The sequence below is a fragment of the Hakea prostrata genome, chromosome 10 (assembly GCF_041222555.1).
Source record: "Hakea prostrata isolate BN-2017 chromosome 10, UWA_Hpros_2, whole genome shotgun sequence".
NCBI classification, from domain to species: domain Eukaryota; kingdom Viridiplantae; phylum Streptophyta; class Magnoliopsida; order Proteales; family Proteaceae; genus Hakea; species Hakea prostrata.
Window position 1 is genome coordinate 1514181 of NC_142609.1, and position 57620 is coordinate 1571800.

Consider the following 57620-nt stretch of genomic DNA (forward strand, 5'->3'; position numbering starts at 1 on the left):
GTTTGCTTAAGTTGCAGCAAAGCATCCCTCTCATCATGAAGACATACTCGAGTAGGAGAAAGAGAAGAAAATAAACAAGTTTAGAATAGACCCTAACAATATGAGAAAACACAAGTATCTAAACATAATTCAGTTCTAATTCCCTCAAAGGAACAAAATAAGAGAGGAATGGGCTTAGATTTGGTGCACCAAAAGCCCTTATCGCTTCATCTTTTATAGATAGGGTTGAAGAGGAAAATTTGTAAAAGAAACATATATATATATATATATATAATAATATTTTTTGTAATAACATATACATCATTTCATTTGTAAACTATTACATTTATACTATCTAGAATTTATTATAGTGTGAACTTCTTCCTTTGCATAATATGGTTAGTTTTAAAATATAAAAATATGTATTTATCCTAGCTGAATCTCCTTATAAGTGAGAAAAAAAACTGAAAAAAATGCTTAAAAATCAATTATTTTGTTCCACACCTTCCTCTCTTCCTTCTTTCCTCTTTTATAGTTTTTTTTTCCTTAAAAAATTTGAAATGGGTTTGAGGGCAAAAGAGCATGGATTGGAAATTTTGAAAATACGATAAAATGAGTTATCACCACTCGATCCTATTATCCCAAGAGTAGAGGTGCATTTAATATATAATTTGAAATATAAAAGTTATAAATGTAATAGAAAAAATAAATTTTAAGAATGTAAAAGTCATAGTTTACAAAGCTCAAGGGATGTGTGTATAATTTAATTCCTGGATACTATTGTTGGAACATCGGGGTATGCAGAGACGGACACCTACAGTTCGTCAATTTTGGAAAGCGGAAGATTAATGGAATGCTGGATACTATGCTTTTTGGCCTACAGTTAGGCATACAGCTAGCGAAGGAAAGGGGGATAAGGGTTGACGAGATTTGGACCAACCATCATCAAATTACAAAGCTTTTACCATGGCCTTCAAGAGAAAAGTGGTCTCTTGAGGAATTACCACAGTTAATGGACTTAGCTAAGACAACGAAACATGTGACATATGTTGATTTCTCTAACCTAGTGCTCTAATTGTTAACTTTTTATCTTTAATTGAAGTTTTCTTTCATAAAAAAAAAATTAATTCGTGTTCACTTCATACCCCTAGCGGTTATTTATTTATGCTGTCTTTTCCATAAATAAAGAACCCAACGATGGTGATGATCATATTGGCTGAAGCAAGGAAAAATATGCAACAGACAAATTCTATGCCAATGAGGGGTTAATCTAGCTGTAAAAGACCCGCACTCCCACGGGGAGGTCGTGCCACTCGGCAGCATATATATATAAGTAAACATTTTATTTCTGCATTAATATAAAAAGCTACCCTGAGGATGTAATCGTGGCTAGCTTTAAAAAATAAAAAAATAAAAAATAAAAAATAATAATAATAAAATAAAATTCTCTACATGGTGGTGCATTTAATTTCTGTGGTGGTGATTAGCTACATGAGATCCACACGCAGGTGACTTTTATTTCAGAACTGAAATCAACTTTCTCTACACAGAGTAGAGTTGAACACATGGATGTGGATTCTCTATGATGTAACGAGAAGCATGGAAACGTATCCACCAAGTGATTGATTGAATGAGCATGAATACATTGCGGGTCTTATGGGCTACTTGGGTACGTCCATTATGTCATTGTTTAAACATCACTAACAATCCAATTCGTGGTCTACACGACATGGAGAAGAGGCCCAATGACAGTCCATTTTCCACGAATAGGCCCAAGCCCAAAGATAGTGATCACCTGACGGGTCCTATGGGTAACGAAGGATAAATCACAAAGACTATTTCAACTCATGGCCCATTTGCATGGGAAGTCCAACCTTCCAATGATGGTGATTACACGGTTGGCCCACTAATTTTTTCAACATTTTTTGGTAAAATATTTTATTCCAGCTTTAACCTTCACTTTCTTTAGAGGGATAGAAAATATTCTTTGTAAAACATTTGATTCGAATCCCTTAAAAGAAGGAAAAAGTAGGGTTGCTTCTTAATTTGATTTAAGCATTGCCTATTATGATTGTGTATTCTTTTGCACTGGTTTGGTACTAGGGTTTAACTACAGTTCAGCATAAGGTTGAGGTTCATTTACAAGTCACATTATTTTTTTAAAATTTAATGTGAAGTACTAGTGAACTAATATCTACTACTTAGGGTTTAACTACTAGTGAACTAATTTCTAGTCAATTTCTGATGTAGATGTGTGACATGTATCTCAACATCATATCAAAAGGTTGAGGTTCATTTACAAGTCACATTATTTTTTTAAAATTTAATCACAATTCTTTAATGTAACTTATAAATAGATTTCAACCATTTGCTGTGGTGTTGAAACATATGTCATACATCTACAAGGAAATGAATGTCAAAGAAATGGACCGGATAAATTTTCCATATGTAAGCGCTACAAATGTCATTGCAAGAGAGGAAATAGAGGAATTTAGGTTTTGGGGTTTGTTCTAACTTTGATGACAGGAATGAACATTACCATCTTACATAGTAGAAAGATAAAATTTTTAAAGCTCATAAAACTTTAAGCTTCCTCGGTAGACAGAGAAATGAAATAGCAAAAAAATTCCATTACATGTAGCAGCCTTGGTACCTTGCTGAAAGTGTGTCCCTCCTTGGCTTCAAATCAGAAAAACTAAGGGAAAAAAATGCAGTAATTAATTAGGATATATGAATCGGGAATTTAGGTTACAAATATTAGATTTCTGCAAGTTCTATGCTAAAATTTTAGTTATATTTACTGACACATACCCTTCAAATTTTTATTTAAATTGTTGGATGCAAATTTGTACATGTGGCTCCATCTCAACTGTTGCTTGCAGGCTGCATCTACTACAACAAATAAAAATTCTTTTATGAGGACCCTGCCCAAACGGGATAGATTTTTTATTTGTTGTAAGGACTAGAGCATGTAGCTGACCACTGGGATTCCGCCATGTATGCTAGAAAGTAATCGAACCGTGTAAAATCAACTAGTGGGGTTTATATTGTAAATAGAACTTTTTATTTTCACATTCAAGGGTTTAGTAGTTGACAAATTTACAAAATGAAATCCCTACTCCGCCAGACTCTAATTTCGAAGAACGAAGAAGTAAATTGATCTCTTCGACGAGTGCATTGGACATGGGGGAGGAACAATTCGTTGCATCTAAATTCCACCAAACATGTTGAATCACGCTTCCTTTGCATCGTCGCCATTTGAGACGTGGGTAGAATCTCATACAAAACTGTTTTCTCCATTAAGACCCTCAAATTAAAGCTTAGAAGTAGCGCATCCTTCTTCACGAGTGTCTATTCTTCATGATACATTCGTACAAACTTCCTTGGTTGCTTGTAAGAATATGAACAAAAAAAGCCTAATATAAGTCTCAGCCTTTTATAAAAAAGAAACTTGCAGCATTCATCAAACATAGAATGTCTTAAATATCTTTCTATCATAAGATTTGAGAAAGAAAACCCTCAATTTGAAACCATAAAACTTTGGTGGTGGTGATTCAAGAAAAATCCAACCTGCTCTCAAATAATCGTCATGAAAGCACTTTTGATTTTATGTAAATTTCCAGTAAAATCTCGAACCTCATCAAACAAAAAAGGAATTTAAAAGGAGGTATTTTTCTTGGAAAAAAATCCTCTGCTGTGCACATCTCTCTGCTATGCACAGCAGTGCGGCACCACAGTTTGACACGTGTCAAATTCTTAATTAATGGCACAGATTAAAAAGCTGAGTTTTAAGTGAAAAATACCCATATTTATGACCCGTTTTAGCCAACCTCACCCACCCGTTTCTATGACCCGATTCTAAGAAGTGAAAAAAACCCACTGTGAAGCTCTTTCCATCATTCGCTCTCGCTCCCTTTCCTCTATCTATCTACAAGCTAATGGTAGAATTTCTTGTTTCCCCTAGACTGAATCGCTGGTGGAATGCTTAGATTAATATGATCTGCATTTTGCCTCTGCTGTGTTTGTTACTGGTTTTGTGTGCATAAAGAGGTTTAAAAAACGATAAGATCACTAGATCTTGACCTCCATGGATGTTTCTTGTTCTATTCTGAGTCTGTCATTTTTATGGATTTGTTGGGTCATGTCTTGGCTGTATTTAATGGAGGTATGACAGGAATTCTTTTTGCCACATTGCAGTTTCGTTTATTAGTTTCTCTTTGAATCTTGGATTGTTTGATTGAAATTTTATTTGATTTATCTTCATTTTGGAATCCTGACTCTGTTTATATCTCTTGTTTTAACTCAATGTTTTCTATTGGTTAAGTTTTCTCTATTTAGAATGAGGATTTTCCAATCCCAACCTTTCTGAAATCTTGTGGTTGGTGGTCTGTCTTATAATTGTAGGCAGTGCTATGGGCATTCGGAATTCTTCTTGACTTTCTGGTTTGGCTTTGTCAGACTCCTTGCTTTTCCTGCAATATGAGAGTTTTGGCGAGAAATTCATATTTTATATTTTTTAAGTTTAACAAGTTAGGGCGAGTTGAAAATGCCGGGAAACACATGAGTTCTTCTTGGCAAACGCTTGAGCCCTCTGATTTCAGAAGTTGCAGACTGTAGAGAGTCATCTGTCGAATTTATAAACATTAGACTGCAGGATAATGGTGTGTTGTTCCATTGGCCTAAAATGAAGGTATTGTCATTGTTGGCAACTTAAGTGGGTTTTGATATGGTACAGCAACATACAAAAAGGTTCCGAGAGAAAGAATCCAATTCAAATAAAGAAAACTCAAGAATCTCGTTTTTGAGGGTCTCTGTCCAGTTTTGATCAACCTCTTCATCGGATGGTCATCCAGTGTCCGATTGAGCCGATTTTTGGAGGAGAGCTTCACGACTTCTTGATCTTAAAATACAACGGTGGGATTGTTCATTGGAGATTTCTAAGTTAGTCCAATTGGTACTTCAAAACACTCCTTGTTTAAGTCAGATAGGAACTCCGAGTTTGATTCAAACTCGAGTCCAGTTTGATCAACCCTCATCGGATGGTCATCCAGTGTCCGATTGAGCCGATTTTGGAGGAGAGCTTCACGACCTGATCTTCAAATCCAACGGTGTGATTGTTCATTGGAGATCTCGAAGTTAGTCCGATTTGTACGTAAAACACCCTTGTTTAAGTCGATAGGAACTCGAGTTTGATTCAAACTCGAGTTAAATTAATCTATAAAAGGAGAGCAAACCCAACAGAAGAAGTGGACGTTGAGGAGCTGGGAATAGCGTGGAGGTCGAACCGAAGACGTTGGTTGGCATGGAGATCTGAAGCTTGGGAATAAGAAGTCTTTGTTTTCTGAACAAGAAAGAAAGTGAAAGAGAAGAAAAAGAAGCAGCAGAAGAAAAGAAGGGAGCATGGTTGTATGGCTTTAAAGAGAGAAAACGAAAAGATTGAAAAGAGAAAAAAGAGTTGGAGAAAAAGAGAAACAAGATTGTTACCATGCATCTTACACAAGTTGAGGTAACCCGATTCACAAGTGATTGTCTATTATTTCTAGGTTATGTTTAGTGATGAAGAATCTAGCTCATGAATGTAATTTGGGGGACTTGAATTATTGGTTTACATGTGACCAGCAAGTTGGAGCGTCAGGGGTTGGGGTTGGTGCCCGTCCGAATGCATTAGACTAAAGCAGGGATTGGTGTTCCGGACGAGCAGTCAAAATATCTAAGAGTGTATTGAGTAAATACGAAACCCAGGTGGGATTACCGTGGATGTAGGCAAGGCCGAACCACGAAACCGGTGCACGGTTATCGTACACATATGGAGTGCCGATTGCGAGGGTGGACACGCGAGACCCAACCACAGTGGTGAATTTTGAAGACACCGATTCACCCCCCCTCGGTCAACCGGGAATAACATGGTGTTTCATTAACTAGAAAGAGATGAAGAAAAAGGGTTTTCAAATAAAGAGGAACAATAATGAAGAAGATAGCAACAGATGAGGAAGAGACCATGAAAGAACGCAGTCAGAGAAAGAAGATGGAGTTGAAATGGCAAACGATGAGAAATTTTCCGGGTCGGTTTTCCCTTCTTTTAAAAACGGGTGGGTTGGCTAAACTGGTTCATAAACGTGGGTATTTTTCATTAAAGCTTAGCTTTTTAATCTATACCATTAATTAAGAATTTGACACGTGTCAAACTGTGGTGCCGCATTGCTGTGCACAGCAGCGAGATGTGCACAGCAGAGGATTTTTTCCCATTTTTCTTACTGTCAATTGATTTTCTAAATTATTTTAAATAAAAGGGGAAATGGGCGAGTTAGGAATGCAATTGGATTGGTCGGGTCATGGATTTTCAAACCCTAGTCTAATTCCGAATCTAATTAGTTAAGCTTAGGCCCATTCTAACACAAACTCATGAGCCCAGCCAAAGCCCATGTTAGTTATTCTAAAGCAGTGATGCATAATCAAAAATCTACACCAAAAAAACAGAAGAGAAAAGAAGAAAACATAATCAAAAATCAAAATAATGATACTGATGACACTATAAACTGTATCATGCAGGGAAATAGTAGACAAAACTGGATCAGAAAATCATGCCCCCCTTATCTTTTGGTTTGTATAAGGCATGATTAGAAATCCCCAGTTCTAATCCAGTTTTAGTAACGCCATAGGAATGCACATACTCTGTGTTCGGGCAAAACATAAGTCCGTGCATCCCAACTATTGGATGCTCTACTCGTAGTGCCAAACAATCTATTTGAATATCACGCTCGGGCATCCGAAGACTCGAAGCACAGACACATGCCCTACCCAAACACAAAGGATCTGAATCTACACATAGCCAGTAGAAACAAAGACTAGCAGGTAAAACCAAATTATAAACCAAGCGGGAGAGAGTATGAGTATGCCATACTCCATAATTTCTCCATTTTTCTTTCAAAAAGAAAGTAATAATGCACATTATTCTATAAACATCCTTGTTTACCAAATTAATGTCACGGTGGATGTGTTTTTGGTACATTAATATCAGCCTCCTATGTAGAGGCAATAAAACCAAGAAAATATTGAGTTCGAATCTTGGTCTCTTCAAACCTTGCACTCACACCCACCCCCCCCCCCCCCCCCTTTCGGCCTTGAATTCAGATCATCACCCTGTCAGGGGAGCACTCTCTGCTCCCCAACGGCTTTGCCACCACAAATCCTGTGGGACCCACATGTAAAAAAAAAAATAAACCCATCACCAAACCCCTGGTCCCCTTGTATTTATGGTGGTAAAGCCGTCGGGTAGCTGATCCGGACTCTTCGGCCTTCTCATCCCGGGGCTCATGGGCCCCCATCCCTTGTGACGGGTTTGATGATGACCCACCCAAAAAAAAATTGCAGTCTTACCATTATCTTCCCGTTCTGAGTTCCAGAGAAGACAGGCAGCTAACTGACTTGCAAACTTGAATGTGGAACGAGTGTCGGTTATTTATGATTGATGTTGTTGTGGTGCAGGGACATTAATGAACCTCTGGTACATGACAGCAACAACCCAATTAATAGAAGACTAGGCAAGGAAGGTGAGAGTGCAAAATGGTACACCGCCATTGTGTTTCCTTTCTTGGTCTTTGCAAATGAACTCTGATCTCCATTGACATTACAGTACCATCAAGGCATCAACTGGTTAATGAATCATATCCACGGAAGGTGGAGCAATTAATGAATCATATATAAGGGGAGGTGAAGCTTTAACCACACTGTCTCAACAAAAGTAATCTTTATTCTGCTCATCGGAAAAATGTTGAAATGGATCAATCTCTAAAATAAGATACAAGAATTTGAGACACAGATAACAGCTAGTAACTTTAAGACTTAAATCACATGTATGGCTTGTGTGCAATTTAGCAACAGCTCTTTAAAACCAGAAGTTTCAGAACTCCAGAACCTACTGTCTTCGTTTTACAAAGTTAAAGTTGTGTTCCTTCATTTTTTTTTTTTATTTTTAAGTTGGAAGTAAAAGTTGTGGTGGTCCAACCAAGAACCCCCGCCCTAATGATAATGGGTTTGCTTGCTCCTTCTTCACTTTCTTTTCTTGAACCACAAAGTCCTGTGCTTCTTCTGCTAAATGTTTGGTTGGTGGGTCCTTACCATAACTTCCTGTCCAGGACCTAAAACATGGGAAAGGAAACCTCTTCCAGAGCCCCACGTATACTCTGTATTTACTGAAAATTCAACACTACCATGCCCAACCAGGATTGATAGTAGAAGTCAGGGTCAGGGAAGGGAAGAGTTAGAGAGGCCAAGAGATAACTATCACTCCAGGACACAGCGTGCCAATGCTATTGACCCCTTGGACAGTTGGGAGCAGTCTTTGGCGTGTGTGCTGCCTACCCAGCCATGCATACGAACCTCACTGTGTGAGTTCAGCTCACTTCTCTGTTGAGGGAGCGCATACTTCTCCCGAACATTTCTTCACCACACAATAGAAATAGGGTCCATATAGGATCTGCTGGAGTCTCACCATTTAATTATTTCATCAGTAATCAAATTTAGGTCCCCTCACTATTGTGTAGTAAGAGTAATATGTGCTCCTCCGATGGAGAGGTGATCCATACTTTGTTGACGTGCTGAAGAGGATTTCTTCCGAATTAAGTTTTCAATCGAAGTCATCTATTAGAAAATCCAGCACAACTTAGATAATGCCCAGAGAGTATTATAGGGCTTATATAGGAATGCCCAGAAGTTAATACTGGAGAACATATATGGCTCAACCACCAGGACATTGAAAGGAAAGACTCCTGAGCCTTTAACCCCAACACTTGGCTCCCTGGGGCCTGGTCTGTGATTAATTATAAGGTGTTTCTTATAAGTAACGTAATTTAGATGACCCAACTAATCAATTATTATCATCACTCATAGAACTAAACAGATAAATTAAGAAACAAGGAAACATGCACTCTTGCACACATTGTCAAAGTTCAAGTTTCTGCATGCACTAAGACTGAATTCACATTGATCTGGGTAGCTTGAAGTCTCTATCTTTTGGAAGTTGCTAATGGCATCCATCAATTAGTACCTGTCAAGTTGAAGCAAACAAGAAAAACTAGTACCTGTCAAGGACCCCACAACCCCCACAAAATGAAAGAAAAAGTCAATGAAGTTGTGTATGGAGAATGTACTCCAAAAGAAGATAATAAAACCATAGACATGAGAGACAGAGAGAGTACTTGTTAAGGGACCACCTGATATGCCAAAAAGCTTTTGTTAGTAACCATATGGACCACGGCCCACCAAGTGGGGATGGCTTTAACAAGTACCAGTGAACAAAAACCTGCAGCATTAAAGGAATCCCTGTCACTCATATGACTTGCCAAGAAAAGGAAACAAAAATTACTGTAGCTTTGGAAGGACTGTCAGATCTTACTAGCTTAAAAAGAGTAGGAAAGCAGTCACTGATGCATTTACAATGGTGAATACGGAACATAGGATAGAGTATTTCAAGTTGGTCCTTTGTTTTCCCAAGTTGAGTGATTTGGTTGAGATTTTAAAGCTATATTTAAGAAATAGCTTCATGAGGTTCAATTATGAGATGAGATCAGTTCTATTTTTTTTATTTTTTTCTTTTTCTAAATAATCATTTATATTAAAAGCGAAAAGAAGTACAAAGACTACGAGGAGCCACTTCAAACACTCAAACCCACAACAATAATTGTCCTTAATACATTCATCGTCACTGGCGCCTCAAGATGAAAAAGCTGTGAGCACACAAAACATGTTCAAAATTGATATCGAAAACTTCCAAAGGCATCCCAAACTAGCTTAGACCTGATATGAGCTAACTAATAAGCATTAACCTCTGAAACTTGAGACCTTATTGCTGATTCTACAAAAAATCAGCTGCAGTATATGTTTCTCTATAATGGTGAGAGATCTTCTATTGTATAGAATCCAAATACCCCTATAGACTTCACCATATTTGAAGAACACGCCAAAATAAACATTGCTACTATACCAAAAGAACAACCACATCATTATTAATGAAGAATATGGTTATAATCATTCATGTTCACATCTCCGAATCGTCTACTGTAGTCTACAGAAAGTTTTTACAAACGAAGTGATTTGATTCTGGTACTTTATACCTTTGATCTCAAGCCAATCCCAATAAAGTTAACAACCCATCTAATAATCCACAGGTGTTTGTACTTTGAAAATCACCAGAGACAATTTTAATTATTTCTAGAAACATAAATATTTTTTTAAGCATTTGATAAAACTTGTTTCTGAAAACGAAAAAAAACTTTTATTTGGGTTTTCGTAACTTTTTAATGTTGAGAATGTTAAATTCCATGAATCTCCTTCTCTAAACTCTTTAACTTAAATCTAGCCCACATTCAACTTTTGCTTTGAAAAACAAACGTAACAATTATTTTTGGCTAATATTTTTTTCTAAAAACAAGAGACATTTGAAACTGTTTTTTTTGATGAATTATCAAATGGATCCTAAATTATGATGGAGGATCATATTCAAATCTACAATGATGGGATCGGACGGTTCACTTGGCACTGTTGAGCATCCTATTGCTTTCTATTTCAAACAAGTTTACATGGCATCGACTTTTGAATTCAAGTCTTTTAAGGAGACATATGTCCCCATCTTGAATGAAAAATGTGGACCAGAAGGCAGTGATTGAAGTAATTGGGAAACCATCATTCATGTGATGGTCGTTAAGCCACACCAACCTTTCAGTTGCTCTTCTTATAAATAGTCTCTCTCTTTAATGTGAAAACACTTGAAAACCTAGAGGCAATGAGTGTTATTTTCAACTTTTGATCGAATGAAACGCATTAAAATTCGTCTCATTTCAATGATCAACCACATTACTCAAAAGATTTCCTCCATAGGTGATGAAAGTGACCCATCAAAAATTTCTCTCACTTCTTTTCTTCTTTTATGTCCTTGTAAAACCTAAGATTGGTGGAAGGACATTAAAATCAAAATTTGCTTTACAGTCAGCAATGTCTGATATCATAAACAGACCCAGCTTCCTCTTTCACCTTTATTCTGGCAAATTTAAAGTCCAATTAACCCAAAATGTTTATATTATGTTGTGACTGAAATTCTTATATTTGACTTCAAAGATGGACTTGTACTAATATATCTTGGTGGACGACTCAAATGACTCGATTTGGAAGATATGTACATGACCTAAATAACCCGATGAATCAACCCATTTACTTGAGTAAATATTTTTGCCTATGAGTCACTGTGAGATTTTAGATTTTCGCCTTAAGGTTTTGAAAGAAAGTTCTTACAATACAATTCTAGTGATTGGTTGAGTGATTTTCATTCTTTTTCTACACAGTGGAAAATTCTTTTTTTTGCCAATAGAAGCAGCACACCATATTGGGGTGTGAATTACGTTAAATCTCTATGTTTTATTTCAATTCGTGATTTCGCTGTCTTTGTTCTTTACTATTTAACTTAGCACCCCCAAATTCACAACCCCAGCAAAAAATCAAATTCTACTTCTTGAAGTCAAAGTCTCTCGAGTATATTGGGAATTAGTGAACATTTTTACAGCTTGAGAAACACAGGCTCCTAGTTTAGCAGCACTTCTCAACAGAATGATGTAATGCGTGTAAAAGTCCTTCAAAGGAAAACTTAACACTTCTTCTTTTGTTGAGCATGGTTGCTGTACTCATGAAAAGGGCAAAAACATATTGACTCTTATAAGTGGTACCTATTGCGTTTGGCTTTTCAGCCACTCAAAACCTCAAATCAAGTATGTGTATGAGAGAGAGAGAGAGAGAGTAGAAGGGCTTCTCGTCTTGTTTCCATTTACAGCCGCAGAATTTATACATTCTCATGTTTTCCACACTTGGGTGTGACTTGCAGAATTAGAAATCCCAAAAGTTTAAAATCTTGTCTTACATATTACTCAAGATTGAGGGTATCTATAAACTAATAATTATGTGGTGCAACTCAACTCACACAAAGTGAACAAAATATAACCAAAAAGACAAATCGTCCATTAGATAATACTGATAATAATGGCAGTTCATAACCCATTATTATATCCCAAAAGATGCCTCTTGCATAGATAGTGCAACGACATCTGAAAAGGGCCCTGGTAGCCTTCTTTTTCAAACTTATTTGTGATCTCACACTCGAGATGAGATGCTTAGTGTGGTCCTCTCTTGCTCTGAGTTAGAGAGGATAGACAACAAGTAGATCATCATGAAGTCTTTATGAGTTTAAACAATTATCTGTCTTAACTATCGATCTATCTATCTAATCTTATTGATGATTCTGACATTCAAGCTTATCTGTGGAAAATCCTTCCCTGAATCTTCTCTAGATCTGTTGGTCTTGGTCATGTTTAGTGCCACATAAGTTTGATGATTTGATGACCTGATGGTTACATGTGTGTCAATCTGTGAATGATTTTTTTTTTTTTTTGGTAATAGTCAATCTATAAATGATGACAGGACCATGTATGGGGGAGTGGGTCATACGACCATTAGTTTGGTGACCCACACTGTTTGTATGGTTTGCTTAGCTCCACACCATCTCTATTCTGATCTTTGTGTCAAATATCTTCTCAGAGCTTCTGTAGAAATAAATGGGCAAAAACAGGTAGCTGAAACATGTGCCAAACAAAACAAGAGGAACACCATATCCAAGACCTCCTTATCTCCAGCATCAACATCGACCCTTCTTGTCCACTCATCCGAACTCATGTTGCACCACTGTGGTTGGGCATCAGAACCTCTAGAATTAGCCCCACGACAAGAGAGTTTCACAGGCAACTTTGCATTCAATTCTCCGGGAGACTTTGAAGTTTCAATTCTAGCTCTTCCTCCAGAGGAAATTCTCCGGCCAGCGCTGTAGCTGGAGTGTGAAACGACACCATGTTGCTTAGTCAATAGCCCGGCCAAACACCAGTCTTAGAGAAATACGTTTTCCAGAGATGGTGACTCTTTATTACTGTATGAGAAAGATGACATTCAGGAATAGCATCCAAAGTCGTTCGTTTCAATTGAATTTAATGCGACAATGTGACACCCCTATGGTCCCCTTCCCACCTCTCTCTGTCTCTACACTTCCATATGTGACTTTAATGGTAAAGAGTGTTGCATGAACGAAGGGTGGCTGTTGTTGTTGGTTTTGGGTGTTAGGGTTTGCAGGGACGTCATGATGTGGTGTGTAGTCTGTAGAGCATGTTGAGAGGGGTCCATCCCTTTAGATACTTCCATTGAATCAATGAAACTAAAGCCGGTCCAAAGTGGGCAAATGGGTTGATGAGAACACAAGGCCAAGGCATTTCAACAAACAGTGTAAGGGTGTTAGATAATAGATGGAAGAGTGGACAGCGACTTGACTTGGAGGAGGAAAGAAGGGTCTAATTATGAGGATGTGCACGGTTAGGGCTTGGAATAATTGCAAAACGGGTCAAGCATGCACGAATAAAGTAGTTCTGCATTGCAGAGACTATCCCTTTTAAATCATTAAATTACTATTTCTGTTGAAAGTTCAAATCTAAAGAATACAGATACACAGAAGAAGAAGAAGGGAAAAACCCATCAAAGAAGCAGACAGCTTTTCGATGCTTGAAATAGAAAGAACTAAGAACACCCTAATTAAAAAGCTTATCAACTGTAAAAATGAAAAGTGAAGGTTATAAACTGAGTTGAGTCCTTGGAGAAAGTGAAAGAACTCTATCCCGTATATCATTAAATTACTAGTTCAGTTAAAAGTTAAAACCTGCTTAATGTCAATCTAGAGATACCCAGAAAAGAAGAAAAAAAAACCATTAAAGTTACAGAAAGCTTGCCAACAGATTACGGAGACGACACTGTATCACTGAGCGTTGCTTCAAAGTGTAAAGATCTAAGAGCTTTAAGGTTACGGACTGCAACGAAAAGTAAGGATCAGAACTGACTATTTCATAAAACGAAAGCGCCTTAGAACTTGAGCCCTTGGAGCAAGTGAAATACGGAACTTTTTCATTCAAGCGCACGGCATTACCCCGCTCTCTGTCCCTCAATATGTCATTGGATGTTCAAGAACAAAGTCGAAATCCTTACCACATAACCACATAAGGGTGTCAATGGTGCGATTCGGAGCGGTTTTGATTTGGATTAATTTGTGCTAACAATTTGGATTCAGGTTGGAGCTGTTTTACCAACCTTATATCAAACCGTTATAGTTCATTTACAAAATATTGTTATTTACTCTTCAGTATAGATTTTAAAAAGAAAATATAAAGCATTTGAAGTAAAAGATACCTTTATGGCACTAAGTATAAGAACTTGAGATCTATTAGAGAATCGAAGCTCAAAATTGAACACATGGATGTTTCATAAATGTAGATTCTATTGAATGGAATACTATATCTCTAAAACTATATCTTTGTAGAAATTAAGGCCTCTCAAAAAAAAAAGAAAGACTAATAGGCTTAATAAAACTAGTCCACTAAAACCTCATCAAAACTATATCTTAATAGAACTAACAGGCTAACGGGTCTACACACATGCTATTAAGATTCAATTTGGGCTAGTTCGGTCTATAACAGGCTGGTTCGATTCAGTTTTAATGTCGAGTTGAAATTGACACCCATATTTCCACCCATGCAACCGTCTATTCATCCTCTCACACTCACATAGGAGTGTGGATCACCTCCCTGTTGGGGGAGCACTATGTGCTCGAGTCCAGGTCCTCTCCCAGCTTGCCCATACAACCATACACCCACACTCATATGAGTGTGGGAACCATACTACTATGCTCGTGTCAAGGCAGGGTAACATGGGTCCCACAATCATGTTAGTGTGGGTGTATGGTTGTATGGGCAAGCTAAGTGGAGAGGATCCAAATTCTATGTGCTCCTCCAACACTTTTACACCACAAAATCGAATGGGGACCGCACATGAGGAATAATAAAAATTTTAAGGATGAGGCTGTCAGTTCACTCAATTTTGTGGTGAAAGAAGCATGCTCCCCCAACAAGGAGGTGATACAAACTCCTCACATAGGGCTTGACACAAGTATACAGGTAGGCCCTATGTGAATGTGGGAGGAAAGTAGGACCACCCGGCGGAGAGGATCTGGACTTCCAAGAACATTCAACAAATTTTTTTTTGGGTAAACCATAAACTAATAAAGTTTAGGAATATCATTACGTAAGACACTTAGGGCTTGAAGTACCCAATAGTCTAGGAGCAAATGTGGCCAAACAGTCATACACAGAATAGACCAACCCCTCTTAGAATAACAACAGGTATCAACTAGCAAATAGCTTTTTGGCCAATAATTATTAATAGGTAACCATAATTAAAATCAAATGGATAAATGGTTCTTATATTAGAGTGGTCCATTGTCCTTGCAATTGTACATACTGACCTAATGAATGAGCTTCTCACTAGTTGTTTTCCTTTACATAAACATAGTTATATATTTTGAATTTATGAGTAAATCCATATATTGAAATACCTATTTTGATGATCAATTTATAATTTAAGTTCAGTCAATTGTTCTAACCGTCGCAACCACCACCATCGAGAAAAGATAGGAGTTTATATATGATTGAGGATCCCTTTTTTACTCATTTAACTACGTAATTATACTTTAAACTAAAATTAGCATGCTATATGAATATGTTTAAGTACCAATTACACATGGACTCCTCAACAATACAGTATACATATTAGAACATTGAAGTTCTTGATGGTAAATTGTTTGGTGTTTGGGAGAATATATAATTTATTCAGATACAAACATACTAATATTTAAAGAGAACTGAGTATGTACAGCCGAAGGGGTAATACAAATTTTGTAGGACAAGAACAAGAGGCAAAAGTAGGGACTTATAGTGAAACAAAAAAAATGGAAAAAGACCAAGAGAAGAAATTAAGCATCTAAGGCATAGATCGACTCTGTCACCACAGCATGGGTTGAGATGGTTAGCAACTAAGTTCTCTCTTCTCTCCATTCGTGTAATCTAGTAAACATCTTGAGGACCACTTTTGCAGAAGCTAGCTCTGCAACAGTTATAAACAGCCAACAGCTATAAAGAACCAGCATCAACTACTTCCAGTACCAGACGACAGAGAGAGACCCACCAATGAAGTTCGTCATTTCTCTTTCACTCTTACAAACTTACAACTGTGGGGTTGACTGGAAGAGAGAGAGAGAGAGAGAGCGCTCTGTGTCTTGAGCATTCCTTTTCATGCCCACCGTCCATGAAATTTCAGGTAATTAACCATTGAGAAGATAGAAGAACCAACTCAACCAAGTTTTGCCAAATGAAGAATATATAAACTGTTAGCATGAGAACAGTGCAAAGTTCAAATGGAATGTTTACACAGCACAAGGTGTTACATCAAGATTTGTATGGTCTGGTAATATATTCTACTTTCATAAATCAATCGAGCTTCCCAAGCTCTATGCTGTTGGGGAACTCTGCAAGGGTCTTACCATGCACCTTCTTGATTGACTATATTTGAGTCTTTGGAGTACTTTGGGATTATATTCCGCGCCGAGGATTTGTGCATTTCACACTATCAATGACTTCAGCTTCACAAATTTCTCATTCTAATGACAAATCGAGGAAGATTCTTCCTTTTAAACCTGTATTGAAACTGTTTGGAGATAAAGACATTTTGTCATTCTTAGTATGTCTAAAAGTTGTAGGATAAAAAGTCCAACTATATTATTCCTCATTAGTAACATGATGAGACTGGGCTTTTATATTCTCATTGCTTGACATTTTTTTTTTTTTTTGGGACATGAGAAGGTGACTTTATAACAGACTCTATATATAGTATATACTAAGGTGATTTTTCTAACGAGTGTAAGAAGGTATTTATCTTTTCTTTTTTGGGTTATAAATCTAAGCAGGTATTTATGAATCCAAAAAGAAGTTAATATTATTTTTCTTATGCAAGTAAAAAGGTTTGGGAAAGGATTTTTCTAGCTTAAAATTGTATACAAAATATGATATTCTTTTGGAATATCGAGGGAAGGGTCATGGTTGTTGAAACCCTCAAGCGCGACTTAAATTTTTCACAACCACGATGATGAAAGTTTTATGAAATTAACTTGTAGGATGTTAATTGATAAGAAATCTAGTAACATGCACAAGGGTTAGCATATATTAGGTGATTTTTTAATTTTCAACTTTGAATTAAATTTGATCTTTCTTCATTTTTAGTTTCTATTTTGAGTTTTATTCAATCATATCTTCTCATTGCGACGGTTTTTTTTAGAGAAGAAAAATCTTATCTTCCCTTTATTTGGTGGTCTTTTTTAGAGGAAAAAATGGATTTAATTTTAATTTTTTTTACAGTTAATTAAGGGTAGTATTATAACTTGACAACAAGGTAAATAAGTAAAAAGATAAATCTAGGATTATTTTAGTGCCTCTTTGGTTACTTGAGTCTAGAAATTTCAAAAATCTAAAGATTTCAAATTTATGGAGTCATGGTTCATAATATTAACTATTTGATTAATTAAATCTTTGGCATTAAATATGTAGCTTCATCCTGAAAAAACATCTATACAATCATGGTTCAAATGTTTAGCAATTTTATAGTAGTGATTATACCCATAAAACTACAGATTTACATTCCTAGATTTCATGAATCCAGGGATTCACACAACCAAACAGGTATAAATCTTTCATTTGTGAAACCAGCAATTTAAAATATCTGAATTCATGTAACTAAACAAGCCCTTAGAAATTTTTAAACAATATATAAATGTTACATCATCAGTAAACTAACGAAACTTAACGGTAAAGAACATTAATACCTTCGGACAAAGTTGAAGGTTAGATTAACAATTAAAAAAAAATACAATAAATGAAATCAAAATAAAAAGTACAAACAGTAATTATTCCCAAAGAAAAAGTAAGAAGATTTTCTGTCCGTCAATCACTCCTGATTAAGTTGTCATCATCAAGTGTTTACCATTTCCTCATACTTAAAAAGGAGATGGAGTAGTAAAGAAATCTTGAGATCTTTTATAAGAAACAAGTAAATCTGAAATAAGGGGCTAAAAAAAGGATGTGTATCTGTGTATGAACAAGGTGGATGTACTTTGAAAAGCTCAAAGCCTCATCTCATCACCAGAGGCATTGGCATCCATCTTTTGCCTGGTCAGATCTTACTCTCACTGACCTGGGTTTTCCATGTATCAGAAGCCACTCCAACCTTCTTCTGTAGGTCCCATCTCACCTCCCCATCCTTCACCACCTCAAAAAGAACTCACCTTCCTCCCTCCTTTCTTACTCTCTTGTGCTTAATTTCCTTCACTCCCTCTTCTAGCTTTCCGCACTTGTTTATCTTCCTGTACACAAACAACAGGTACCTCTGCAAGAGAAGCAAGGAATTTTATTCAAAGTCCTCTCCATGGAGAAGACAGAGAGAGAAACCCAAGACTTCATGAACGTGGATTCTTTCTCTCAGCTTCCCTTCATACGCCCTTCAAATCCTCAAAAAGAGAAAGGCATTCGTCTCTTCGGCATCGAATTCGGCGGCGACATAACCATCACCGATGACTCCGAAAATGCCGAAGCCAACACAACCGAAGACACCAAAGACAACGACACTAACAGCTCTGAAAGTGGTCGCAGATTCGAATGCCACTACTGTTTTCGCAATTTCCCAACTTCACAAGCTCTCGGTGGTCACCAAAACGCCCACAAACGCGAGCGTCAACACGCCAAACGCGCTCATCTTCAGTCCACCATGGCTCTTCACTCCATCCCTAACAGTCACATGTACGGCCTCATCAATTACCGGCCGCCGGCGCTACCTTACCCTTCGTGGAACACTGGCAACATCATAGTGGGTTCTAGCAACCACACTAGCAGATTCTACAGAAGCCATAGCTCAGTTGATCCGCTGCCAATTAATGGAAGTCCTGTACCCATGTGGAGAATTCCGGCTGCTCAAACCACGCCGAATTACAGCCGGGATCGGTTGTTGTTGCCGTTGTTCGCCGGCGAAGAAAACTCGAATTCTATGATCAACAACAGGCCTGGCTCGCAGCAGGACCTGCAACTACAAGTCTATGAACCCAAGAAGCCAAACGTCCATGACCATGTGAGTTTGGATCTGCATCTGTAATTTGTTTCTTAGTTCAATTTAATCCTTAAAACATAAACAAATAGAGGGAATGAAGTTCAGAGTTTGCAGTCCTTGCACTTCATTCAATTGTCGGCAATCAAGGTACCATTTCTACAGTATTTTACTATGGATATGTTGACTTATAAGGAGGCACCTGTTCTTCTAGTACTTCTCTACTGTTCTCTCTTTGCAATGCAAGTTCCCTAAATTCCATGTAATAAATTAGCCAACAGCACTCTACAAAAGGCAAAAGAAAAAACCCATGTAACTTCTTCAACACTGCATCTCTCTCTCCTCTCTCTCTCTCTCTCTCTCTCTCTCTCTCTCTCTCTCTCTCTCTCTCTCTCTCTAGTTCATATGGGAATTCTAAGATTCTCTTTAGAGGTAAAAGCAATTTTGTTATGAGCTCAGCAAAGAGATGGATGTATGTATACAAGATTATCTGAGGAAACTAGCTGCACTAAAGTGGGAAGCTTAAGAAGCCAATTGACTGATCTGCTTCTCTTCAGGGACACAAGTAGTATCAATTTCTGGTGTCTGGTACATACATGGGTAAGTATAAATGTTAATGAACAGACTTTAAAGAGTCTGAAATAGGATGATGGGGATGGTGGGTTTGATTCAATGCAACAGGAAAGGGCGAAAGAAAGAAAAAAATGAAAAATTAGATGATGTGTGCAGTATAACATCTATTACCATGCGGGTAAAAACCTGCAGGCAGTGTTTGATATGTTCATTAATTTGGATGGATAAAGAAACTGAATTTTGCAGAGCTGTAGCTCAGTTATTACCAATAGCTTAATTCATTTTCTTAGCAACTTCCTTCACAAAATTGATGAATGAAATCCAACATTTAATGCAGAGATTAGTAGATCATTTGATCAACATAAGAATTAATGGTGATCAGCATCATTTGGAATTCAGAAATGGAAAATTCTGGTCTCCTTTGTAATGGGCTTTTCCTGGTAAAGACTAGGAAGGGAAGGGGTATTGGACTCTTTAATTTTCTGTCTCTTTATGAAACACATCTTTCACCGCAGCACCCAAGACAGTACCAAAGCTCTGTAGGCTCTTGAAAACAAGCCAGCAAAAACTAACTTTGATAGAGATGTGTCATGGGCAATAAAGACTAGAAAGAACATACGAACATGGGAGTTGAAGACTTTCATCTTTTTGCCTGCTTTAAAGTCAGGAACCTCGACTCTTTCCTATTAGCTCTGCGGTCCAATGAGATGATAGAGGCGCAATTAAACAGTAGCAGACAGATAGAGACAGGAGAGGTGCTAAGAGCCTAAGAGTATCCTACTTTTAGCAGCTACAGTATCCTTTTGTATTTTCATTACTGTTCATTATTCTATGTATATCATTGGTATGGGGATTTTTTTGTTTTTTTTTTTTGCTTTTTTTTGGCACACTAGCTGTGTGGGAAATAGCATGTAGATTCTTTTTGGAAAATGGACTTTTAATCGATTGCCCATTAAGTTGACATTCTTTACCAGCAATTCTACCTACTTCTTGAATTGTTTATTTAAATATAGACAGTCAACTAATTTTGTGGTGAAGAAGCATTGAAGGAACACATACCGCTACCCGCTACCGAGGGGGAGGTGATCTGCACTCTTATTGGAGTAATTTGTAGATTATTTTTTGCACAGTAGTTATGTGAGAAATACCACGGATACTTTTATAGGGAAATGGACTTTTAATTGATTGTCGTTCAAGTAGGGATTACGGTAGAGGATTGTGCTCTCTTTACATCTCTCAGGTACATATTTAGAAGATGGTCCACTTCCATCTTGTAGTGCTTACTGCTTAGAGGTGTACCTCCTCCTAGATGTATGATGAAAGAGTGTTAGGGATAAGGGTGTCAATTGCGTATCGAAACCGTTTAACCGTACCAAACCGCATCGTTCAAAATTCGGTACCTTTACATACAGAAATCGAATTTCTTCAATACGGTTTCGTTTTTAGGTATTCATACCGTTGGTATGTACTGAAACCGTACCGTGCCAAGTTAAGGAATATAAATGTTATTTTACAATTAAAACACGTTACATTTACCATATTCCTAATTCCCTGTTTCAGTTTTTCATTTCATCTTTCATTCATCTTCTTAGATTTACTTGTTTTGTTTCTGTAAATATCATATTCTATCGATTCTTTGATCACAATTTCATTAGGATCTTAATGAACTAATAATAAAAATTACATGGGTTCATTCATACTAAAATTGAATCATACTAGATACCGTGTTTAAATAATTTTCCTACACCGATTTAATACCGAGACCGTACCAAACCACTTTTACAAATATTGAAGCCATACCGTACCGTGTAAATTCTGTATGATATGATCTTGATTTTCAGTATTCAAAATTTATACCAACTTGAGAGGTCGCAACATCATGCTTGCACCGGCATTGGCTTTTTAACGGTTGGCCCACTAGCTAAACATCCAAGTGAAGTTCTTTCCCAGTAAAATTATTATGAATTATAAGATAGGATAAAGTTTACCTTTTCTCGAGGGTAGCAGAAAATTTTATAAATTTAGTTGGAATAAATGATGTCTTTATCATAAGTAGCATGGTTTGAAAAGATTTAATCCCCAAATATAATCTAAATGAAATAACGACCTAACGTATCCTTTAGTCTTTGTGTTTTTATTTTTATTTTTATTGTTTTTAAGGAAAATTTCCCAATGGTCATATTTTAAAAAAGAGTTATTTAATAAGATATTTTAAAAATAGTTTTACTCAAATGGATCTTATTTTTTTAAAATAATTACTACATTCCAAATTTTGTGATAACTTTTTCTACACAACTAATATTCTACCATGAACTACCCAAATTACCCTCAAGTCTTTCATTATAAATGATGAAACTAACAAATAATAGGAGGACGGAGAGCTACAAAAAGACAAGATGTTATCGACCCTCGAATTGCTAAGAGACTAAAATTCATAAGTGCTTCTCATAATTTTTTACTTAAAAGATTTGAGGGTAATTTGGGTAGTTCATGGTAGAATATTAGTTTGCATAAAAAGTTATCCCAAAATTTGGAATTTAGTAATTGTTTTCAAGAATAAGATCCATAGCTACACCATGGAAAACCAATTCCACACTTGAAGTCCCATTCTCCACATCCAAGGCAGTGTCTAAGTTATACTTGAAAACAACCTCCTGTGGCCAAGACCAAGACAAAGGAATTGTGGTGTCTCTACATGGATTGTTTAGGCTTGGATGGGAGCTAACAAACCCTATATACCCTCGTCTTGCTGCTACTATTGTTTCAGATGGACTCTATATTCTCCTCTCAAAAGCTAAGTTCATTCATGGCAACCAAATATGCCAACAAAGAAAGACCACTTGTGAGACTAGTGATCTGAAATGCTGCTTGCCATGAACCTCTACATCTCTCTGCCTTGAGTCGAATCTACAACTCTTCTCTAGTAAGTGTTGTCACTGCCACTAAAGGCCTTAGAAAATTTAACTAACAGAACGTAAAATGAAACTTGGACCTTTTGATTCTATGTTGACTGGTTCGATTGATACTATTTTAGGGTTTGACATAAATTGCTTGGGTGCTACGCAATTAATGTGCAGCACATACAACAAACGATCGATATTGAGATCTTGACCGTCCATTTTCGAAAATTATATTTTCACACTTTTGAGTGTGAGAATGAAAGTCTCTCTCTGTTTCGTAGAGACAGTTTATTGAGAATATATATGTTACAAATAAGAGGATACAAAATACTTTTTATAAGACTATGGGGGTATATGAGGAATTTCTCTAACACCCTCCCACAAAGCAAGGGTTCGCAAAGGAGCTTGAGTTTGGAACACAAAGACTGAAAACGAGAGGTCCCTAAACTCTTTGTAAGGATATCAGCAAGTTGATCTGTAGTGGAGAGAAAACGAACAAGTAACTCTCCCTTGGCAACATGATCACGAACAAAATGAAAATCAATCTCGATATGTTTCGTACGAGCATGAAAGACTGGGTTCGTCGAAAGATAAGTGGCCCTAATATTATCTCACCATAAAGTGGGAGAAGAGGAGAGGGAAACTTCGATCTCACGAATAAGAGATTGAACCCATGTAAGTCCGGTGGCAGCCATTGCAATAGCACGATATTCACTCTCGGTGCTAGAGCGTGCGACAGTGCATTGCTTACGAGACTGCCAAGAAATCAAATTATCTCCAAGATATACTAGATACCCTCCGGTGGACTTGCGATCATCTGAGCAAAGCCTTTGAAACCAAGCTCGTGGAGCTTGTTTCAACCCATGTAGAGAACGTTGAAGTTTACACACATAAGAGGAATATCGTTGATTAACATATCCTAGCGGTTGCATCATACACACATCCTCATCTAAGGTGCCAAGTAAGAAACCATTATTAACATCCAATTGTCGTATATGCCAACTACGACAGACAACAAGAGAGAGGAGAATCCGAATAGTGGTAGGTTTTACTACCGGGCTAAAAGTCTCACCTTAGTCAAGCCCATATTATTGAGTAAAGCCTTTTGCCACTAATCAGGCCTGATAACGTTCAATAGAACCATCAGATTTTTGTTTAATGCGAAACAACCATTTGCAACCCACAACATGACCATCAGATGGTGGAGTCAAGACCCAGGTATGATTAGCAATTAAAGTGTTAAAGTCAGCATCCATAGAGGCACACCATTCTTGATACTTGACTGTTTGTGAATAACAGGTGGGCTCCAAAGTAGAAGGCCCATTAGCCGTTAAGGCTAGAGGAAAAGGATGTTTGGTAGCAAACATATTAAAAGACACCTTTGGAATTTGAGTGCCATCCCAAGAGCAAGTCACCATAGGGTGACACTGAGAAGAGAATCCATTAGGTGCATGTATAGTAGCCAATGAGCTCTGAGTAGCGTTAGTTACAAGTGGAGCCATAGTAACAAGTTCGACTAATGGGCCCTTAGTAACATCAGGAGCAGATTGAGCCATAGTGAGCCTTATTACATGAGTTGTAGAATTTTCAAGTCCAGTCCTTATTACATTACAATTAGAATGTCTAAGTACAGGTTGAATTACATCAACTCCAAAATAAACAAGAGTCCCATTTAATGTATGAAATTTTGTAACAGCAAAACTAGTAGCAGCATTACATTCAGACCTATGAAGTAGTGTTGGAGATGCATCCTATGACTCAAATGCTAACGTGAAATCAGGCACATGAGGATGTGACTCAAGAATAGAGAAAGATAATGAAGAGGAGGGAAGAATAAGAGGAGCAGCAGGAAAATAAGAAGAAGAAGATGGTATAGGAGTCATGGAAGACAAAAGATCTTGATAAAAAGGAAAAAGTAATTCATCAATTACAACATGTCGAGAAACAATGATAGTTTTAGACACAGGGTTATAACAACGATAACCATGATGTTGAGAGCTATAACCCACAAAAATAAAAGGGGCAGAACGATACCGAAGTTTATGAGAGTTGTATGGACAAAGCATATGAAAACAACGACAACCAAAAGCTTTTTAAACAAGATAATTAGGATGATGTTGATGAAGACGAAAGAAAGGAGATATAAAACCAATAACAGCATAGGGTAATCTATTGATTAAATATTGCAGAAGAGAAAGCAGTAGTCCAAAATTGAAGAGGCATACCATCATTTGCTAATAAAGATAACTAACCTCTACTATTTGACGATGTTTACGTTCAACCCTTCCATTTTGAGAGGAAGTGTGAGGACATGAAAGACGGTGACCAATACTCGAGGCTAAAAGAAAATGTTTAAAACTGCGAAATTCACCCCCCCCAGTCAATTTGAAGGAACTTGATAAAATGAGATAACTGATTTCAACACAAAGCTTACAAATTTTTAAAAGCATTCAATGCATCAGATTTATTAGCAAGAGAATACATCCAAGTGTATCTGGTATAGTCATCTACAAAGGCAATGTAATATTGATGACCTTCACTTGAGGAAATCCGAGAAGATCCCCAAATATCAGAGTAGTACACTAATTGAAGCAGAGCAGTAGTACTAGTGGAACAACAAGAAAAGGCAAACAAAAAGATTTTGCCAATTGACAAGAAGAACACACACAGTTTGATTTATTACCAACAATAGGAAGAAGAAACTGAAAAATAAGTCACTGAATCACAGTAGAGCCAGCATGTCCAAGCCGAATGTGCCAAAGATCACGAGTAGCCCTTTCAGCTGAGAGTTCAGTCACAGAAGATTGCATGGTTGAAATTCTAGAGAAAGCATAAACACCATCTTTAATCTTGCCATGGCCCAAGCACAGATCCTTTACAAGAAAATGATCAGCAAAGAGTTCAACAGAAACATGATTGTTAGCAGTCAATTTGCTAATAGAAAGCAAATTATGTGAAGCATGCGGGACATGTAGAACATTATTGAGAACAAACTGAGATGGAGTTGAATTTAAAATAGCAATACCAACATGATGAATGTCCAAACCTGTTCCATCTCCAATACGAACCACCTCAGAGCCTTGATAAACCGTAGGAGCAGATAACTGATGAAGATTAGGAGATATGTGATGAGATGCCCTAGAGTCTAGAATCCACACAGAACCAGGTGAAGTGTGAAGAGCACAATTAGCTTTAGGAGTAAAGGAATCAGGGGAATATCTCTGGCAACAATTATTGGCAGCATGACCAGGACGATCACATAATTGACAGAATAGAGGAGGGCTACTAGAAGCACCACGATGAAAGGGGCGAAGAGAACCACCACAACCAAAATTCACACGATTTTGAGAGCCAAAGTATGGACGCGGAGTACGACCACCAAAATTATGGCGAGAAAGAGACTGATTGTAAGAGGAACCCCCAAGATGTTGTCTAGAAGAAGAAGAAATATCAAGAGTTGCAGCCTGAGCATAAACATTTGTCAGATCTTGAAGAGTAGCAATGGATCGAATTTCTTCACAAAATAGTAGGCCATGGAGATCAAGAGAAGGTAACGGTGTAGCACGAGTCGTAATGGATATTACAAAGGCTTGAAACTCTGAGCCAAGACCTCCAAGAACATAGATAACCAAATCCTCATCAAAGACGAGATGATTTGCAAGAGCTAATGCATCATCAATTTGTTTCACACAAATAAGATAAGCAGCAACATTATCAGAACCTTTCTAAACACTGTGAAGCTGTATCCTCAGTTGCATAACACGCACTTGAGAGGCAGAAGCATATGTCTTAGCAAGAGCCTTCCAAACAACAAACGACGTTGGAATATTAATTACTTGCGAGTGCACCGTCTCCGTCAGGGATGAAAGAATCCAACTCAATAAAGCCTGATCTTGACGTTGCCAAAGCAAAAAGGCCGGATTAGGAAGCGGTGGTGAAGCATCAATAATCGATTGCAGAATCGGAGGCGGAGCAGCACTCATACCATCAAAATCCCATGAGATTGAAGGATTTTAGCAGAGGGATGAACTATGACCGCCAAACAAGATAGTTCGTGGCCGAAAGTTTGATAGAGAGAGAGTGATGAGCACTATTGAAAGAAATTACTGAAGGAGGTTCAAGCGATTGCATATCAGAATTGAAGTCAATGAATTAGACGTCATGAGAAGACAAGATGGAAAAAAAAACATGAAGCAAGAAACCGAGTGCTTATCACCCCTTTCAGAGCAGATCCACTGCAAGAACAGAGCAAGAACATAGTAGATTGTTGCAAGAAGCAAGAAACCAAAGCAAGATTGCTGATTAGATCAGGCCGAAGCAAGAACAGAGCAGATCGCTACAAGAAACATAGATCAGATCCAGAAAATCCTAACAACAAGAACCCTCTGTATACTGAAGCAGGAAACCAAAGCAAGAAACTGACCTAGCAACGAATACCATGTGAGAATGAAAGTCTCTCTCTGTTTCACAGAAACAGTATATTGAGAATATATATGTTACGAATAAGAGGATACACAAGACATTTTATAAGACTATGGGGGTATATGAGGAATTTCTCTAACATTGAGGAACAGACGGTCGACCGTTCGCAGCACAGTGATGCATATTAATTACACAATACTTAAATCAAGTATGGATTTGACATTCTACTTGCTATAAGCCCAAGTGTGTCTTTTGGGAAGTAATTACATAATATAAGCGGGGCTCCGCTTTGCTCAAGGGGGATTCAAAACGTTAACCTCCTATTTAGAAGTGTTGGTCTTTTACGTATCGGGCTTTGGGGTTGGGTTCACGCTTTCGCCTCTTTTAGTCATGGAGATCACGTGGAGATCAAAAGCAATCGTCCTCAAAATCAAGATGCCCATCATGCGTCTATGATTAATTTCACCAACCGTGTAATAGCAGATTTTGTCCCTCTCTTCTATTTGCTGGGAGCGCGGTGCCCGAACCGGTGACTACATGGAACTCTGAAATTAAACGGTTTCGTTCATACGATCGACTAAAAGAGTAAAGATTCATTTCGAAGGTATTCTCCCTCCAAATTTATCCAGCTCAGTTCTCAAATTGATATTTTCTTGTTAACAAAGTCAGAAATTTAACTTGTTTTGTTTTTCATAGCCTCAGTCGATGTGAACAGTATTGATGATGATTTTTTTTTTTTAACCTTTTGACCAGTAAAAAGTTAGAGACGTAGATGATCTTGGTGTGCACCATCTGAATTAATGTAAGCATGCAGGATTAGATGCAGAATCTATCAGTTTTTTTTTGGACATTTTATCAGCAAATTCAGTAAAGAACCCTAGCTATTGTTTTTTATGGATCTCTGTATTTGGTTTGTGTTTGATATTCAACTTTCTCTGTTTGAAATCCTTTCTAACATTTTCTGATGCTCCTGATCATTGCATCTTATTTTATTTTATTGTTTAAAATAGTGTGGATTTCAGACTGTTGTCCATTTTTCTGGTTCGTTTAACTTGATTGTTTTGATGATGTGTAAAGAAAATGAGATTATCTATTGATGAAATTACTGTCTTGTGCACTCATGAAAATTTGGGAACTTAAAGATCTATTTTGATTACTGAATTCATTAAGAATAATGTAGTAAGGAGTGGAAGCATGTTTTTGTTACTTGTCTTGAGCTCTCCTAGAGTCATTTCAGGCTTTCCCCTTGCTCTTCATCTCCTTCGAGAAACATCCACTGCACGTCCATGCCACCTTAAACAACTTCTCTTGCAACTTATAATTAATTAGAGCTACTCCTAAAATCTAAATTTTTCCTTATTTTATTTAATCTTTCTAGTTTTACCACTCATCCGTCTCAACACCATTATTTCAGCTATGCTAATTTTTATGTTGTTCCGTTACTGCTCAACATTCAACTTTATTTTTCCTTTGTGCCTTAAAGGGAGTACATTGATCACACAACACTACGTAGACACGTTTCCACATCTTTGATCACACAACACTACGTAGACAGGTTTCCACATCTTTGATCACACAACACTACGTAGACACGTTTCCACATCTTTTACCGTGTTCTAATTCTTTGTGTAACTTAATCTTCTATTTCTCCTTCTTTATTCATGATTTAACCTGTATTGAAAATTTCACTTTGTTGCTACTTGCCATCTCCCTGTCAAATTTCCACTACTTCAATTTGAGTCCTGTCATTTCTAAAATCACACACTGTATACTCTGTTTTTGCTCTGATTATCTTAAACCATTTTGATTCAAGGGTTGATCTCCATTTCTTCATTACTCGAACTTTGTCTTTATCCCTGATTTTGTTTTATCAACCAAGATAATATGTAACTAAAATTCTAAAAGCGTACAAGAAGGGCTTTGGTCTTGAATATTTCTTGTAAACTCATCCATGATTCACGCAGACAAATGTGGGTTCAGATGTAAACCTTGAAATCCAATTATGATTGCAAGTTATCAGGCTAATCACCCACCCCCACAGTTCTTAGACTAGTCGCAACAAATAAATAAATATTTATGTATGTGGAGTTGTGGTCACACACATACATGTGTGTAATGTTGTGGAGATTCTTCTTGCATTCTCTAATCTTTTGATAATTTTCCTTGCGGTTGATCTTCCTCTCACATGCAAATTAGGTATCTAAATATTTTCTTGTTCCAGTGGGTTTCAATTACTCTCTCCCATAATTTTATAGTATCGTCCTTAGGATTTTTACTTTATGGTTATTACAGCTTTGAATGTCACTTTTTATTTTCAATTAATTAGAACCACTGAACTTGCCCTCCATTCGTCGACATTTCCTTGTACCCGTAAACTAATTAGACAACTTTGTTGGCCTAATTATTCCACTAATTCCAATGCTTTTCCATACCTCTATTGGAATATCGTCTGGACCTACTGCTTTACAGATCTCTTCTTCTTTAAAGCTTCTTACTTCAGAAACCTAATTACAATGCTTTTCCATACCTCCATTGGAATATTGCCTCAACTACTGCTTGCGATGATGTCAGTTCTAGCAATAATGTGATGAGTATTCCTATTAGTGTGCCTTTATAGTGGAACAAAGAATTGAGTTCCTTCAGCAGAGATGTCTTGGATTCAGTTGATGGTGGGAAATTGGGATTAGGATTCTGATCTAGACCTGATGGTGGGAAGCCAAACGTCATATCCTTCCTGTCTGTTATTTTCGTTCTCTCAAGTAAGCGTTCTATCTCTTATCTTAATAGTGCTTCTTGAGGATATCCTTGTCTTGAGGATAACCTTGTTAGGTGTAGGAGCGGCTCTGCATCAGTTTCTATTGCTGTTATGTTCTGTTCTTATTGGATGTTAAATGCTGATATGGTTCATCATCAAATAGCTCTGTTTTGACTCCCCTGTTGGCAGAAACCAATTTATGTTATTGTTGGAACCTGAGCAGTAGATGCTCTCCACTCTTTGGTGTATTAAAGATGCTATTCCTAGTGACACTCAATCAGGCTTGATCAGATCAGGCCTGCTAATCAGTGGTTCAATATTTTTCCCAAGATCTGGGTTTGCTTTACAAAATATACTATTCTGATTATTACAGCCAATCTGGTCATTAGAAGATTGCAGTTCTCAAGGGTTTACTTGTGCTAATGATTTATGAACATTTGCTAAAGTCTGACCTTTTATTAAATTTGAAATGATGTTGATGTAATTTCTGTTTTAAGATCTGCTTGAGTTTTTGTTTAAATGGGAGCATAACCTGAACCTTGGATTCATCCTATCTAACCTTCCGACCACTAGTTTATTTCTGGTATCTTGAATAAGAAGTTGATAACATTGTAAATAAGCTTTTGGAATTACATAATTCAGTGATTCAACATTGTTTCTAAGCTATTAGCTACTTACGTTTTTCAGTGACCTTGAAATGAAAGAGAAAAACAGTACTTCACCGCTCAAGCGCATTTTGGTAAATTGTGCTTCTCAGGTAATAATATTCAACTGTTTTGGGCCAAGATCCATGTTTAAACTTTTAGTGCTCCATTTCATTGAATTTATATTAAACATGTTGTTATTCATACCTTCTCTTGGGCTTGAGCACTTGAAACAATCTTATGCCATGTGGTTTGAGCCTCATCGATATATGCATATTTTTGAGTTTTGATTGAGAATAATGCAAGAAGTGACTTTGACAAATCTTCTTTGTCGATAACCTAGGACCAATCAATCGCTTTATTTAGGGTTCAAACACCTTTTGCTATGCATATTTTTCTTTGAGAGTATTTTATTGTCACAAAGGTCTGCCACTTCTTCCAAATGTTATAAAGTATTTATGCTGCCATGTCAATAGATATATGTTTCAGAGTCTGACTCAATTCCCTCTTTTACATTGGTACTCATCTGGTGTATGTTCATGCATGTCTACCAGTCCACTAGACGTTATTGTTTGCTGCCCCAACTCTGGGTGGAATTGGATGGTTCACGTTGATAATAACATAAAAAAGATGGCCCAGATTCTTTTTTCCTTTTTTGATTTTCAGAAACATGAGCTTCTTTTATTTTTTTTTTCTCCTTTTTTTCACAGATAACTAAAGGATTATATTGTCAAATGTTATTTTTTGGGGGTTTTTTTATTATTTTTTATTGGGGGGGGGGGTGGGTTGGGGTGGGGGTGGTTTGAGTGAGTAAAGTTTCTACAGGGGACCCATAAGAAGATTTGTCATGGATACGCAGAAAGGACAACTGTTGCTAGGAACTTTTCTTCAAGCATCATGCTTCTAAATGCTGATAAAGGAGAATAACAAAAAAAAAAAAAAAAAAAAAAATCAACTATGGAAATATTTCCACTTTTTGGATATTTACTTCTTATCAACTGCACTTGAGGAGCTCTGCTGGGTAAGCAAGTGAGATCTGATTAATACCCATGTATGGCATTATTAATTATGAAACTGATTGTGCAGGCAAAAGAATATGGGAGTTGTGTTGCCGGAAAAGTTCCACAAGTTGAACGCGATATGTGTTTAAAGGAGTTTCTTGCTCTAAAAGCATGCATGCAGAATACGGTACCACTTTTGTTATTGAAATGGAACATATAATGCTACATCTCCATAAAAGTAAACGATTTACTAATGTATCTATTTTATATTACATTGATATTAAAATATTTTGTTGGTTTACAGCTGAGAGGAAGGTCTTAGGCTCTGAAATGCTCTTTCCATAGTAGAAGCAGTGGTATGGATCCATAGCCTCTATTTGTAAAGCCAGGAAAGAAGAAAATCAGGAGAATACAAAGTCTTGTATTCTTATCCTATGCATTCTTCATTGCTATCAGAGTACTTTGGATGAAATTTTCTTCTTCTTTTTAACTATTTTCAGTGGCTAAAGACAGTTTTAAGTTTGAGGAGCCTTGTGGTTGAGGCCTTCTTTAAACTTGAACAATTTATGTGCAAAACTATGGAGAAGAAAAACTGAAGCATGGAGAAAGCAACGTGATGTTATTAACTTGATAAATGTTGTTTTAGTGTTTGGTATATTACAACTCTCATACCTTTAATATATTTTATTGTTGTTGCACTGGTATGGTATTGTTGTACTTACCTTAAATTTTGTATCTACCCGTGGAGGCCTGTTTACCATACTCTTCCAAGTTCTTTTGTCAAGGCTGAATTACAAGAAAATACAAGATGTTGGGGAAAGCACCAAGTGATCAGCCAACTGTTGGTTTAAGTGGATGTGGTGCGTTGTCACATGTTTACATACAGCATCCACCTCTAAGATGCAATATTCCTGGATCAAGAGGTCTATTCCATGATGATGGGAATAAGTTACTGCTCTCCGTCACATCTGATCAGGTATTCTAACCTAAATACCAAGTGAGAAGTTCAGTTGAGTAAACAGATGTGCATGTTTTTTTGTGCATCATCAATGTTTGTGATCTTATGGTTCTTGTTAATTTTGCTTATTTAAAAAAATGTAAAAAAATGAAATCTAAGTACAAATGTAAAAAAGGCGGCTGCTCAGTTCATAAGGTGTCTCCTAGAGAATAAAGCTCATTTTTTTTGCATGCACAAAAGGTGATGCCTTGGCAACACTTTCGATAACGAAGAACTGAACCTTGTAGTAGATGAGAAAAAGGTCTCAGTGCGGGCCCCTTCTGGCTGCTTTCGGAAGTGAAATCATGCTGTAGCAAACAGATTTTTTTATCATGAAATCAGGAGAAGAATGCTTGCTGTTTAGAATGGGCAGAGAAGTTAGGGTTTAATGTGAAACTAGGGTTTTAGAATAAATGGCGAAGATGTTGGAAATTGGAATTGGTTAAGAAGTTGGGTCTTGACATCTTGTCATGTTCGATGAAGGTTTTAATGGCAACAAATTTATTGTAAGGGAAATAAAATATAAAACTGTGCCAAATGCCCTTAGTGCTTGACCACTATCCTCCCTGCCACTCTGGAACATGGATGGAGCTCTTTAGTTTCCCCTTGTAGCTTAGTTACCATGGGCCAAGCCAAAGCTCTAGGAAGAGGTGGATGTTCACTTCCTGTTGTTTTCTACATGGATTGGCCTTACTTAACCCTAACCAATCAGGATGTTTGTGACACCAGCTATATACCTGCCCCCTTGTTTTCTATATATATATATATATATATTTTTTTTGATGGACCTTTTCCCCAGAAGAATACTTGTAAAATGAAGAGTTGACGTATTTGCTAAGGTAATCCTTGGATGTAGACAGATTGGCGAGGCAGGGTCATTTTACAGATAGTTTTCTCTGTTATTGAAGTAAACTTTTTCTCTAAATGGTATGTCGTGGTTGTGTGGGGGTGATAGGTAATGTATAGATATAGATATAACATGTACTTCAGATGATTCTAATTGGTTTAATGAGTGGAAAAATGCTAAGTTCATTGTATCACCCAGACATTTTTAAGATGTCTGGGTAACAAGAAGTCAATAAGAAAAAGGTTGTCCAACAAAGATATGGGGTACCTGACATGGCAATTGTTTGTAACTATATATAGCCTAATGTAGAAAACAAAGTCACAGAACTATGGTGTCTAATGGAGCAATAGTGCAGGATTTTGTACATGACAGATTGCTGATGAAGTATTCATATTACACAGAAATCCTAAGATGATTAGAGGTCCTTGGGTTTGACAATTAATCTATAGATACAAGATCTATTACGGAATACATAGTAGATTCAATTAAAAGACTAACAGATTCATCGCTGCTCAACAAAGCTTTATTCTTGCTAAATGGGGTCTGCCACGTGAATCCTGTCTCATTTTTCAACCCTGTGCAATAATGAATTGGTTAAATGTTTAAAGCATTTAAAATTTATGGTATTACAATGCATGAACACTCAAATTTTTTAGTGGATAGCTTACAGTCTATGATTTCACTGCATTTCATGTTGGGTCAGTAACCTGCATGTGTTAGCTGAATATATGCCAATACGTGAACCTTTGGTCCAACAAAAATTTTGAACTTGGAGAGAACAGAATGAGAATGAATATAAATTGTTATGGTATTTCAATTCTATATCATTTTTCTTGTACATTGACTTCTGGAGTCCCATTTTTTGGTTCTTCCTGTGCAGGTTTTTGCATGGAAAACTGTTCCTGTTGCTCCTTTTGATGCTCCTACATCTGATTCAATAGGTGAAGGGCCAGTACTTTCTATTCGATATTCTCTAGATGAGAAGGTCATTGGGATCCTACGATCTACACTTGTGATTGAGTTCAGGAATAGAGATACTGGGGAAGCTTTTATCCATAGGTGTAAATCATCTGAGTGCATACTGGGATTTTTTTGGACAGATTGCCCATCCTGTGATGTTATACTGGTGAAGACTAGGTATGTATTACCAAGAATAAATACAAATTTAGGCACTAAGTAATTGCATTTTGTGCAGCTTGAATTTATTATATGTGAAAGCATAATTTGAATTTGACTGGAGCTATTAGTCTGAAATTGTTTGATAGTTAGGATTTTCTCTTTCTTTTTTATTCGCGTCTGCTGGGGAGTGTGTGTGCACTCTGCATGTATGTTTATACATCTGTGAGTTTCTTTAGCACAACCTCATATATTCTACAAAGGCTTCATCATGCAGATACATACAAACTGCAACTCAACCCTACCCAATTAAATAGGGTTGGCCATCTTGCCCTCCAATAGTAGATCTTATATGTTCTGCCAAGGCTTTGTCATGTGGCTACAAATGTTACATGACTCATGGTTTGAGATCTTGGTGGCAAGAAGGATCTCAGTCCCTTGAAGAACCGAGATTTGGTAAAATTCTTGGCTCATCTTAGTGGGTATTAGGGCTCAGCTTGGGTTGGAATTTGGTATTTAGCCTATCTTAGGCCTTCTAAACACAATGTGGCCTTAAATTTGTGAGAAAACGAGTGAATATATGAGTTCCAACTCAACCTTGACTTTGAAACCGGTACATTGAAAGAGTGAAAATACATATAAAACATGAAATACACAACCATTACTTGATATAAAACGAAAATATAAAGGTTTTAAAATCAAACATGTTCAATTGTTTGTAATTTCATATTACAATGTCAATGTACTATGTAAGCTACACCATGAGAGTGCAAGCATTAAATGAATGACTAAGCAGCTCCTCTAACTTTTGCTCCACTACCATTAGTACCAGCACTTGCACCACCGCCACCAGGTCAACCAGCCGTTGGTGTTGTTTAGCTACTTAGACAAGTTTTCAAGAATAACACCTTCACCTCTGGAAGGGCTTGGTGGCACTTGGGTGTATCAACTTAATATCCAACCAAGTGTTGCTTGAACCTTAATTTACCTCCTTGGATGACTCTACCACATTAGTTGCACATTATTCTTTGTCTTCTTGCATACATGGGGACCCCACGATGCCAATCAATTTCCTTTTCCTCCATTAGTTTAGCAACCTATAAATTGAATGAGAAGCCGTCTTATTCAATGCCAAAGTGAAACAATTAAGATACTTGTAATTATCAAAGTGTTTGTTGTGCTCAAAGTTCAAACCTTATGCTCAAATTTGCAGAATTGGTGACTAGTATCACTCAATTTGATGCCAAATCTAGTGCTGAGTGTGTATCCAAAAGGTTTCCCAACTCAATTCATCCCTGTATAACCTCTTGTATGCATCTATAGTATGCAAATATTCTTTGATAATGTACATAATGAAGGTGCAACAACCTTGATAACCTTCAGCAGTGGGTAGTGAAGGCGATAATCTGTTGGCTGTGCAATAGGTGGGTGTAGGTTTCCAAAGAAGTCACTAAATAACCTACCTTCACTACCATAACTGTACTTGCCAGGGTTGGTGTCGTTAGGAATATGATGCCTTCCATACCGAAGTAGGCACAATAATTGGATCCCGTAGTGTGATCAGCGTATGCATACCTTGAGGATTGCCAAAGCTAATGGCGACTACCACTGGTGACAGTGCTCATACTCCTCATGCACATTACTAGATCATGTATACTTATATCACTTTACAGCCCGTGCATTTGTGACTATGAGTCATGGTTAAGCCTCCTGTTAAGTAATGGGCCAGGCACCAATTTGGTCCATATCTCGAGTGGCATGGGTATATTGTGTCTCACCAGTGAATCTAATAGGTGATGACCCCCTTTTTCTCCACAATACCAGTTCTCTCCTCCACCTGCACCATTACCAATTGCACAATCACCACCATTGCCTCTATGACTTTGAGATTTGAGTAGGGGCATCATTATCATCTCCCTCTATAGAGGATCCACTAGGACTCTCCGCTGTAAGAGGTCGGCTAGGTGGCTCCTCAAATGGTATAGCTGGTTGTGTATGCAATCTAAATCCTAATATGTGGGCATCCACCTCAACTAGGGTCCATAGTGCACCTTAATCCTTTACCCACTAGTGTATCACATCATCTTCCTCATCCTCTGCATCACAAAAAATATCTGCCAACTTAATCAATTCTCGAGAAGAGACGTCGCCCATATCATCACATATGTAATATAATCCAATCTCATGTTGGTAGTGCAAATACACCTACTACTCAAGTTTCTTGCTCCCCAATTTGTTGCACGTCTTACTATGAATGAGAGAAAAGGTGCTCTAATTCCACCTGTAACCAGAGGATGAGCAAGTCTATGATAGCGCCCAAATGTCTCTCTTCCTCAAATTCAGGGTACTTGTTCTATATAGGACTCACCAGTCTGCTGTATAACAAAATGTAAGAATACATTAGGTCTTGGGAAGTAAATCCTATAATACTGGGTTATATTCTTAGTTGAACTAGATATGCTTACCAATGTCTCCCTTGTTCCTAGCTACAATTGCAATGGCCCTGCCAAATCCACAGTTGCATCTTTGGAATCTTTGATCTATACACCCATGTTTCAAGTTTCAACTTCTAATTAGTACAAATACCAATACTGTATAAGAAAGAAGAAACCATGAAATAAGTTCTCGCCTTTTGTATTAGTAATCCCTTGGTTGCTGGGATTTGGCTCTAATTTCACCACCACCTGTTGCACTGCATCTGTCAAATTGGTGTCAAGCCCAAGATTATACTTGTACCGGTACTTGGGTCTAAGATAGTAAGCTAGTGATAAGGAATATAAACTTGGTTGGCAACTTATTTGTTCAGGAAAATGCAATCAACATTCTAAAGTATAAAACAGTAAGTGTAAAACATAAGGTGGCAATCACTAGCTTTGTGTAAAGGATGGCTCAAATGCTTCTCCCATCTTTCATAATAATCTCAATGTAGCTCTAAGGGAAGTAGCTTGGACCATCTCTTTCATTTATTATTTTTAATGGAAATGTATATATGGGCTAAGGGGGGGCTTCTTCTGAGTGTCCACCATCCTCAAAATAGCCATAATTGGCTACAATATACCCACCACCAATTAGGGCCCTTTAGAAGGCATCACTAGCAATGGTCTGTTGGGTTATTCTCCCTGCAGGTGTGTTAGATCCAAGACATCCAAACCAATTCTCATTAGCAAACATAGACTTGAGATCACCACTTTGGACTAGAAGCTCTTTTCATGCAAGATGATTGGTGGCAAAAATAGTGATACTAGACCTCATTAGATCACCACCACACTTGCTCCTCAGCAGTTGCAAGGCATACCCGTTGTTGTAGAAAAATATGGTCACTTGACCACACTTCCCATAAACCTCCTCTTGCTCGAGTCCTTCAACATCAAACAAATGGAATGGGCAGAATAGGGTGCCTAGAAGAGATGAATCATGTTGCTCTTCTTTGAGATCAACATTTCCCAGCCTTCTTATAGTTAGCTTCAAGGATCACAGTTTCGGTTTCAATCTGGCCAAAACCAATATTTCCAAGCTTTGACCTAGGTTTCAGGGCTCATATCATATGACCTCCATTTTATCTGATTTCTTGCCTCCTACCTATTTAAAGCATAATAAAACAATGGAACTAGTAGTTTGCCAAAAAAAACCACAAAAGGTTATCATTCAAATATACTAACAAATGATTGGTTCCAAGAAGTACAAATTGTACTGCATACAGGCATAGAATCATTAGCATATATGAATTGTTTGATAGAATGATTACATATACAACAAGTCAACAAACTATAATGACCAATTAGCAACTACAATGTCCTAAACTTAAATTCCATGCTGAGTGCTTGCCTGGAACCGGTGGATCTATCCCTTCTCTGTAGTAGTACTCCGAGTATTGATGAAAGCCGACCGTGAAGGTTTGCCCATGAAGTAATCCATGAACTGAGACACTATGTTTCTATAGGTGGAATCATCCACTTATTGTAGATATCGCATCGTGAGAACTTTTCCCCCTACGTTCCGACAAAATTTCTAGCATTTTCCCCTGAAGTTTCAACATATTTTGACAAATGATTGATTAAGGGTGAAATAGAGGTTGAAATCACAAAATCCAGCCAAAAAATGGTTTGGGGATCGAAACCCAAAGAATGAAACCTGGCGGAAGTTGTCAAAACCTGCGAAATCTCGTAAGTTTAAACAGGTTTTGACCGTTTTGGTGGAAATTTTGACTGTTTCAGTCGAAATCTACTACTTTTTCTACTCCACCTTGGTTTCGTTCAAAAATTGTAGTATGGTTAGCATTAGTATCGTTATCTGTGACAACTTGGATAACATTAATTGCCCCTACCTCAGGCACCACCTTCCTGAACTGTTTGTAGTTGAAATCTGCACCTTTACCTCCTTGGATGCATCCAAATACTTCAAGAAGACTGTCTTGCTGTTGTAGTTCACCCTGAAGTTTATAGTGGATTGTTTAGTAGGTGTAGTTCATGCATCAGCCATCACTGTGAGCTCATATGTCTCCCACCTTGTCTTGAGTGTTTCAATGTACTCCCCTAACTCCTTTTGCTTTTCCAAGTATTCATTCATCAACTCCCATGATGTGGGGTCCTTTCATTCCTAGACTTGCCCCACATATGGATCAAGCATCCCTTGGTAATATGGGCCCAGGATTACATTAGGGGCAATGTTGTTGTAGAACATAAACTTGTTGATTGCATCCCTTACTTCTATCATCTTTACTACCAAACATTCGAGAGATGGTTGGTTGGTAGTAGTCTTGTTGCCTGATGGTGGTGGAATCCTACTGAAGTATAGGATTTGAGAATGACACTCTCCTAGTCTCCTGTATGTTGGGTCCCCCTTAACTTCTATCATCTTTACTACCAAACATTCGAGAGATGGTTGGTTGGTAGTAGTCTTGTTGCCTGATGGTGGTGGAATCCTACTGAAGTATAGGATTTGAGAATGACACTCTCCTAGTCTCCTGTATGTTGGGTCCCCCTTAACTTCTATCATCTTTACTACCAAACATTTGAGAGATGGTTGGTTGGTAGTAGTCTTGTTGCCTGATGGTGGTGGGATCTTACTGAAGTATAGGATCTGAGAATGACACTCTCCTGTATGTTGGGTCCTCCGCATGTCCAGTCTTTCTCCTCCTCTCACCTCCTTGCTCAAATGTAGATGCAATAGTTGATCCAGATACACCTGCACGTCTTGCTTGTTCATATTGCCACACATTCTCATTATGCAAGGACTGTCACTTGCAGGAAAAGCACCTTCATCGGTCTCCACTCTGCCAGTGATTCTACCCACTCTTCTGGCCACCTCATCATCATCTAATTCCTCCTCTACATCTGTAGACCACCTCTATAACATAGCCTCCTCAAACTCCCTTTGATGTCTTTCCTTCTCTAGTTCTTTGCCCTCTTCAGTCTCCCTTCTTTCAACTGTTGGCAATTGTTTGCTGCACCTTCATAGTGTACTTTAGGACACTTGGCCACACCCCTCTATCCCCCTGCAAAGTGTTGTTTTAATCTAGTTGCACCCCTAGAGTTCAGCACCTTCTCACAATACTGACATTTTGACTTCTTTTTGTCGGTGGTTAGGGCATCTCTATGTTGCCATGCAATGTTAGCAGCACCAGTACCACTCCACATTTAGCCATTTAAACTGATCTATAATATAATACATTAATACATATCATCAAATACTAGTATATGCTGACAAACATATTATAACATGATTGTATTTTTGAAAAACACAAAATAACATAAGAATCATCTTAAAAAAAAGATAATTTTCCATAATTAAGAATATTTTGTGTACTTATTTATTAAATATGAAAATTTAAAATAAATATTAACATTCATGAAAAAGATAATTTGACTGCGTGAGGTTTTTGCCCTTCCAATGGAGTCTAACATATATTACAAACATGTCCAAAACATAAGTATTTTTCAGGACATTTTAGTATAATTTCTTTTTAATTTAGAAATTTCAAAAATTAAATTTATGATAGAAAAATAATTTCTTTCACATGAAAGTGTAGATCAAGCAGAGGTGTTCAACATATATTAGATGCACATCCAAACACCTAGTGTAGACCATAATTTTTTGGGGGAAGAAAATGAAGTTTTCACTTCGAGATCGGATTTGAAATCAGTAGATCCTTGTTGTAGATGAACTAAATAGCTTGTTGATGGACCAGTGAAAAATCCAGCCAAAGCACCAAAACTAGCAAAGGGGGAGGAGTTCCTGTCAAGAAAGTCGAGATCAAGATATCTCAACTCGACTCGATTGAGATATGGTACAAATAATGAATGGGCTGAACCAAGATCTTGGTCAAGATTTTAAATTTTCTGGAACTTGCATGAGATCTCGTGTCAAGGCTTCAAAAACCGGAGATCTCACGAGATCCCAAACCATTATATAACTCTAAACTTGGTCATTTCCCATATCTACTGCAACATGGATATTGTGTTTGTTTGTGTCCATGAATGATGGTTGATGTTAATTTTGATTTGTTGTATCATGGACAAACTATGTCTTGATGTTATTCTAGAGGGTGGGTTTTCCTTAAGCTCGGTATTGCTTTGACTTTACTCAGAAATAGATAAAGCTTTATGGAAGACTTTCAGATTGAGCCTCGTGGAGCCTTCCATTTTAACTTGACTATTGAATGGCTAAGTGCATAGAGTGCACAGATATTTATTTCCCTTTCCAGCTGAGCTAGTGTTTACTTTTTTAGTCTCATTTAGTTATGCCTTTTTTTTCAAATTTCATTTCATTGATATGAAGTATGAAGTCCAATTACAGTGGGCTGGATATGTTTGCATACGAACATGAATTGAAGGCACTTCGCTTGGTTGAGACAAAAAGATTGAATGTAAGCTGGTATGTTTACACTCATGAAAGTCGGCTACTTCTTCTCGCCTCTGGAATGCAGTGCAAGTCTTTCACAGGATATCAGGTAGATATATCGATGCCAATTACATAAAGGATTTAAGTTTGGGATCTACCATTGTTTAAGTTTTTTAGTCATTTATGTTATTTAGTATTCAGCAGAAACTCCATTAATTTATGGTAGCTAATGCCTTAATGTAAAACTTGTTAATTGGATTCATGTCAGCTAGCACCTTTCATACTACTTTGAATGTTAGTTTCCTCTGTAGCAGTCTTCTCAACCCCTCATATACCCCCTTTCCTTCATAAAAAATCAAAAGAAGGAAAAAGAAGAAGTTCAAATGCATGATGCCAATGACGTAGTTTTAATCCTTGGATGGAAACTTTACATTCCTTAATTCGACGGCATCACATCCTGGGCAAGAAAGTAACTGTGATGATACCGAAACTCTGGTGTTTGTACCAACTCTCTTTCCCACGAATAGAGTTGCAAAATCACAGGTTATCACTGTTACAATTCTTTCCTCAGTGAGAAAAATTATGCTTCTTTGACTCTGGCTACATCTGAATGCCTCTCTGTTTATTAATGACTTAAATAAGTAGTTACATATTTCTATGAATACTGTCAACTGGATCTCTTTGGTAACTTTGTTTTTCTCAAATGCCGTTTTTAAATGATTTTTTAGTGTATATTGACTTAAACTACTTTTCTGTTTCTCCAATGAAGTTCTGGTGCAATTCTTCTCATCTAAGCATTTGATAGTGCACAGTAATATTCCCAATCATTTTCTTTATCTTTCAGTTTTCAGCTGGAGGAATTGTTCGCTTGCCAAGGTTTGAGATGGTGATGGCAAATGCTGAGGCAAACAAGAAACCTGTCCTATCTGCAGAAGACGTTCATATCGTTACGATGTAGTTTTCTTTACTGGTTTCCTCTTGCTAAAAACAATTCAGTTCACCTCATTAATTTGTCTTCTAAAGCATGGGAGTTCAGGTGTTTTCTTTTACTAAATATGTGTCAGTATTTACAGGTATGGTAGGATATACTGTTTGCAAGTTGATAGGATAGCGATGTTGTTGCACTTGTATAGGTTTTACCGGGATGCCATCATACAGCAGGTAAATCATTATATGTGCTATCTTATTTTATTTCAATATATTTGCAACAGATAGATGTTCCTCCATTAGCTCAATCTCTTCCAATCTTTCCTTTCGTTTTAGATTGTTGATGAAATAATCACTTATAATATTAAGATATGCTGCTGATGGGTCCTCTACCTCCTTCTGGATTGATCCTTGGCACCCTTTGGGTGTCCTTTACAACATCCTTAGCCCCTATCAACTCTACGGGTCCTGTATTCCCAAATCGGCCTTACTTTTGGACTTTATATTGGGCAATTCTTGGGTCCCTCCCTCTTCCCCTTTGTGTCTCACTCAAGTCTGGTCCAACCTCCCCCCCCCCCCCCCCCCCCCAAAAAAAAAAAAAAAAAAAAAAAAAAATCCCCCTCGACCGAACTGTTTGGCTCCCTTCCCCTACTAGTTCCTTCTCCACATCCTTGGTGGAAGCTCGTCTGCTGCCCCAGTAACGTCATCCCCTAGCACCTGTTGGTTTGGTTCAAGGGTCACATCCCTCACTACTCCCTTACTATCAGGAGAACCTTCACCCTTTGCCTCCCCACTCAATCATTTCTCATTCACTAGAATAACCTTGAAGATGTAAATCACCTCTTCCTTTTCTGCCCCTTCTCCAGCTCCATATGGGAGAAAACCATTACCTCCATTTGGCCCCGCTCGAGACGCTCTTTTGGGTTTTAGAGAGTGGGTCCTGGTTTTGAGATCCTTCCTTGGTACTACCATCTACGATATGGTTGGTAAGCTGATGTTTGGTACTATGATCTCTCACTTATGGTTGGAATGGAATCTAAGGAGATAGACTTTAGACTCTAGATCCATTGACATGATTTGGAAAGCCATTTGCTTTGATGTTATAGCTAGGCTTCAAATGATCCCAATCCCCTATCTAGGAAACCCGAAGGAACATGCTGATAGTTGTTACCTGGGGTCTTGGCTCCTCCCTTTTGCTGCCTAATCAGCCATCGCTTTGGGTCCAGGTCTCTCCCTTGGCTTCCATTTTTTTATTGCCTTTCTCCCTCTCCCTTGCATATTCTTTCTTCACCTGTAGGGTTCTTTGGTAATGAAATCTTCATTCATCCCCCCCCCCGACAAAAAAAAATGTTGCCATTTTTCATACCGTTGTCTTGTTTAATCGAGTTGCTAATTGATTAAAATAAGTATCTTTCCTTTAATATATTTTAAACTTCCCCCTCACTCGCCCGCACCAGGGGGTGTTACACTTTCTATCAAAATTTTGTTTATCATATCTATAATTGGCTGTAGTATCAAGAAATAGGTATCCATAAGCAATATTTGGATTCATGAAATTCAGAAGGAACGACATGATAAGAGAGTCATTCGAGATCCATTTATCCCGAGAAACACCAAGGGTTGTAGGCTTAATAGTGGTGCCTGTAATGTGTCCAACAAGTCTTCTTCTGGCAATAGTCAGGTATGCAGATTGAGACCATACCATATAATTCCTTCCATCAGATCTTACCGAAAGAGGAGGAAGAGTGGGATAATGTTTGGAGCCAGTGGGAGCAGTAGCGCCATTAGTGGTTGCCATGTTCCAAAAAATTTATGGTGCCTTCAGTCTTCACCCTTTTGAAACCACTGAAATGTCGCAAAATTGAATAGTCTGACCACCCAAATAAGTGTAGGGAGTCATATGATAAGGAATAACATCTGATTTCCCCCCCTCCCTTTGGGAAATTAGTATTGCTGGTTACAAGACAATTAGGGTTGTTAGTTCAATAAAAAAATAAAACCAGAAGTCGGCAGAGGCAATAGAAGAAAACAACAAAACAATAAGCCTTTTCCCAACTAAATGGGGTTGGCTACATGAATTCTTGCCCTCCAATCAGCTTTGTTGAGGCCATGCTAGATACAAGGCCTAAGCTATGCATATCCTTTCTCACCGCTTATCTTAAGGTTATCTTAGGTCTGCCCGTAGCTCTCCTAGTTCCTTCAATTTGGATTATATCACTTATTCGTACAGGGGCATTTATAGGTGTTTGTTGAACGTGGTTGTGCCACCTCTAACGACTTTTTCATAGTTTATCACTTATGGGAGCAATTCCTAGAAATATGCTTGAAGAAAAAGAAAAAAAAGGAAGTTGCAGTGTTGATTGAGTTTCAAGTCAAGCAGAGATGTCATTTCTAGTCTATCTCTTTCTATTTGTATTTATGAAAAGTGAATAAATCATCATATAATAATGGAGAAATTGCAATAGAAAAGAAAAAGGGGGAGATTTGTGATGATTTTGAAATCTTTTCTACTAGGTAATCTATTATCCTTATACATGAAGATAATTAATTTGGTTGTTGTGGTCGGACTCTATTATGGATTTTTGTCCATGTTCTCCATAGGGCCCTCTTATCTCTTCCTTCTCTGAGCTCAGGTTATGGAAGAAGGAAACCAAGGAGGTATCAGTAAGAACTGCTTTTATTATGGGACGACTCATGATGTTTACATCGATCTATTATGCGCCTCTACATCTAACATTGGGTAGACCTGATGCAATAATGTCCTAGTTCTACTGTATCTTTTGTTTTATTTCTTCTAGAACAATCACAAACACTTTTTTGGTTATGGATTTAATACAAAAAATTCAATGCGTAATCTCAACATTCAATGTGTATTGCGGAATAATCTCATTTTTCAATTATTCAACCATTTCATTTTGCCAAGTTCAATGTTAGCCAGATTAGTCAACATTTATATGTTTTGATGCAAGTCATGCAACAACAATATCTTATTTGTAAAAAGTAGTTTTGTTGGTTGGTTTATTGGTCACATTTTATTCATGAAATGGGTTAGGTTGGTATTATTCTGGATGAAGAAGAAGAAGAAAGAAGGTATTGCAGGTCTGGCAATGGCTAGGTGAGTGCAATTAAGTTTCAGGTCAAGCAATGGATGAATAAGAAGAAGAAAGAAAGTATTGCAGGTCTGGCGATGGCTAAAGGTGAGTTTGATGGAGGTTCTGGTTGTAGGTTTGGAGGTGGCAGATGCTCTAGAATGGTTAGTCAATGGCTAAAAGGGAGTTCAAGGTGGAGGCGATAGGTATTGCAGGGTTCAGCGCTAGGTGTAGTTGCAGCAGCAAGACGGCAATGGAGGATGCATAATCGATGAAGGAGTGAGAGAGAGAGAGAGAGAGAGAGAGAATTGACTTTGGTGTCTCTCTTGCCTAATCGACTTTAGGCTTGATGCCATGTTGGGAAAGTCGATTGTGGTAGAATGGCTTGTATAGATCAATGTGATCCCAAGCCCTTTATTTATAATGAAGTGAAAAGAACCCTATTGCATAAAATATCCTTGCTTGGGCAACAAGAAATAACAAATTGAGTAAATACATAAACCAAACTCCTAATAGAATTGAACCACCCAACACACCTTATGTTATTTATTTATTTTCCCCCCTACATTGTTTTGAAAATATCCATGTAGGCATGATGCGGACTTCAATGCATTGGTAATTTTCATGTAGGGACAGAATCAGCCCACATTGCATGTTCTTATGGTCTAAGCCTAAGTCTAACTCCAGTCAATGTGTGAACGGGAATTTGGTAGTCAAATAGAGGGGCTGTAGTGTGAAAACAAGAAACTTTGTTGTCAAAGGAGCTTTCCTTTATCTAGAGGTGGGTAGTAGTTGACCAATGTTAGTGTTGGATTCTATTAGGAGTCTAATAAGAGTTTGTATAGGAATTAAATTAGAGTTTGCATTCATGTAAACTTCTATTCCTTGTAATAGTTTACTTTCCACTTTATTATAAATAAAGGGCTTGAGATCATGGATCAATAAGCCATTCTGCCAAACATTGTATTTCAACATGGCATCAGAGCCTAAATTCGATTTGGGAAGCGACCTACCTTCTTCTTCTTCTGATTTTTTTTCAAACCCATCGCCAATCTTCAGTTCTAGGCAGTTTTTCAGTACCATCTTGGTCGCCAACTGAAACAAAAAAAAAAAAAGAAAAAAAGAAAGAAGAAGACGATTCTGTTCCGTCTCGATTCAATGAATAAGAACAGAAAACAGAGGAAAGAAGAAGAGAAGAAGAAATCAGCAACTTCCGCTGCTTCTGCAACAACTTCGGCTTCAGCTCCTGCAATTTTTTCTGTCTGATTCTTCATCTGAAGCCTGCGATTCTGAAGCTTGGTTAGTCATCTGAAACCTTCGATTGGGGTTCTGCTATTAAGGTTCTTCGACTGGGGCTGTTCTCCTTAAGCCTGTGAAAGACCATAACGGATCTGTTATGGTTTGAATTTGATTTTTGAATTCAAGTTTTTGAATTCAATTTTTGAATTTAAGTTTTGAATTCAAGTTTTGAGGGTTATTTTGGTAAATTTGCTTTACAGGGGAATTCAAGTTTTTGAATTCAATTTTTGAATTTAAGTTTTGAATTCAAGTTTTGAGTTATTTTGGTAAATTTGCTTTACAGGGACTTATATGTAAATTTGTATAAGTTTTGAGATTTATTTGCAAATTCCGTTTTTTCAAGGACATATTTGTCATTACTGGAAAAAAAAAAAAAAAAAAAAAAAAAGAAGAGGTAGATCTGTTTGGGTTGTTTGGCTATTGCATTCTGCGACATTTCATTACTTCGAAAGGTTGAAGATCGAAGAATCTGAGATAATTTTGTCAACATGACAACTATTGATGATACTACTGCTCCCATTGGATCCGAATATTTTTCCACTTTTCATTCTCTTTCGGTAAGATTTGACGGCACAAATTACTTGATTTGGTCTCAATCTGCTTACCTGACTATTGCTGGAAGAGGACTAGTTGGATACATTACGGGCACTACTATCAAACCCACTACCGCAGGTGTTTTACAGGATAAATGGATATCAAACGACTCTCTTATTATGTCATTCCTTTTGAATTCCATGCATCCAAATATTGCCCGGGGTTACCTATTACTTGATATCTGCAGCCCAAATCTGGAAGGCTACTCTTTGAAACATATGGACGGTTGGGGAATGATGCACAAGTTTATGAGCTACGAAAGAAGCTTCATGAGACTACCCAAAAGGAACTAACTGTGGCCCACTATTATCTTTGAGTTGCGATCTCTTTGGCAAGAGTTGGATCATTATGGGGATTATCACCCCACTAATCCAGATGATGTGGTGACATATAAGAAGTACATTGATAAGATTCGAGTATATGACTTCTTGGCAAGTTTGAACGTGGAGTACGATCAGATCAGAGTGCAAGTCTTAAGTCATTCTCCCTTTCCTACACTAGAACAGTCTTATGCTCTTGTTCAGTGTGAGGAAAGTCGTCGATTAGTCATGCTTCATACTCCTATTATGGAGAAATCAGCTTTACAGTCTGTTCGCACTAAATCTGCAAGTCTTAAGTCATTCTCCCTTTCCTACACTAGAACAGTCTTATGCTCTTGTTCAGTGTGAGGAAAGTCGTCGATTAGTCATGCTTCATACTCCTATTATGGAGAAATCAGCTTTACGAACTGCTGGCACTAAATCTGATCCGGCTAAGGAGATTATTAAGTGTGAGCCCCGCATCACAAACCATATCATACCAAGGAAAATTGTTGGAAAGCGCATGGGAAGCCTGCTGATTTTGAGCAAAAACGAGCACAAAGACAGGGAAAACAAAAGGCTAATCTTTCTGAGACAGTTTCCACCACACCCTCTGCAGACGTTGGTTTTTCGCAGGAGGAGTTTGCTACTCTGCGACGTATTATGCAGTCTTCTACTGCCGGTACAGCCTCAACCACTGCTTCCTCTACTACCCCTACCAACTCCTACCTAGCTACTTCAGGATCTGGGGAAGGAGATTGGTCGTGGTAAATGGACTTTATTTGCTCGAGCCAATTGGAGGATCTACTTCTGCTTTGACTACATCTTATAATCCGGTCCATTTGGTAATATCAGACCTTCATTAGTGGCACCGTAGGCTCGGTCAACCCCCTTTCAAATTTTGTCATTTTCTCTAGATTTGTTTTCCTGATACTTTTATCTTACCATTACAATTTCTTCCTTTCCAAGTTTCCCCATTGGAATTTCCTTTGTTATTATCTTCCCACGTGTAACGCTACACGTGAGGGGGAGATTGAAGATGTCTACAATTCAAAGCCTTTCATGTAGACTTCCTTATGCAGAATTTGATCTTTGTTACCTTTGAAAGTTTGTCCCTTACCTTCGCAATCTTCTACTCCTTTGAAAGTTTGTCCCTTACCTTCGCAATCTTCCACTCTGGAGATCTAACATTGCTATAGATCTATCTTTTTGACTGTGCAGAACTTGATCTCTGTTAACCCTGGAGATTTGCCCCTTAACTTGACATCTTCCCTTCAGAGATCTAACCTTGCAAAAGACTTGTCGTTTGACCTTTGCAGAACTTGATCTCTATTACCTTTGGAGATTGTCACTTATCTTGACAAATTTTCCCCTACCTTGGAGATTGCCCCTTGGCAAACTTTCCCTTTAAAGGATCTAACATTGCTACAAATCAAAACTTTCACTTTGGCTATTTTTCCCTAGCTATTGTTACCCCAAAAATATATTTTCCCTCAAATTTGTGCAGAAATTTAGTCTTCTCAACATTTGAAGATTCTACTTCTTTACTTGGGCGTTCTTCCTTGGAGACATAAAGTTGCAGTAAAGATGAGGACAAATCAAATGGAAGTCTGTAAGGCAGACGTAATCTATAAGTTTGAAGATCAAATTGCTGATGTTTACCTGGACAAATGTTTTATACTTTTTTGGTCAAGTTGGACATGTGTGATATCCATGCCTCAACTTGAGGGGGAGTGTTGGATTCTATTAGGAGTCTAATAAGAGTTTGTATATGAATTAAATTAGAGTTTGCATTCATGTAAACTTCTATTCCTTGTAATAGTCTACTTTCCAATTTATTATAAATAAAGGGCTTGAGATCATGGATCAATAAGCCATTCTGCCAAACATTGTATTTCAACAGTTAGGTTTGAGTTAATACTCTTGTCGATAGGTCTTACTTTGTTGGGAATTGGGACAAGACATTGTTGTTGTTGGAGGTGCTGGCGGATAATATGCTTATTAATTACACAATTATTTTTGGTAATGATCATAAATGTTTTCTGTGTTTTTGAATTGCACATTAATTGCATCAAGATGGACCTTCAAGCTCCAAGGAAATGGACAATCAATTTTTGCAATCCCTCATTGTAAATTCACCAAACTGTTTCAATGTTGGCGCCATTGCATATGACTCAGGAGTGAAGACATGAAGCTTGGGTACATTACTGAATCAGTTTCAAGTTTTCTGATTATGGTTTGTAGTTTGTACATGAGATAATGAAGCAGTTTATTCATAAGCTGTTAAAGGGTGTATTATGACTTCATTTTACAACTTCTACCATGTCAAGTCAGTTTAGATTAGTTATGGTATAAAAGAGTTATAAGGTGACTGTAGGAACTTGTTAGGTGTTACTTTATTTTTATATTTATTTTGTATTGATATGATATGACAATATATCTTATGCTGTTGACTGTACTGCTATAGTTCTCTGTTGATGATTAATATTGTTTTACTTTTAAGGAGGAACTATGATTTGTTTCTTGTTTATGTTCTGACGTGGTATCTATTGTATCATTTATGTTTTTCTATACTGTTTGAGCTACTTGAAAGGCTCTAGCATAATTTGTAGGAATTCATCTGCTTACATAATTCCAGTGAAGCCTATCTATAATCTCATTTAATTTTACAGACAATGCATTCTTATATCGTCATCTCCTAGCAGGAGGGTATACTATTCTTTGTTTAAGGACGTTCTTTTCCCATTTCAGGGTTCTTTGCCAATTTATTCAAGCAAGATTGCTGTTAGTGTGGTTGATAATGTACTACTTGTCCATCAAGTGGATGCAAAAGTTGTCATTTTATATGATATATCTGCAGATTCCCGAGCACCAATATCTGCTCCACTTCCTCTCCTGTATCGGGGTTTACCCGGGGCTAATACTTCCTCCTCTCAATCAAACAGAAAGGATACAGAGGTAACAGGAGTGAATGATGATGAAGGAATCATCTACAGAGATGACTGGATGTTTCTCAATCCTGACCTTATATGTGATTCTGTTCATGGATGTTTGTGGAGGATACATTTGGACTTAGAGGTAAGGTTGGTCATGCCTCCTCATTATTTTTATAGTTCCCAGAGGTAGTCTATGAGTGTATGAAGAAGCACATCATTTTTGGATTGTAGGCCATTGCTGCCAGTAACTCGGAGGTGCCCTCTGTTCTAGAATTTTTGCAGCGGCGAAGACTGGAAGCCGGCAAGGTGACGTTTCTATACCATGATTGAGAAGTGCATGTAGCACTAGCTTTATGTATGTGGTGCACAAATGCTTGTTTAGCACCTGGATTGATGCTATATGAGTATATCTATTTGATTTAATTTTGCAGGCTAAGAAATTATGCTTGGCTATTACTCGCACTATAATTCTAGAAAGGAGACCCATACCTCTGGTTGCTGGAGCAATGGATGTGTTAGTTAAATCTTGCTCTCGTTCAATTAAAGCAGGAAGTACTCCCCTGGGAGGAACTGTGGGTGGCTCTTCAGGCATACGGCATGTAGATGGCTTCAGGACTGGAGTTGATAGCTCTCTTTCTAGCGTTGCAAGACTTGGAAAATCCATACATGAACCAGAAACTGTAAGTGAAGTGGTTGGTGGATCTCCACAATTGAGGACTGAAGATGTAGAAAATGAACCAGTGGATCGTGCCTCAGGTGTGATAGCGAGTAGATCAACTATTTCAGTTTCAGACTCAGAGGAGAATGTTGGCTGTGGCATAGAGGTAGAGCAGTCAACTTTACAGCCTCAAATGCTTGGCCCCAGTGGATTGAACTTTGGAGTTTCTGAGCAGCTGGATTCACAAGTTGCTTCTCCGGCGATTTCCCCTGATGACATGTATGATTCTGTCTTTGCGCCCGTAGAGGAAGGGATGGCTGTGGATCCTTCTTATTTGGTCACTGTTATTGTTGAGTACTTCCGCAGGTATACCATTTAGATTTCCTTGGTTGATGCCTGACTTTTATTTTATATGCTTTAAAAAGCTCACTTGGGGAATCCTTAACCTTTTTTTGTAATTTCAGTGCTGCCTTGGAGAACCTCAAAGTACATCGGAATCTGAATGTCCTAACCATACAGCTACTAGCCCGTAGTGACCGCTATGCAGAACTTCAGTTTTTCATCATAAACAAGGTCCATTTGTTGACTTAGCTGCCAATCTTGCCTGTTTACTTGGTTCTTTTAAAATTGATATTTTTTCTAACAATGGTGGTGCTTTTATTTCAATTTGTAAGTGTTCTTTATCATAAAGAAGCTAGGTAGGTTTATGTATACATGCATCAGGATGAATTCCTTAAAATTTAGTTGTTTCATTCTTTGTTGTATGTTCTGTGAGTGTAATTGTTCCTCCAGTTGGAAACTATGTATGGGTTTAACCAAAGCAAGTAACAAGGAGTAAAAGGTTGGGAAGAGACAATCAACCTTTCTTCCCAATATTTGAATAAACATATGATAATCTTACCCAAAATAAAGAATTTGAACATATGAGGAAACTAGAGGTCTCCTTAGGGGACTAAAAGGTAGAGAATAAAAAAAGGATGGAAATTATAACTCAACCTAGCATTACAATATGCTCTTGACAGAAGTATCTATCACAAAACTCTAGTACTTCTGATCAAGCCAAAGAAAAAGTGTCATACATTTTCCTGGCTTGTATGGAAGGCCAGCAAACTGGTGCAGAATGAGACTTTTGGTAATGGCATCTTTTAGTTGATTACATGTCTTCACAAAGAGGGTTAAAATACAAGCAAAATCAATCTTTTCTTTGATAAAGTGTCTATCAAATCCAATGTGCTTTGTTCAGTCATGTTGCAGTTGGACATGATTATGTACACTACTTACAGCAGCCCCATCTCTTGGTAAGTTGGTATAACAGTACAACCACATACATGCCTAGACCAATTTCTCTAAAATCATCGGGTTTTTGCTCCTTATTGTAATTAGGCTGCAATTCACAACTGTACAATAACCACATATAGGTCATTAGTTAGAAACTAAACCAGTAACCAGTCCAATCAACATTATTAGCCCTCTATCCGCAAATGGTTGTGCTTTGCATAAAAGATGTATCCCTGGGTAAGGTTTTAAGTATCTGATGAAGCAATAAATAGAATAAAAGTGCACATTCCTGGGGGCATGGAGGATAGAGGGCTAAATTGAACCACATTACTAACTTAGATTGAATCAGTATATGACCATTGGTTGAATTGACTTGATTAAAAAACTTAAAGTTAACTATGGGGAATTTCATACATGACTTATGAGTTAATGTTCTGTTGAGTTGGCTGATTATGATGGAATCCCATCTAGTGGAGGACAAGTAGAGGACAACCCATTATAGTTGTTAAGGCACTAGGGGAACCAAGGTGTTGGAGAATGTTGAAGTACAAGGTGAAATGACTACTTGATTAAGGCATCCAATATGGACATAGATAGTGAACTGCTAACTTTATGGTTTAGGTTAAATGCACAGTTATGTAGCATGCTTAAATGCTTCTTTATGTCAGTCCAGTCCTAGGAACTGTTGTTTTGTTCTTTTTGTTGTTGCTCATAAAAAATAAATAAATAAATAAATAAAAGAATGTATGACTAAGGCATCCAAAGTGCCTGCCAAGGTAACCAAGGCTCCCTGGTCAACCAAAGAGGCTAGACACCAAGGTGACGCCTTACAACTATGTGACCCCTGCATATATCAACCCTAGTTTGTTTCCTAAGATAAGAAGTCTCTTTGGAACTCAAGTCTGCATCACATAGTATAGCCTCTATTGGAACCCTCTAGCTTTCTAGGGTTCCAAAGAGAAGTATAGAGAAAATGTTGGCTTTGTGGCTCTCAAACCTGCTCTAATACCAAGTTAAAAACTAGGATGGGTTTATTCAAAACAAGGAACAAGGAGTAAAAATGTCAGAAGAGGAGTTGAGGGAGAACCAGAGAAGGGGGGGGGGGGGGAGGCAGCGAGAGAGAAAGGGGGGTTGGAGGTAAAAGGGAAAAAAGACGGATAATATTACTACTCATCAAAACATTACAATAAACTTTAACAAAAGTTCCCCTGAACCCTAACATCACGCTATTACTATATAGTTAGTCATAGTTACTGTTATTTTTTTACATGTAGTAACAGTATTAGTAGTTAGTGCTGCTTATTGTTCTACCTTTCAGTTTCTATTGTGTCCCTTAAAGAAAAGTTTTTAATTTCTGAGAATGATAAGGAACCTGATTTTATTTGACCTTCATGCAGATCCTTGAGCCCTCAAAAGAAGTTGCGTTACAGCTGTTAGAGTCAGGTCGCAATAATATCCAGACAAGGAAATTGGGAATGGATATGCTGAAACAGCTCTCACTGCATCATGACTATGTTTTGCTGCTAGTGCAAGATGGATATTATCTTGAAGCTCTATGTTATGCACGAAAAAACAAGGTAATATCTTGGTAGAAATAATCATTTCAGAAAGTAGAATATTGACTATATCAGAAGAACTATGACAGGATTCTCCTGACAACTACAGCTCCCTGTCCTTTTAGACTATTAGTGGGTTCATTTGGAATTCATAGGCAAAATAATTAGCTTATTTAAAGTACCATGACAAGATCTGCAGCCTTGTTTCTTTCCCTGGATAAAAGTTTGAGATATAATCAGGTGCAGTCTGAAGTGATCTAATTAGGTGCCCATTACAAATCTATATTCCTTATGGTTTCCTATGCCACAGTATTATGCTGTAATGCACAGTTAAATTAATTATTATGCTGTAACGCAGAGTCTAAAATTAAGTGTGAAATAAATATGGTTCCTTTTTTGGTTGCATGCCATGTGCCCCTATACAGCCATTTTGCTTGGTCAAAGAACCTGCTGCCATGGTAGAGGCATAGAGCTACAAAACATCAACTCTATTCTTCCTAAGTATTTTGTGAGTGGGCCATGTTTCAGATTTTTAAGGCAAATGAGGTTGGCAATTTGCTGATGGGGAAAGGAGGGGAAAGGATTAGTTTTTCTGATGATATCTGGTGAGGAGACCTGCCCATCAGATCTGTTATCCTAGATTCATAGGCTTCTTTCCCTGATTGATTATCATAGTAGAACTGATCAGGGTCGTTTGAGTTGGACTTAGGTTATAGGAGGGGCCAGGGATGGAAAAATAGAGGTGGTAGTTCAGTTTATAGTTGTGTATGCGGTACCTGGGCAGCACGTATCCTGTTGGTGTTGCCTTGCATCCCTTAGACATGGCAAAAAATCTGAGCTGGCTGTTGACTCCAATTTGTGCTATAAGGTACCCTTTCATAAGCTTTGTCTCAGGGACTTAGAGCATTCATGTGTGCCATTCCCTTATAATGATTTAATGCAAATCCCATGCACTCTTGAAATGCAAATCTTTCGGAGGAAAATTGCTCAGAAGCAAATTATTACTGCAGACATCTACCAGTTTGGAAGAGGAGAATGGTGCCTAGGAACCTTCCTTTGTCTTGTTTAAGGAGAATGGAGGGTCAGTTGATCATCTGTTATTCATGTGCCCTTTTGCCAGTGGTATTGTTTACCTTTGTGTCAGTATTTCATTTTGTCTCGCCATTTGCCCATCAGTATCATGGGACTCATCTGGTTTTGGCATCTAGCTCTTTTCGCTCTCTCGCTCTCTCTCGCTCTCTCCCCACTCTTCCTCTCCCTCTTTTTGTGGGTGTGCACTGGTGTGCGTGAGTGCAAGCTAGGGTTTCTCATTCTGCTAGGGAAAGTCATCTATTCAGAGATGCATTTGTTTTCTTACTTCGGGGGAATTTAATTGCATTTAACACTCAATAAAGAGTTCAGGTGGAATTGTAGCCTCCAACAGAAGAACCTGTCAAGCATAAAGGTTGTTTTGCTATGATATCTGTGTGTGTGTGTCTGTCTGTGGTCTCATTGTGAGGAAATGAGATCAATTTCTTTGGATGTTGAAATAGATGAGGATTTGTTTCTGTATTGAAAATCTATCATGAACTAACCTTGAAAGTGTTATTTGGAATGTTTAGAAATAAATAAAAGCAAAATTTGCCATTTCATTACCATCACCATGACCACCACTGCCACAAATACCTTCCCCTTCCCAGCCCTCGCTCCCAACTTTGGTATCCTTGCCGCCATCCAGAAATTACTGATAAGCTCCCTTCCCACTCGACGGTAGAAAATTAGAGATGAAAGAAATAGAAAGAAAGTGAAATCTGGATTACCTAGAGTCCAGGGCTCCCCAGCAGATGTCTGCTACCAAATACCCTGTTCTTCCTTGCCTTCCCCTGCTCTGAATTGCATAACTGAATTGAGTAGTTTTGCCCAATCATTGCTGTCTACTTATCCAAGGTTGTCAAAGCGTCTGCCTAGGTGGCCGCCTTGTCGCCTCGACAACCATGCACGTGTCCTACCCTTAATCTCTTATTTATTATTGGAGATCTGCTCCTTATTAGTGAAAATAACTGCTGGGTGGTTAGTGTTTACCTAGCAGCAGGCCTGATCCCTTGAGTGTAAACTCGTGAAATTAGTGGCCTATTAACTACCAAATGTGTTTCTTATTGGTGCATCAAAACAATTTGAAGTTAAAATCTACTTCATACCAAATCAACCCTAACTTTGGTGGATCTTCTCTTGGCAACCAAGGACCTTCTAGGGGTTGGTTACACAATTGGATTGGCTAATTGCAATGTTGTAGGGGATTCAGGCCCCATGGGTATGGAGAATTTGTCTGAGTGGAGGGTCATTGGTAGAGCCTTGGAAGTTTTCATGATACCCTGGTGGAGGGTGATTTTGCTACTGTGGAAACCACTGATATCAGAAGCTTGAGTTTTTAAGCATAGTTGTCAAGGCATCTAGGCAAACCAAAGCAGTTGAGGGGAAGATGGTACCAACCAGATGCCTAGGCAATCCCTAGGCAACCAAGGCACCTATCCCAAAAAAACGTGGCGTATGTACCGTGACCAGAATCTACCTAGAGGGAGCGGTCACATCTTTGCTTCCACAATCCCCTATGATGGAGAATCATTACCAATTTGGGGTTATTTCTTTAGGAATAGTCTAGGATTGGATCAAGTACATATTTGGCCAAACCTGATGAAAACAGGGTATCTCATTATTCGTGACCAAACCTGATGAAACAGATCTAGTGATGTGCAAACTGGAGAAACATTAACTCGTTTTATGTTTTGGTTCGTCTTCTATGGTGATCATCATTGTTTTCTCCTTGTCTTTCTCCATTAAAACTTAATAAAAGCATTTGTGGATTTTCAGGTGCATACCATCCGTCCTTCGTTATTTCTGGAGACGGCATTTGCTTCCAATGATTCTCAACATTTAGCAGCAGTCTTGAGGTTCTTCTCAGATTTCACTCCTGGCTTCAGTAACTCATCAGACTATAATACATACTGCCATATTCTGAGTGAGATGAGCTCATCTGGAGCTGCTTAGTTTGGAGTAGTATACCATACTGTCAATCAAGAAGTCTACATGGAGTTCCAAATGTAGGTACATGACCCAAGTCACCCAACACATGGATTCTTAGCCCTCATCTCATAAACTGCATCAACATTCTGGTTCTTTAATTCACTAGAACCAATGCTGCTGAAGATTAGTCGAATGACTGCCTGATTGAGTTAGTAAGCATCCTCTTTACCAAAACGAAAATTTAAAAACTTTGGCTTAGGGTTAGGAAATTTTTTTTTTTGTGGGGGGAGGGGGGGGTTGTTAAGGTGGTTGAGTTTGTGTAGCTGGAATATAGACAGATCACCATGACTGACTGTTAAATTAGTCTTCAACATGAGTATATAAATGCCAACAACCGCTATGTGTTTTATCAAATAAGACCTAAAATTTGGACGTGTTGACTAGCCCTCTGATCTTCTAGACACCTCCACCCCAGCCCACCTGAGAAAACTAAAAAGACATCCCTTTTTCTGTCAAACTCTCACTTTTCTTGGTTAAACAGTCAATATCTTGGTGTTAATCGCCTGAACCGAATAGCCCCAATAAATCAGCAAGAATTAAAAATTAGATCCAACGTTCCAATCTTGAACTATGGTTTTGAGAAGGTTAAAATACATAGTTCTTACATGCTAAGAGTAGATACGTTTCTTATGTACACCATAATTTTTTTTTTCCTTTTTCTTTTTGGGAATTGGTAGCTTTATATTAAGGGATGAGATTATTATATATACCATATGAAGTGTCAAACCTGCAACTTTTTCACTTAGAGGTGTTGATTATTACCAATTGGCCAACCCAAATACGTAGTTCTTAGGTGC

The 57620-nt window shown here is 37.8% G+C and overlaps 2 protein-coding genes across 5 annotated transcripts; both read left to right on the forward strand.

Moving 5' to 3' along the window:
• Positions 1-18057: 18057 nt before the first annotated feature.
• On the forward strand, positions 18058-20468 carry LOC149001372 (zinc finger protein 8-like). The gene has a single exon (XM_089138543.1). It carries the CDS (start codon positions 18361-18363, stop codon positions 19078-19080), a length of 720 nt encoding a protein of 239 aa, XP_088994669.1. The 5' UTR covers positions 18058-18360; the 3' UTR covers positions 19081-20468.
• A 6944-nt stretch (positions 20469-27412) lies between these two features.
• On the forward strand, positions 27413-57134 carry LOC149001373 (uncharacterized). Of its 4 annotated transcripts, none has more exons than XM_089136095.1 (16): positions 27413-27531; positions 27681-27729; positions 30370-30439; positions 31413-31514; positions 31632-31979; positions 32076-32303; positions 34052-34308; positions 41083-41236; positions 41972-42081; positions 42201-42288; positions 50087-50413; positions 50503-50577; positions 50703-51295; positions 51394-51502; positions 53605-53784; positions 56611-57134. In XM_089136095.1, the coding sequence occupies exons 6-16, from the start codon at positions 32136-32138 to the stop codon at positions 56785-56787; spliced, it is 2238 nt and encodes a 745-aa protein (XP_088992221.1). In that variant the 5' UTR covers positions 27413-27531; positions 27681-27729; positions 30370-30439; positions 31413-31514; positions 31632-31979; positions 32076-32135; the 3' UTR covers positions 56788-57134. The 4 variants fall into 4 exon arrangements, with proteins under 4 accessions (XP_088992221.1, XP_088992222.1, XP_088992220.1 ...); XM_089136096.1 differs by having other exon boundaries at positions 31632-31683; positions 31828-32303; XM_089136094.1 differs by lacking the exon at positions 27681-27729 and having other exon boundaries at positions 31632-32303.
• The last annotated feature ends 486 nt before the right edge of the window (positions 57135-57620 follow it).

What these genes read in the sequence shown, in the direction of transcription:
- LOC149001372 (XM_089138543.1), top strand. Translation starts at nt 18,361, where the DNA reads ATGGAGAAGACAGAGAGAGAAACCCAAGACTTCATGAACGTGGATTCT.
- LOC149001373 (XM_089136095.1), top strand. Translation starts at nt 32,136, where the DNA reads ATGTTGGGGAAAGCACCAAGTGATCAGCCAACTGTTGGTTTAAGTGGA. An exon ending in GGATACATTTGGACTTAGAG is followed by an intron (nt 50,414 to 50,502) that starts GTAAGGTTGGTC and finishes TTTGGATTGTAG; the next exon opens with GCCATTGCTGCCAGTAACTC. An exon ending in GTTATGCACGAAAAAACAAG is followed by an intron (nt 53,785 to 56,610) that starts GTAATATCTTGG and finishes GTGGATTTTCAG; the next exon opens with GTGCATACCATCCGTCCTTC.